Source organism: Anoplolepis gracilipes, chromosome 17 (assembly GCF_047496725.1).
Source record: "Anoplolepis gracilipes chromosome 17, ASM4749672v1, whole genome shotgun sequence".
Classification (NCBI taxonomy): domain Eukaryota; kingdom Metazoa; phylum Arthropoda; class Insecta; order Hymenoptera; family Formicidae; genus Anoplolepis; species Anoplolepis gracilipes.
Window position 1 is genome coordinate 3,611,242 of NC_132986.1, and position 72,089 is coordinate 3,683,330.

General features: G+C 35.5%; 1 protein-coding gene and 1 pseudogene across 1 annotated transcript; both read right to left on the bottom strand.

Annotated features, from left to right (window-relative positions):
- Positions 1–37,833: 37,833 nt before the first annotated feature.
- LOC140675324 (uncharacterized) lies at positions 37,834–40,670 on the bottom strand. The gene is given in 3 exon segments (XM_072909680.1): positions 37,834–39,039; positions 39,041–39,335; positions 39,337–40,670. Coding segments are annotated over 3 exon segments (2,835 nt in total).
- Positions 40,671–51,413: 10,743 nt separating this feature from the next.
- Positions 51,414–52,270, bottom strand: LOC140675325 (uncharacterized; annotated as a pseudogene).
- Positions 52,271–72,089: the final 19,819 nt, after the last annotated feature.

Genomic DNA, 72,089 nt, shown 5'->3' on the forward strand with positions numbered 1-72,089 from the left:
TTATCCTCGCCGTGTTTGACGACAGAATCCTTGACTAGAACATAATCACCTACGTTGTATTGCGACGGTTTTCTGTCTTCCGTCATAGTAAGCCTTGTTATACTCTTTGACTTTATTCGTAGCATCGACAGCTAATTTCCTCGTCCCCTCGCGATCTTCCTGAAGATCAAAGTCAGATTTTGCAATAGCATTAAGAAAACGAACAAGTTCCGCATCCGGATGATTTCGCATTTCTACACCGAATAACAACTTGGAGGGCGTAGCCCTTACCGAGGAATGATACGTATTATTAATTACATATTATACGGTATTAAATGAGAACTCCATACTTCATCGTCCTCAACAATTTTCCTTAGCGAAGATTTTAAAAATTTCTTCACTCTCTCAACCAGGCCGTTCGCCCAAGGCGCGGCTACAGCAACCTGGCGATGATCAATGTTATAGGATTTTATAAAGTTTGCGAACTCCTGAGAGATAAATGCGGTTCCTCTATCCGAAACCATAACTGAGGGATTACCAAAGTTTTGAAATAAATATGTAAAATTTTTTATTGCTTCTCGAGAGCCAGTGGATTTGGTGGACATTAGCCAGGTATATCGAGAAAAGGCGTCAATAACAAGTAAAATGTGTTTAAATCCGTCCAATGATTCTTTAAGAGGTCCAAAATGATCAACATGAAATGTTTGAAAAGGCTGAATGGGCGAATCTGTAATCTGGAGCTCGCCTTCGCGTGAGTTTATTGCTGAATTAGCTAACAAACAGACTAGGCAGTTTTCTAAGTAATTTTGAACTCTTTTTTAAGAGAAGGAAGCCAGTAATTCGTGCTGATCCCTCTAATAGTTTTTTCAAGCCCACAGTGAGTCATTTCATCGTGGTAATGGCGAATGATATTGTTTATCATTACGTCAGGTACGATGAATCGAGATTTGTCTGTTCCTTTTTTAAAAACTAGACCGTCTAGAAGCTCGAACTTTTTGTTTTCGTTTGTCTCTTTCTGCTAATGCTTTAAGCTTAGGGTCTTGTAATTGTCTAAATAATAATTCTTTTTCTAGAGGCATTGACTCAATGAGATGTACAACCCGGCTAAGAGCGTCGACGTGAAGCATGCGACGACCTTCACGATGAATTATTTTAAATTTGTAATTCTGTAATTTAAGAGTCCAGCGTGCAATGCGAGGATTAATGTTTGCTTTATTAATAGCGAAAACTAAAGTATGACAATCGGTAACGATTGTGAAATCTAGTCCATAAAGATATATATGAAATCTTTCAATGGATTTAACAATAGCCAGCATTTCGAGTTCAAAATTATGGTAATTTATTTCCGCTTTGTTTGTTTTGACTATAAAAGGCTATCGATGCCCCATTGGTTGGTTTTTTGTTTCTGAAGCAAGAATTCCGGCGACAGCTACTGAACTAGCATCTGTATGCAACTCAGTTTCAAGATCGGGATTATATAATTGCAATGTTGAGTAAGTTTCTCTTTTAACGTACTAAAAGCCTGATGGGCTTCGTCATCAAATTTAAATTTTACCGATTTGCGTAAAAGAAGATGAAGAGGTTTAGTGATAACTGCATAGTCCTTAATAAATTTTCTAAAGTAATTTGTAAGGCCAAGAAATCTTTGCAACTCAACGACTTTTGTCGGCTGGGGAAAATTGGCAATGGCCTATATCTCGAACTAAGAGTAATCCCAGGCGGGGAAATAATGCACCCAAGGTATTCAATGGTAGTTTTTAAGAACAAGCATTTCTTAAGATTCAAATCAAGATTATGTTGCTTGAGCAATAATAGTACTTGTTTTAAAACGTCAAGGTTATCTTGAACTGATGATGACGGAATAAGAATATCGTCAATGTACACGATCACTTTATCTTCTCTAATCAAAGACTGAAAGATTGAAACAAGACGTTTTTGAAACTCTGCAAGAACTTCGCAAAGTCCGAAAGGTAATCGAAGAAGCTCGAATTGACCATCTGGAGTTGCAAATGAAAAAAAATTTGTATGGTCAGGGTGAATCTTTATCTGATGGAACCCATTTTTGAGGTCGAGAAGAGTGAATACATTTTTATCACTTAAACGTGCTAAACAATCCTCTATAATCGAGAAAGGATATTTTTGTTTGCTTGTTCTGCTATTAAGTGGATGCAGATCTACACAAAGCCTCATAGAACCGTTCTTTTTTCTAACGGGAACAACGCGAAAGCAATACGGTGAACTGTTTTCTTTAATAATATTTCTAGATAACAAGTCATTCATAATCTCTCTTATTTGAAGTCTTTCATTGTAGGCAAAACGCCTAGGTGAATAAGCAAAAATGGAATCATCTTTTAAATTGACTTTAACGGAGTAATCATCTTCAGCAATAGAAACGTTCGTGTTTTCTACTTCTTGAAAAACTGATATTAATTGTTCTTTGACTGACGTATCGAAGTCAATTTTAATATTGGAAATGAATTCTTCTATTTCATCCGATGCAAAATCAACAATATCAGTTGGAGCAATCTCAGAGAACAAATGTACTCGAGCAGCTAAATCTTTAGCAGTAGGTTTTAAAAGAGCTGAAATTTCATGTTTGTTAAATAAATCTCTGCCAATGATTAAATGAGAAGAGGTATTATCATTGGAAAAAATGAGGAACGTAATGTCAGCAGTGAAATTCGGTAAAACTTCTAATTTAATAATTGTTGAGACTGAATTTTTATATTAATGAGAGTACCGTTTACTGCTTTATAATGCTGCTTAGGATTTTCTAAGAAAACAGAAGAGTTAAAGAATTCATTAAAAATAAAAGACGATATAAAAGAGACCGGACCTCTGTATCTAATAACGCTAGTTTATTACAAGGAGTATTATTGATATTTTTGACAACCAAAAGAGGTGAATCAGTGATAATTTCCTTACCGCCAAACGCATTGACGCACGCTATTACACTAAACTCGTCACTTCATCTGGACAGTCCTCCACTGCAGCCACAAGCGATGTAGACGGTTGCGTGGACATGTTGATGCGTTCCTTCTTTTGCAGTTTGAAACAATTCTCCTTCGTGTGGTTTTTCTTACGGCAGTAATTGCAGAAGAGATCCTTGCTATTCTTGTTCGGCTGGCTGGAAGATTCCACCGAAAAATTATTTTCCTTGGGTTTTTCTTTTCTGGCGACTATCGGCGACTTTTTAGTAGAAACACTGCATACTTCAGTAAAGTGTTGCATCTCTCTTAAAAATTCGTTAAGAGAAGAGGTTTTCAAAACTATGGCAGCTGATTTAATTGCCAAATTGGAGATATCATTGATTAAGGCCAGAATGCTGTCTTCTTCAGGCAGACGCAACAGCCGTAGTAACGCAATCTTATCCATGGCGTAATCAGCGAAGGATTCTTTATAAAAAATCCATTTGCGAGCTTCTGCCTTATGCATTATGGTACTGAAAAAAATTTTCCTTTTAATTGATTAATAATTTCAGATTTGAAAACCGACCAAGAGGTATTTATGGATCCCGAACTCAGATCATATCAGCGACGTGCTGTATGAACTAGGTAAATGCAGCAGCGGATAATATAAACTGATTGATGAAGACCATGCAGATGTGCAACGCTTTCAATTTTCTCGATCCATACTTCCACGTCGTCTTTTTGAGAGCCAGCGAATTGAGAAAGTTGTGAAGATAAAAACTTCACGTCATTACTTGAAGGCCTGTACCGATCTTCTGAGAAATGGGTTTGATAATTCGAGCGTTGAGACTGCTCATGTAAACTGGATGGTGTAGAAACCTCTTGATTTAAACTTTGAGTTGAGGGGTTATTAATATTTAATTTATCCAATATGCGCATTAGTATTTCTTGTTGCGCTTCTTTCCTTTGCTGTACTTTTAACTGTTGGTTCATCATAAGACAGAGTTGAGGTAACGCACTCTCTGTGACTTGATTTTGTAAAACTTGCGTAGCCGATTGATTGATTATATTATTCTCAGTTACAAAACTGCAATGAGCGGACGAACTAGGAGAATTGGCCGCTTGATTGGCTTCTTGTGTTTGATTCTCCGAAGAAATTCTAGAATGCATATTTCTTTCATAGTACATATTTAGTATAGTTCATATTTCAGGAATGTATCGATATAATCAGCTCGGTTATCGGGAATGTTTACCGCTCCTATAAGGCGAAGTTCTTCTTGTAGTTTATCGAGTGTGAACGCTTCTAACTGCTCTCTTGAAATCATTTTTGACATATTAAACAAGCAGGGTAACAAAAGCGAAAAACACAATAGCGGAAAACGACAAAACCCGAGACTTGGAATAACCGTTCATTGTTGAAAATAACTAATAAAGTTTTGAGATAAAGCACGAAAACACTAATGGTAACACGCGAAGAGTTTATGTGCCGTAATCGAGATAATAGTGTTCTAGATTATCGACATTAGCGAATACCAAAGGTAATGTTCATAGTTATCGACGCAGAAAAGAGTCTGTACCGTAGTCGTTATTACCGACAGTAGCAAATTTGTAAGGGGATACCGTACCGTCCTACATTATCGATCAAAACGATTGTTTAATACTAGACAAAATTATTTTATTGGTTGTACAGAATGAAAAATGCTTCTCCATGATTAAAGTATATACAGCAACGATCGACAAAGTAGTATAATTTTCAGTAAAAAATGAAGAAAATAAGAAATTACAGTTTTATATTATCGATTGGTTGCGTCAAGTCGTAACTAATATAAAAGTTTTGCAATTTGTACGTACAAAATAAGTTCACTTTGTGTAAAGAAATGCATGACAAAATATATGTAAACTTGTAGAAAATGAATTTGATGTCTAGTAAAAATAATTTTTGTCGAGTACAATCGTTTTGATCGGTAAGGTAGGACGGTACGGTATCCCCTTAAGATCACAAGAACACCATTCGAAGATCACGTAATCAGCACGCTGAACCGAGTGATGCAATGCCGGCTTATTCAAACAAAGATTTTTGAATATGCTTCTTTTTCCTGTTTAAAAGACACTTAAGCACTCGAAATGTATTAAATAACACACGCGGGCAACGCTAATGCGTACAGTACATTTACCGCAGCACTTAAATATATGCTGTGAAGGCGAGATATTGCACACGCGTAAACGACCGTTGTAAAACACCCCTACGTAAAAACTAAACACCAAAGACCAAGAAAAGAAAAATTTCAGGGAAAAGCAAGGAAGGACATCCCACTTCTGAAGCTATAAGGGTAGTCGAGCGGGCTAGGAAGAAACCGCGGAGAATTTAGGAAGAGAGGGCTTAAGGGAAATCTTGGTCACACTGGTGAAATAAAATGATTATTTGTATGTGTTCCACACTGTATTTCGTATTACAATCACGAACAACCGCAGAAGAATCCTACGGCTTATTATACTCGATAATTGTTAACCGCACAATATATCGAACCGTTACTTTTCGAGTCAGGACAAAGACTGATTGGTTCAAACCAATCACGCTCGCGAGACAAACAACAACTCTTGCGCCTCGATCACTTGCGCTCTTTCAGCCAATCACAGGCTGCCACGTCATCTGCACTGTCGACTCAAATGCCACCTCGATATAGCCTTAATGCTAGGGAGAAAGCTAGGGGAATGCCAATGGCGGCGGAAAGTAAGGTTTATGCCTTACAGCATTATACTTTTTATAGCTAAAAACGATGGAAATTTATCGAAACGAAGACGGAAACTAGGACGAAAACTAGGATGAAAAGTAGAACAGAGATCAACAATAACGACGACGACGGGGACGACGATGACGAGGATGGGGACGATGACAACGGCAAGGAGACGATGGTAACAATGGCAACGACGGCAATTGACAACGACGATGCCGCAATCGCTTGCTATGGACACGAGGACCATGGTATCGCCATCGCTTGCTATGGACACGAGGGTCATGGTACCGCAATCGCTTGCTATGGACACAAGGGTGATGATGCCGCCATCGCTTGCTATGGACACGAGGCCAAACTCAAGAGTGCCGTTAGAAATAGTTAGTAAACAGCAAAAAATAAAAAAGGTAAATTTTTTAAAGTATTTTTAAAAATTTTTTAATTATTTTTTAAAAATAATAGTAAAAGATGAGAAAAAATATTTAGCAAAAAAAATGATTACATGACGACATACACATATAAACATCTGTATTTATGTTATCATAAAATAAGAAAAAATAATTTAATCTGTGTACCTATATGGGTTTTAAATTAAGAAAATTAGAAAATATAGCGATCATGTGTGTTTGTGTGCGTATGTATGTGTATATTGCCATGCGGTTTATTTTGCTGAATTATTTTTCAGATTTAGAAAAATATTAGTAATAAAATAATAACCGACGCGTAGTTTAATATGTTACTGTTATTTGCAAATGTGCGAATTGCAAATAATAATATATTGAATCATACGTTGCTTACTTTTTTGTCATATATGGTTTTCCTTTAAACTATCAGAAATATTTCAACACATAACATATGTTATGAGTTGAAATGTTTCTGATATTTCTGATAGTTGAAAAGAAAACCATGTATGACAAAAAAGTAAGCAACGTATGATTCAATATATTATTATTTGCAATTCGCACGTTTGCAAATAACAGTAACATTGAACTACGCGTCGGTTACTATTTAGTTTTCTATCTCTTTTATGTATGTTTGTGTTTATAGTACTTATGACTCTTTTATCTTCTTTTATCGTATTAATAATGCTGTATGGCGAGCGGTCTCGCGGGAAAGGCAACGCCAAAAATACACACAGCCGACGCCAACAGGATTCGTTCCTGCACAGCCCGCACCAGGATACGTTCCTGCACCGCCTGGCGCAGGATTCATTCCTGCACAGCCCGCACCAGGATACGTTCCTGCACCGCCTGGTACAGGATACATTTTTGCACAGCACGCAGCAAGATACATTCCTGCAGAATATTATATTCCAAAATACGGATATTTTTTTTTTAATTTATAATAAATATTTTATTTTATATTATGTTACATTTAATTTTACATTTTATATTATAATATTATATATTTTTTTATAATTTATAATGAAATAATTAAATTTAATTTTTTATATGTTGTAAAGTAAAAACAAAACATCACGGTCATTATGTACTGCTCTCTAATATATTGTGATAGATAAATGCGTTAGGTTATGATTAAATAACATTTTGATGTTTTGTTTTTACTTTATTTGTTGCAGTATTATCTTTTTTCTTTTTTTAAATTTCTTTTAAACATTATACTTATAAAATAGTTTATATATAGTATTATAATAGTTTAAATATTATTACTGTCTTTCCACTATAATACAAATCATAAAAAGAGTGGTGTAATAAAATAAAAAATAAACATTTGTATAATTTTTATAACTTTTTTATTAATTTTATTTCCTAACTGATTTATTCTTATCTTTATACTGCAATTTTCTAATATTTATTTTTTTTAGGTTTGTTATAAAATATAATTTTTCTTTAAATATTTATAATTATTTTTTCTACAGTTCTAATTATTTTTAATTATAATTATTTTATTTTATTTTTTATTATTTTTTATTATATTTATATTTATTATTATTTTTTATAATTAAATATTCTATATATCTGTCTCCAAGTTATCTTTATCTTTTATATCTCTCTCTTATAGGTACTATCATACCTCTCTCGCTCTGGTTTTCTCTCTAAATAATTTATACTTGTACATGCGTACATATATATATATGTGCCTATATATGTGCTTATATAAAATCTGTTGTGTATTTTATATATAAAACACAAAATGCATGCATGTCCAAAAATTAATTTATATAAAAAAAAACAAAAAGAAAAGTATGAACAAAAAAAATATTATATTTTTTATATTTTATTATTATTGTTTATTTTTTATTATAATATAATATATTTTTTTGTTCATATTTTTTTTCTTTGTTTTTCTTTTTTTATATAAATTAATTTTTTTACATGCATGCATTTTTTTGTATCATATATAAAGTACACAACAAATTTTATACAAGCATATATACAGGCATATATATATGTGTTCGTATGTGTTTTTTATTCGCTTTATCATACTTTTCTCTTTAGTCTTCTTTTCTTATATAAATATATATATAAAATGATTCTTTTATATCCATATATTTTATTGTATTATGTATAAAGCACGCTCACGTGTGTGTGCGTGCGCCCATTTACATATATTATACATATATATATATATATATATATATATATATATATATATATATGATAGAAAATAGAGATATGGTTAATTGTCTTAGAGAGAGAGAGAAAGAGAGAGAGAGAGAGAGAGAGAGAGAGAGAGAGAGAGAGAGAGAGAGAGAGAGAGAGAGAGAGAGAGAGCGAGAGAGAGAGAGAGAGAGAGAGAGAGAGAGAGTATGAGAGACTGCAATATTTGTGTGTGCATGTATGTACTTTATTCTCTACTACAAATTAGACAAAGATAATACGATTGTCTATCGGTCTGTCCTTGTCAAGGAAAAAAATTACAACTTCCTCTATCACGGCTTCAGTCAACTAATTTATAGCTCTGTTTTACCCTTGTGTCATGATCTTGGACACATCATGTACACAGATTTTTTTGGAAATAGATTCTCTTTTATTAACCTTCCAAATTCAGTTCAAACGGTACATTAATATTCTTTTATGTAATATCGATATGACAGTTATTTGTCATATATAAACTGCATAACTTTTATATTTGTAAATATTGATTCTAGTAGCCGATAACTGTATTTTTTAAATTTTTGTTCTTTTTTCCATAAACTCAATTCATCTCACCTCTGTTACTATGTGTACTTCAATTGTGGAAAAAGATTTTTTAATCCGAATAATTCAACTATACAATTCTACTTCCAGAAAAATTATAGAATTCGGACGGTAAAACAGTAATTGCTTAGAATCCCCTTAATACTGCAAGAAATTAGGGCATTGAGGTTGGAAGGATAGAGAGGAACTAAAGGGAAGGATAGAGAAAGGAAATGAGAAAGGAGATGGGTGAGTTGAAAGAGGAGATGAGAGAAAAGAAGAAGGTTTGGAGAAAAGAGAAGGAGGAGTTAGTGGAGAGGATAGAGATGCTGGAGAAGAGGCTAAGAGAAAAGGAGGAGAGTATAGAGGGGGAATGGATGGAGGTAGTAAATAGAAGAATGAAGAGGCTAAAGGAGAAGGGAGAGGAGGGAAGGGAAGGAGGAAAGAAGGAGGGATGGCTGAAAGGGAGGATGAGAGAGTTAGAAAGGAATATGGAGAGAAGGGAAAAGGAAAAAAGGAAGAAAAACATAATTTTAAACGGGTTAAAAGGAGAAGGGGAAGCGAGAGAGAAGGTGAATAAGTTTGGAAGGGAGTTGGGGGGAGGTGGAAGTAGAGGGGATAAGGAGAATAAATACGAAAAAGGAGGATAAAGGGGAGATGGTGGTGGTGACACCTGAAAAGAGGAGATGAAAAGGAGAATAAAAGTAAGTTAAGAAGAACAGCATGTAGATAAATGAAGATTTGACATTTAGAGAGAGAAAGATGAAATGGAATCCGAGACAGATTGCGATGAGGGAAGAAAAGGAGGGAAAAGTAGTTAGGATAAGTTTTGATAAAATTTGGATAGATGAGGCTTGCTGGTATTAGGATACAGAGGAGGAGAAGTTGAGGGAATGTAGAGGAAGGTTTTGGGAAGGAGGACAGGGGGAAGAAATGGAGGGGCGATAGAGGGGAAAGAGGAAGGAAAAAAGAGAGAAAAGGAGAGGGAGGGGAAAGATGAAGTGAGAAAGGAGGATGAGGAGTGAAGAGAAGGGAGAGAGGAGAGAAGGGAAGAAAGGGGAGGTTGGAAGAAAAAGAAAGAGGGAGTGTATAAGATAGCCTTTTGGAATGTGGCAGGTCTGGAGAATAAGAAAAAGGAGTTTTGGAGAGGGTTAAGGGGATGGGATGTAATGATGTGTGAAACATGGGTGGATAAAAAAGGATGAAAGAGGATAAAGGGTAAGATGCCAAAAGGCTACATGTGGGAGATGCAAAAGGCAAGTAGGGAACATAAGAAGGGAAGAGCGAAAGAGGGAATGGTAGTAGGGGTGAGAAGAGGAATTAAAAGGGAAGAAGTGAGGGAGGAAGAGAGGAGGGGATTATGGTGTGGTTGGGAGGGGGGGTGGTGGAGGGTGATAGGGATGTATTTAAATAAGGATATAGATTGGAAAATGGAAAGTTTAAGAGAATGGATGGAAGAGAGGGAGGAGAGTGTAAAGGTGTTGATAAGAGGGGATTTTAAAGCAAGGACGGGAAGAGAAGAAGGAAGGGTAAGCGGGAAGAGGGGGGGGGGGAGAAAGGGGGAGTAAGAGGAGATCTAAGGATGGAGTAATAGGTAGGGAGAGTAGATTATTATACAGGTGTCTGGAAGAGCAGCGATGGGCGATTTTGAATGGAAATATGAGAAGAAATAAAGAAGGGGAGATAACATATATGGGAGCAACATATAGATTATGTTATGGGAGATGAGAGGGTAAGGGAAAAGGTGAGAAGGGTGAAAGTGGAGGAGAGAGTGGATTCGGATCATCAGCCAATAGTAGTGTGGGTAAGGAAGGAAAGGGGAGAGGAGGAATGGAGAAGAGGAGGAGGGGGAGGGAGAGGTAGTAGAGTGGTATGGACAGAAGAGGGAAGGAAGGAGTTTAGGAGATTATTTGAAGAAAGAGGAGGGCAGGGTGAATGACTAGAGGAAAATTGGGAAGAGTTGAAAGGAAGAGTGGGAGATGCTATGGGGAAAATTAAAAGAGAGAAGTTTAAAGGACGTTGGTGGAATAAGGAATGTAAGGAGGGAAAAGAGAAGGTAAGGAAGGAATTAAGGAGATGGAAGGAAGTGGAGGAGGAAGGAGAAAATTATAGAAAGGAAAGGAGGAGATATAAAGTTATTATGTGATGAAAAGAAAAAGAGGGAGAGGGAAAGATGGGTGAAGGAAATAGAGGAGGTGAGATCGGAAGGGTAAGTCTGGAAGATAATAAATAGGGAGAGAAAAAGAAGAGGGGTGAATGAAGATAATGAGATAGGAGAATGGGACAGGTATTTCAGTGAGTTATTGGGGGGAGTGGAATGGAGAGTGGTGAGAGGATCGGGGAGGGAGGAGGTTGGGGAGATAGAGGAGGATCTGAGTAGGGAGGAGATCAAGAAAGTGGTTAAAAAATTAAAAGATGGGAAGACAACGGGGGGAGATGGGATGCCAAATGAGGTGTGGAGATACGGAGGGGAGGAGATAGAGGAATGGTTATTTGAGATATGTAGGAGGGTGTGGAGAGGGGCAGGATGGTCGAGAGAGTGAAGGGAGTAATAGTACCGATTATAAATAAGAAAGGGGGAGAAAAGGTGAAAGAATATAGAGGAATGATGTTAACACAAACGGCGTATAAAATATATGTGGCAGTGTTGGCAGAGAGGCTGAGATTGGATATATAGGAAAAGAGTGTGTTGCCACCGAGTCAGACGGTGTTTAGAAAGGAGATGGGGACAATGGATAATATATATGTGCTGAATTATCTAATAAATAGACGGATAAAAGAGTCGAATAGGATGGTAATTATTTTCGTGGATGAATTATCTAATAAATAGACGGATAAAAGAGTCGAATAGGATGGTGATTATGTTCGTGGATATGAAGGCAGCGTTTGATTCGGTGGACAGAGGGATGCTGCTAGAGGCGATGAGAAGAGAGGTAAGAGAGAAATTGATAGGGAGATGTGAGGAGGTGCTGAGGGAAACGGTGAGTAAGGTTAGGATGGGAGAGAGAAGGGGGGGGGAGATTCTGGACGATTAGAGGGGTGAGACAGGAGTGTCCGCTAAGTCCAGCATTGTTTACGATATTGTTGGCGGATATAGATGTATTAAGAAAGAGGGGCTGGGAGGGGATGAGGCTGGGAAAGCGTAGGGTTTGTACTTTGGGAAGCAGGATAGGCAGGTAAGGAAGAGATTAACAAAGGGGGCAGCAATTTTAGGGCAAGTGTGGGGAATAGGAAAAAAGATGTTTGGAAAGGATTGGGGTAAAAAAGTATAGCTGTTTGATAAGCTGATATAGCCGGTAGTGAGTTATGGGGTGGAGATTTGAGGCTGGGGAAGTAAGGAGGGAATAGAAAAAATTCAGGACAGATATTTGAGATGGATGGTAGGGAATAAATGTATATCATAAACCGGGGTATATGATAAGGGAAAAGTTTCAGAGGGACATGTTGAGGGGGAGGGCAGGAATGAGGGCTTGGAAGTATGAGTGTAGGTTAGAGGAAGGAAAAGGGGGAGTACTGGTGGGAGAATGTCTGAGAGAGGTAAAGGAGAGGGCGAGAAGGGGAAGAGTAGGAAATGAGTGGGAAGAGGAAAGAAAGGAATTTTGGGAGCGTAGAGGATGGGGTTTGAAGGAACTAGAAGGATTGAGAGAAAAGAGAAGTTTAAGAGGAGAGGATATATATGGGAGGGAAAAACAGAAACAAAGAAGGGAGAGTTGGGAAAAGATTAGGAACTCCAAATTTAATAGGTGGTACAGGGAAGTAATGGGGGAAGGGGTGCCGAAATATATGAAGAAAAATTGGGGGGAAAGTAGATGGAGGAGAGTAGCGATATAGGCTGAAAAATGAGGTGAGGGGAGACAGGTATTGGGTGGAAGAGTCAGAGTGTAAGTGTAGGTTGTGTGGATGGGGAGAAGAGACGTGGGAGCATGTATGGGAGGGATGTGGGAATGAGATGTGGGCGGATGAGTGGGGATGGCAAGAGGTAGTAAAGGAGGTGCTGAGGGAGGAGGGGCAGGGGGAAGTGTGGTTGAGAAGGCTAGATGAGTTAAGGGAAGGAAAGGGAGGGTGATTGAGAGAGAGTGAAGAGTGAGTGAAAAAAGAGTTTTGGTAGTTTTGTAAACGGAAACGGAAGTCCTTTAGAGGGTAGGATTAGTAGAGGAGATATGTGTGTATGTGTTTAGGTAGAGGATAGGATAGGATAAGAGATATGGCGTAGTTTTAAGTTGTATTAGGTTAAGAAAAGTGATTTGTAAACTAGTGTAAATAGATTGTAATCTTGAGAGAAACAATAAAGACTCATACATACATATATATAATTATATATACATATAGAGTGAGAGAGAGTGACCTTTAAAAATTATTTTGAAGTATTTCTTAAAGCTTTTGACTATATAAGTATGGACTGCTAGTACCCCCACTTTTCCCATTAGAGTAAGTGAGAGGTCTTGAATCCAACATCTCACAATGGATTGGCCACGTCTCGATGACCAAAACACGGGAATTCAAATAAGCAAAGTATATTCAATGTTGAAATCTCTGAATGGAGGATAAAATTAAATAACTTTGTGTAAATAAGAGATAATATGAAAAAACAAGAGAAAGCAAAATTATTAATGCATAATTTAAAAAAGTTTTATTTTAATTTTTTTTTGTTTTTTACATTTTTTTAAAAATATAAATTACTGTCTTTTAAATAAAACAGTTTTTGTACAAATATGTCGGACAAAATTGTCATGTTTTTTAGAGAAAGAATTTGGCCTTCATACTGTAATTTTACGCCCAAATATTCCAATATAATTAATTTTATTAACTCATATTTGTGATTTTCTAAAATGTCTTCCTCTAAAACATGCGTGTTAAAATTTGTAAATATTTGGTGTAAATTTAAATTTCTAAAAACATTATTCATTATGTATATATTAACATTTTTATGCTTTAACTTATTTTGTAATTTGTATATGTTGAATACTTTTTCGGATGTTTCAGTTATACCATATAAGTCTTTACGTAGGTGTCTTAAAAATGCAAAACATACTCGGTTAATAAAAACTGATGTAATTTCTTCACATTCGTTTAAAAGTTTCAAACATGTCAGGCACTTTAATTTTTTTAATATTCTGTTTTCAACAAATCCTGATATATAAAGGATAACAAGATTCAATGATTTATCAATTACCGATAGCGGTAAATTATTTATAACAATTGGAGAAATTTCGTTATCGCATTTGTCATCGTCCTGATCATAACTTATAAATGTAGTTGATATTTTTTTCCAGAGGACACTGTCAAAATTGAGGTACTGTCAAGAGGAATGCAGTTAGCTTCAGCAGAAAATTTAATTTCGTTATGACATAACAATCTTTTGTAACCTGCTGCTAATTGCATATGTAGCGCTTTATATGTTATGGCTCGCAGTAGCCCGCTTGCAGGATGATGTTCGAACAATGATAGAGGCTTGTCGGTGTATGTGGTGTATCCGTTTATTTGTGCTATATACATACGTACAACGAGACGTAGTCTCTTCGTAGGTTTGGAGTACTGTATGTTTTCATGTGGTGGCTCTGAAAAGGGCCGTTTGTGTCTCCTAATGGCGTTGAGAGCGCCACGTGATTTGGGAATGCGCCTCCGTTATCCTCACGGGTCCTCAGCGGTCGACTTGGTTGTTGTTTTTGTCTGTCTTATGGGACTTGTGCTCCCTCGTTTGTCGTGGTCGCTCCTTCGCTCTCTTTGGCTTCTCTGGCTCCGTCTGCGTACCGTGGTCGGTGGTGGAAACTTCCTAATCGCTGTTGCTCTCGTACTAGCAAGCCCTGCCGTGGGTAGATGCGGCGTGCTGTACGGCTCGCTCCGTACTGCCAGATTGGCACTGAGTCCTATTTATATGACTTGTCGCGCTGCGTGGCTTGATCCTTGCTGCTAGGTCGCTGAGGTGACGGAGGCAGCGGTGATAGACGTGCTGGAAGCTCCCCACGCCTGTGAGGGCGAGGTATAGCGCCTCACTCGAAGATCCCACAGGTGCAACAGGCTCTGTGGCGGTCGGGTCCTCCGCAATGGAGGCAGGTCGATGGGTGTCAGCTTCCACGGTAGGAGGGTGAAGCTGACCCTCTTCGGCGGTGAGTCTGGTGAATCTTTTGGTGCCTGAAGTTCTCGTACGGGCCCTGGTGAGCGAGGCGTGAGAAGCGGCCGAGGGATTCTACTCCTTCGAGTCGTAATTCTCGTTCAAAATGCGCGCCTTCTGCTTGAGCGTGTCGCTTGGCAGAGCGTGGCGTGCTGCTGAGTTACGTGGGTGCCGGCTCTTATACTCCGCGCGCTGGATTTCACTCGCGGTTTGGCTCTCGCGTGCTTGCGCCGTGTACGAGTTTTGCGCGCGGGAGTTCGCGTGTATTGCTGCGAGCGCTTTTGCTTGTGGTGATCCGTAACCGCCACAGCATACAATTTGGGTTATTGTTAAATCCACCCATCGCCCGAATGCAAGAAAAAAAATTTCTAGATGGTCTTGAGATAATTTGTATAATAGTATGTGTTTTAAATATCCTGTCTCTACATATGACTGATACATATTCTTTAAATTTTTCATGTTCATTATGAAACCGATAAAACTTGTTTTTACTTTAGAGTGAATGACAAGTTCTCCATCTTTTAAACGAAGCGTGGAAAAATAATGTATTGCTTTATCAAAAAATTCAAAAAAAGAAGATGCTCTACTTTCCATGAGTGGCTTCTTAAAACCATTTGAAAATAAACTTCTTAAATTTAAAGAATCGAAAGCATTATTAACTATTCGACAAAACTTTGCCGTTGCTCCACATCCGGATGCCCATCCTGCTCAAGTTGCTTTAAAGCTGCGGGGCAACTTTCGCTTAACGTTTGCGCTGCTAACTTTACGTTCATTTTATTTTTGTACCATTTCACGTGCTTCTGATTTAATTTATTTCGTAAATGCCTCCAGACTCCTGCACCTTAACTAAATTTTCGATATACTTAAAATTAATAACACGATCTTGATCATCATATAATATTGTTTTGATGCAACAGCATTTCTTATAAGCTTCAACATATATGCAGCATCAAAAAATATACAAATATCATGAAACTGATGGGTGAGTAAAGAACGTCTTATCATTGAATACATCGGCATTCAATGCTTTGCACATCGAAACATTTGCAGGCAATCCGTCAAAAGCAATAATGTGCACACGTAGACACAAAATCGATTACTTTTTTAATAATGTCAGCGCGTTCATTTGCTGTTAATCCGGCTACCAAAAAATGGGCAACGGGTATTTTCCACCTTTCATTAATTCCAGTTAATAAATATATTAATGCTTCCTTCGCGACTGACAAATTTTCCGGATCTTCAGTTACTAATCCGTAATTCACATATTCTATAAATCTTTTTTCAGCATGACTATACTGAATTTGTTTTCTTATTGCCATTTCGTCCATTGTTAAACAAGCATACAGTTTTTTATCACCAGCTTTTAGTTTTTTTTTCAAAATCGCTTCTTTAGTAAAGCCAGGTGATCCATTCACATTGCTATACCATGAATGTATGGTTGATGGGGCCGGTAATTTATTTTGGAATATTTTTCGAATGTAATTGTAAGCTTTCGGACTGTAAAAATTTACCATCAATGCAAAGGCATGTAGCTCGGGTGAATATGTTCCTTTAATTTTTCCTTTTTGTATTTCATCTATAATCATCGACTCTCGTGTTACAGCCTATTTATAGAAAAAAACAAATAAAACTAAATACAAATAAAAGATACAATTAAATAGCCAACATTATTTATTCATTTTACATACAAACAATATAACAATTATTATATTGTATTATGTTCAATTATCGCATTAAATTCATTGTATAATATTCTTTTTTATTTACAATTTAATCATTAAAATGTATACTGTCACTGTCCGTCATTAATTTGTTCAATTTTTTAAGCGAATTTATGTAGGATATGTTACATATCCTATGTTACGTCGTCTCGACTGCATGATTCCTTCCTTCCACGGAACTTTAACACTAACTGTCTACACTACGACACTCACTAGGGCATACTGTCTCGACGACTTTCGCGGAGTCGTGGTAACAACTGAGAGCGCGATAACAATTCGTTATTATAAAAAATGGAAAAGGGCAGTACGACTCTAATCTATTAGAAAAATATAATAATACACTTAATAGCAAAGTCCAAGTCCTCTCACAAAATCATGAGCACGCGATAACAACTTGTTATCATGAAAAACGGAAAAGGACAGTACAACTCTAATCTTTTGGAAAATTATAATAATACACTCAATATCAAAGTCCAAGTCTTTTCACAAAATCATGAAACACATCCTTTTCCATATGATTTCCAAATGCACCGGAAGTACCTAAAAAAACAGGAAACGGGTTCCTGACAACGTTAAAAGAGTTTCTAACCGATAGAACTATCAGCAGAGAACATAGAAAATAATATGACTCAGAACCACATGAACGATAATCTTGTTCCAAAAACCATATAAAAGAGAGGTTTTGGAAGAAAACGAACACAAGCTCTTCATCAGTCTGCATTAACCAGTTATTCTGTGAAGTGAACGATAAAAGCTATCAGTGAACCACTAGGACCGGCAAATCCGACGGCAATTTGACCTCGGAGGATTTTCTAGGCTTTCAAACAAAACCAACGCCAGTTTGTCTAAAATCCGATCGTTCAATAGTAAGTCCGTTTCCATATTATTTACTCTTCCTCTTGTTCCGTTCCATTTCTTTTTCTTTCTTTATTTACTTATTACTTCGTGTATTTAAATTTGCATAGTGCCCAAACCAATAATTCGCCGGTCGTTACGCCTTAAGGCGCGGAAATACTTAAACCGGTGGAAACAGTCGGTACTGCCTAGGCGTCGGTCCCCCCGACTTATCAAACTGTCAAAAGGGACGAATAAATCGGAACCCTTGCGCCCGCGAACCCGCAAAATTCCCCGTCGAAAACCTTCTCCTCCGCAACCTCCATCACTCCAACGTTTTCCTTCATTATCCATATCCTCAGAAGATCTCTGGAATATCATCACGGAAGTATTCGAAGACTTTCACCTTCCGACATACCCTTAAAGAATCTCCAATGTCTCCTTCGCCTATACACACACTTACACACTTCTCTATTTTGCATTTCCTTTTTTTATTTTAATAAGATCATTGTAAATTTCCAATCAGAATTTAAAATTTAATAATAGAGTCTCTCTCCCTTCTCTATTCTGATTGACGTCCTCCGCACTAATGTAACACCCGCGATTAAAACACTCACACAACCACGCGAACATAAAATATAGAATGATCGTAATTTGATGAATCGTGACTATACCTTTATAATTTCAAGGGAATTTGCTGACAGAAGACACTTTTCTTTCAGATCTAATAATAATTTATGGAGAGATTCTATTTTTTTCCGACGAGTTTTATTATTCCGCAATTGTTTTATTAAATTATCTTTCTTCTCACACGCTTCCTTTAACATCTTAATAGATTCTAATGCTGTAGGTAGGGGCATATTTTTTACAGGTTCTTCATTTATATCACTAGGATATCGCATTTTCTTTGTTCGTGTTGTGCATATATCTTTAGAAATGTTATTATCAAGGCCCTCCAACTCCATATTTTCAGTTGTCGATCTATAAATGTAAAATTAATAAATGTAAAATTAATAACTTAATAACAACTAAAAAATTATACAATAATTATTATGTTATTACCAATCCATGCATTTCCTCTTTGAAGTCATTGAATTGATATTTCCTTTGTCAAGTTGAATACTTGAATCAATGTCAACATTTTCAAAAATGTAAAAGTTTTGCCTATTATTAACATGATTTGTCAATGGTTCGGGTTTTGTTGTTGATGAATTATTGACCGCTGTGAATGTATTCAAGCTGCAAATCCAGAGATAATAAGTATCATATTTGATTATTTATGGTTTGACAAAAATGAAACTACATTATTATTTATTATTGTACATGCGTGAAAATATATATGGTACTGTATTTGATTTGTGAACGAGCCTGAATCCAAATTGTTCAAAGCAATCATCAGAAAAGTGCAATTTGTATATTTTGCTTGATTTCGGCATCGTCCGTGCACTTTCTTGTTTGTTCTGAGTGACTAATGCATTTATCCACTTTTCTCTTAGGTCTTGATTTGCTGGAAAACTATACACAAATGCATAAAAAATTAAGGTTGTTTTCCTTTTTCATATTTTCAATTAACTGCTATTGTTTATTAATTTCTTTATATTAATTTTATTAACTTGTTTTTTTATTTTCCACATAACATTTTTAATAAAATTATAGTTTTATATTCTATAAAAAGAAATTAATAAAATTTAGCTTATAACAAAAACTACAATTATTTACCTATAGTTTTATATTCTATAAAAAGAAATTAAAATTTAGGTTATAACAAAAACTACAATTATTTACCTGTAAAATGTTTCAGGAATATAATTTTCATCATTTTTTTTCTTATATCTTGTGGATTTGCATCTTTCCACGAAGCAATATATTACTATTTTGATAATAAATAAAATGTAAAATATTGTAAACTCACAAAACACATTCAAAAGTCTCAGAGATTACACCTAAGCTTTACGATAGTTCCTATTATGATCACTTGGTCATTGGTGTCGCGACACATCTTGGATTTCAAAGATGGCTGCCACTAGCAGTCCATACTTATATAGTCAAAGCTTAAAGCAGTTATTATTTCTATAATGTATGATGGACACTTATCGGTTTTCGTCGTAAATTGGAATAACTCACGTTGAATCAGGAGCCATATATGATCATTTGCTGCAGGATATGTAGCGTTGAACACGTGGAAAATTTTAAAGCAAGTGTCAATTGCTTCAAACGCCGACGATACCTTATATAAGACTTTACCCACCGATACAAAAATTAATGATAGTTTACCCAAACTAGATCCAACGACGAGTATATATGGTTGAAGTGTTAAATTCAATTCATACATTTTATCAATTTGCTTCTGTTGGATGTTACTTATATCTCCAGCGTTCTAAAATCATAATAGTAAATAAGGTACAAATTTATTAATCTGTAACAAGATACAAACTTATTTATATCAAACAAGAATTTAAATCATACCTTAACATGTATGACAAGACTCTCTTCACATTCAACCATAGAAGGTTTCCAATGGCCTTTCTTTGTTCTCACTCGTCCTCTTGGAGGAATCATATAAGATAACGCACACAATTGCGTAATAGCTTTGGATTCTACAACACAAACATAATAGAAATTACTTGTAAGAAATTATATAAAATATGTTAATTTTGTGAAATAATATTGCGTCATACCGTCACTTTGATCACTTTGTAATATTTCTAACAATTCTTGTGTTCGTGAACATTTTTTTTCAAGAGAACAAATTGTTTGTAGATTGCGAAAAAATTGCGACCATTGGCTAATGGCATTATCTATTTCACACAATTCAAAATATTGAAAATCCTCACGTATCAATAACGAGCCCATTGGATGATTTAAAATCGGCCATTTTTGAAATATTTCAGAAATGCTCTTGCTACTATTTTTTCGAATATCATTTAAACGAATGGAAACCGTAGCTTTCCAATGACTTAGAGCCACATCCCATGATTCTTGATTACTTTCCAACCATTTAATTGATGTCTCCAATACTTCATTTGTAACTAAAAATTGAATTATACGATGCATATAATAATTAAAAAATAAGGAAATGTTTAAGTAAATAATTAAATGTTTACTTTCATTATATGATTCACTTTCTTAATCTTCAGTAGAACTTGTAGCAGAAGTCTCTGTAAGTAATATACATTTACTTTGTTGAAGTTTATTTCGGTATTTTTCTACGAGTTTGCCTCGTACAGATATAGATTTTCGATTTTGGGACTCTTTTAGATATCGGCGCAACATAATAGTAGTGTATATCCTCTGAGGGAAATATTTCTATTATACCTCGTGCAAGATACAAGAAGTCATGTTTATTGACCGGACTGTATAAAAAAAAATATTAAATTTTTTAATATTTTGTATAATCGTTAAAATAATAAAAATATTTAACTTGTCTAAATATTTATATAATTATTGAAATATAAAGCATTAATTTACCCATTAACTGTATTTAATAGATGCGAAACTATTAATTCAACAAGGATTTTTCAAGGGAATGCTTGGAAAGCGTTTTAGTTCAAGAATAACTTCGTAACATTAAGCGACCTTGTTTATTTTCTTTCAATATTTCACGGATAGAAGGCCGTTGAAGTCTTTTATACATTTCTCTTCCAACAAAACATTTTTGCCTCTTAGGAACATTTTCTTTTTCTAAATCGCAAGATGAAGTTAAACTCACCGTATCAGTACTAAAGTGTTCTTTCTGTAAATATATTTATAAAGTAAAATTATAATAAATAATTATAATAATAAAAAATATTAAACAAAACAATATACAATAAATTTTAAAAAGTGTCTATATAAAATCAATTTCATTATATAAATAGAATATTTTATTTTTATAGATTTGTATAAAAATAGAACACAAGATTTTACAATATAAGGAAGCAGCCTAACTTTTAAAAATCGAATTTAAAATATAGCAATTATATAAATATATATTTAAAAATATATTTAGTTAATTTAACATAATATTTCAAGTATTACGTCCAGTTTAGACTCAAAGGAAGAGTCAATGTAGAGCGTGACCTACTTACCTTGAAACCCGAGATCCTGATAAGAGTCTCGAGGTCGAATGAACATACGGACCATAGACTAAGTCAACGATCACTTGAATCCTTATTACTTATCTAATTTAGTCGTTCATTCGATGGTTCTTTTTTAGTAAATTTAATCTCTTTTTAGAATTTAATCTCTTTTACACGGGATGGGACTTTGTGTGACTTCGGAATGAGAAAAAGATGTGAAAAAAATTATTTATTTAATTAAACAATTCATTAATTAATTTAGAATTTTAAAATCCATTTATTTATAATTTCATTCAGAATTAAAAAAAAATGATTTTAAAATTAAAATAATATAAAAATAAAATAGATAATGGAAATAACAAATTCAATTTAATTCTAATAAATATAATTAAGTATGAATATGTATGTATGTGTGATTTCGATGAGATTACAATAATTCAAAGATCATCAGTCAGAAATTTGGAAAAAGGAAATATTGGATTGATTTCGGACTGGAAATTTATAATAATAAATTAAGGATGATTTATTTAAAGGAAAATGAATAAAGGAATACTATAATTCTAAGAATACAATAGTTGAAGGAGGAAACTTCTTCCAAAGGGCTTGGCTGGGAACAGCGAGTGGAAAATGATGCCCAGGAAGAAACCAAGGGATAATTGTATGTGAAGGACTGGTCGAAAGAATATTAAGGAATTCTTGGTGATCTACAGGACCGGGACCTACTCGAAAAGCTCCTTCAGGAATTAAGTTTTCAATTCTAGGAAATTGAGATAGAAAATAATTTAAAAGGTTTTCTTTAGATATTTCTTTTGATTTAAGATTTGATTGAGGGAAAAAATTGGATTGGTGGGTTTCAAAATCTGAAGATTGATCTTCAAATTCTTCTTCTAAATTAAGGAATTGTTTCCGAAAATTATTTGATTTACTATCAATATGGGATGAATTTTGGGACTGAGGAGAAGAAGGAGGTGAATCTAAAATTATAACTGAAGGAGTAGGAGAAGGAGACCTAACAGAAGATTGTGAAGGAAAAAAAAGAGAGGTTGGTCTAAATGAAGATTCTGACGAACAATCAGAAAGGAAATGGGGAAAAAGTGTTTGGGAAGAAGATTCAGAACTTATTAAAGCAGAGAGAGGAGGTGAGGATGGTGGGAAATTAGTTTGAGATAAATTTGAAGGAGGGGAAATTTGTTGTATGTGTTTGTGTATTAAATCTTCTAATCTAGTTAACCTAACTTGTGGTAAATATTTAATTAAATTTGTATTATTGTTATTAATTTTAAAATCAGGTTTGACGGCCGCCCTCACTAAGACCTTTCTTGCCCATTTATTTTGTCGATATCTGTTTCTTTTAGCCCATTTTTTTGGCACCTTTTGATTTGGACTCCACTAAGAAATCCAGTAATTTGTTAATTTAAAAATAATGAAGGAGAAACAGTTTCTTATTAAAGTATTGTTAAAAATAAACTGTATAAAATACAGCGAGACCTGAATTAAGACGGTAACGCCATTTCTATGATAAAGCTTTTCTTACGCGGAGTAATACACAGCGCCCGTTATTTACGTTCCATGTGGTGACCAATTGAACGGCGCTTCCGTTTTCCACCTTCTTCTTCGTCAGAACCGACGCTAAGTACAAGAGCTCCCGAGATAATGTCTTACAGTTTTCTTTAACCACTAATTTATACGTTCGAGAACAGCCTATAATTATTTGTGAGGCTATCAGCCTAAAGTTATATTTGTGAGGCTATCATCCTAAAGTTATATTTATGAGGCTACCAGCCTATAACTATTTGTGAGGCTAATTACCCACAAAGGTTAGCTATAGGAAATATAGTGTGCTAACCGTGTCGCCAGAGCGCTATTTTCTTGTGGACTTGAGCCACAATGTGAAGAGATATAAACTACATGGCAAGTCCTTTGATAAGGACTTAGATATTGTGACTAGAGCTCTAAACGTATAGCGGTTTCAATCCATACAACACAAAGGCGAATTTCATCCTCCGGCATTTGATTATATGGCATCCGGAAGGATATTGTTGTATGGTTTTCAGAGCTTCTTCTTCTTCTTCCCAATAATAGTATCTTTGTTTTATTAAGAGGCTATGCAGCTTAACCCAGGTATTTATACATTGAAAGGCTTTCCTTCCCAGATGGTTGTTGATTTGACGAGATATTCAACACGAGAAGATTGATTTGTCAAGAGGTTTATCCTATTAATATATTTATATAATTGACTGGCCCAAAAGATATTCAACACGAGAAGATTAATTAGTCAAGAGGTTTATCCTATTACTATTTATATAATTAGTTTGGCCCAATGTAAATATTAATTATTTGCATCTAATTTAATATCTTATTATATATTAATTTCTTCATATAATAGCAGTTGATTTAAGTTGATATTCTTTACTTGATTAGTAACTATCATCACATAAGCGATAATTAACACTTTTCTTGGACACTCGCAATTTTAGCTTACGGTAACATTTATTCTTTACATTCATATATACCCAGATATCAAGTTGGCCGCAGGTTGCTATTAATTTGCTTGAACTTCTTTGCTTAAGTTGCTTTCCATATTGAGGAAAGCGGCTTCCGATTTTGCCTATTAGATTGTCGACTTTTATTGCCACCAACAGTTGTGAGCAACTTGATAGAAACATTTTCCTTTTTATGAACCGATCGTATATTAAGTTGTTAGAAACAATAGGGCAACATGACGCAAACAGTTTCTTAAAATCTTAATCTGATAAGATAAATAGTATATTTATTGCATATCCTCAGGATTACAATCTAATTTCACAGTAAAACTTTATACATTTGTACTAAACTAACAATACATCCTCATATCTCCGATTCTGGCCATTTAGCGACTTCACAATTTATACCTTTCTCCCTATCCTACGTCCCATGCCTTTCCTCACACCTTTTCAACCTTCTGCTCCTCCCCCTCTTCCTCTTCCCTTCACAAAAATGTACCTCCTCTTTCATCTCTCGCGCCCCCCTCTCTCCCCCTCCTCCTCCTTTTCCCTCTCTCTCTCTTTCTTTCTCTCTCATACCTTGCTCCGGACGAGTTGCCGAGGTGTTTTTAGAGGTACACCAAACCCCTTACAATCCAAAAAACTATTTCAATTACACACTATGCTTCTATACACTTTCTTCCTACGTCTCTCTATCCTCCCCCCTCACTACCTTTCTTTCCCCTTTCCCGATCCTGGCCAAATCGTGCTCTTACACTCTGTTTCTTCTTCCCCACCCCACGCCCCTCTCATGCAGCTTCAGTCTATCCCATTCTATGGCCCCCGCTTTCGTTGCTCCTGTTCTTTCCTTCTCACTTCCTGCTTCTCTGCTTCTCCTCTCCCTCTTCCTTTTCTCTTTTCCCTCTACTTGTTTTTTTACTGCGGAGTAGCTATCATCTCTCTTCTCTCTTTCCATTCTTTTACTCTCTTCCCCTGTAACTCGTCCTTTCCAGCTTCCTCTTCCTCTTCTGTCACCCCTCCTCTCTTTGCCCCCTTTCTTCTCCTCCTTACTCTCCCTCACTGCTTCCGACTTCCCGATTAATCTCCCAACTACATCTGTCATCTCCTATCAATTCGGTCTTTCGACAATCTCCTTTATTTATAACTATCTGTCTTCTTCTCCACTCGCTTTGGAACACTATCTCGATGATCTCTTTTATCGATGACGATCTTCTCCGCTCGCTTCGGAACCCTTTTCTTCCCTTCTCTCCTCCCTTTGCCACTCCACCGTCTTCTTTCCTCTTCTTCCTCCATCACGCCTCTTCCCTTCTCTCCATAACCTCCTGTCACTGCCTACACTTCTCTCCATCATACACTCCTTCATCTCCTTCATTTCTATTCTCCTCCGTCTTACTTTCTCCATCTCTCCTCGATCTTTCCTCCATTCCTTCACCTCCATTTTCCTTCTTCTTTCTTTACTCTTCGTTCTTCCTGTCCTTCCCGTCCAATCTTTCCTTTCTTGGCTCCTTTTTTTTAACCTCACTCCTTTCACCGTGTCTCCCGATCCTGTCTGCTATATCGTCTCAATCGATCTCTCCGTGACATCTCCATCCTATCGATCTCTCAATCCTCCTTCCTTGCCTTGTGCTCGCTATCCTACTCTGCCCGCCATCTACCGTTGACTCCCTTTATTCTTTCTCTTTGCCGCGCCGCACCTGCTCACTGTCTTGCCACGTTCCACCATCCTCTTCTTTTCCCTCCTCTCTCCTTTCCACGTTTATCTCTCACTCCACCTTTTCTTTATTACTTGCTCTTCCTTTCTCTCCACCTTCATTTTCACGTCATCCTCTTCCTCCGCTATCATCTCTTCGTTCTCTGCTTCTTCCTCTCCTTCCTTCTCGCCTCCTTTATATCTCGTTTCCTCGTCCTCCTTTCTACCGTCAGATTCGCCATGTCATCTTCTGCCTTCTCGTTCCAATTTTCATTCTCTTATATTCCTCCTTCTACGCCTGTCTTCCACCTCACTCCAATCTCCCGTCTTCCACCAGCCATCCACCCTCACTTTCACCTCCTAATTACTTTTCCTTTTAAAATTTCTCACTTTCATATTCTCTCTCTTTTCTCCAACCTCTCTCCCCTTAAAATTTTAACTTGCTAAATTATTGCTAATAATGTAAAGGCATTTTAATGAAAATAATTGCTGTTAAAAAAAGGGATCAGGGAATTTTTTAATGTCTGAGCGACAAATGTCGTTATCGTTAACTACATACTTATCGATCTCCGATTGATATACATTTAGATCTAAAAAAGTATACATCAATCAGAGATCAATGAGTATCAGTTAACGATAAAAACAGTCATCGTTGAACATTGCAAGGATACGGTTAATTTGAAGGCATAAATAAATTTAATATTATCAATTTTTTTCAAAGAACAAAAATAAAATTTTTTTATTCTATGTACCTTCTTGTTATAGAAAATTTCTTACAATCAATATATAAAACTATTAAAAAACAAACAATATTTTAAACTATTTAAATAAAACAATTAATATTTTAAAGTTTTTAAATAAAACGAAAAGTATTTAAATATTTGTATTAACTTAACTTCTAAATATCTGTTTTATCTTATTGCAATACTAAATCTTGAAATAACTTCATACAAATATATTTATGTATAATATTTTACAGGCACTTTACAGGCACTTTTACAGGTACTTAACGCATACATATATCTACATGTACATTTTTTATAATATATATTAATATATTTATATAAAAAAAATTATATATTTTAATACATTTGTATAAAAAAATTAGGTGTTTTGTAATATTTTCTTCAAAAATCTATATATAAGAGAAATATTTTTTACCCTTTGATGAATAATAATAAAATAAACTTTTATTTCTGTTTCTCGAAAGTTACTCCAAGAGAGCCGATAATTTTGAAAAATACAACAAAATCGTCTATTGTCATTGTAGCTTATATATAGTTAAATTAAGTAATAATTATAGATATATAATTTATATATATAATAGATATATAATTTCGTGTCAACGCGAAATTATAAATGTATAATTAATATCCAGGATATAATTTATATTCAGAATTTTCTCATGAAAGTCAAACCAGAATAAATCCTCAGCACAGTTGTTGCTGTCGGCGCGAGTCACTTCTGCAAAATGCATGAAAAATATAATATGAAACAAAACGAGTACAATATTTAGGTTCCAAAACGTCTTTTCTGTAGAAAATTTTACTCGAAATATATAGTACACGTAATATTATATCGAGTAAAATTTTCCTCGCAGAGGATGTTTTGGAACATAACCTATCAAGCAGCCGCGAAAATACTGTCATAATGAAAAGAGAAATGCCAATTTTTTTAATGTAAATTATAATGTATACTTACGCACTGTATCGCACTGTGAATTTCTTCGAAATTTTAAATTAGTCCTCTTCATACGAGAATGCAAAAAGAACAAGGACTTCTTATAATTAACACACTTGCCACAGTCACTGTCACTGTTACTCATAGCGAATTCGGTCGCTTGCACTAGTGCGCACTGAGTACGAACTTTTCTAGTGCCGTGTATTCGAATGATATTCACTGTCTCGGTGCCATCAGATTGGTGTATTCGACGAATGAAAATTGTCCTAGTATAGTGGTGAATTTATATTCGGATAAACGACAAAAACTAAATGAAACGACGAGAGCAGAAAATGTTGCACTGACTTTTCTGACAGTGCAGTTTGGTCATATTTATTCAATTCGTTACTAATTCAAAAAAATGGAAAATAAAGAAAAGTTTATTATTTTAAATGAATTATTAGAATCAAACAGTAGCGATGAAATAGAAAAAGTGTTAATAAATATAACGAAAGAAGAAAGACCAAAAATCAAGAATTACGTGAATATTGTGATAAAAGAATACTCAAATCAAGAGGTTATTATACATATATTATAAAAAATATTTTAATGGTAATAAAAAATTAATCTACAGTGTAATAAATATAACATGTATAATATTTAGTTTCAGAGAAATTTTCGTCTACAACGGAATACATATTTAAAAATAAAACAATTATATGAAGAATCGACATTTTGCCATATTGCTGAAAAAAGCATTGGTAAATATCCTGTTTAGGGAAGGATGCTCCGATGTCCTTGACCTTGACATATGTTGTCAAGGTCATCATCCTCAATAACGCTTAAAAGGTTTTAGCCGTCGCTCGTTGTTTACTGAAAAGTTACATACAAAAATTGTTAAAAATTGACGTTTTTTGCAATTATTTTATCAAATACTGGAAATTTAAAAAAATGTTTCAAATAAAAGTTGTAAGTCTCTTCAAAATACACGTTTTATATCCTATCCATTTTTATTATACGAGTAATAGTTTTCGAGAAAAACAACGATAAAGACTATAAACCTCATACAATATTAATTATAATATCATATATAATATAGTCCTACTGTATCCGCGCATACACTTTCCTACCCACACAACAAACGGGTTGAATTAGGTTATTTTTCTTGGAAGGGGAGCTTCCCGCAGGGGGGCGGAACCCATTGTATCCACGCATACACTTTTCACGCATAGAAAGTCTATGCGCGGGCATAGTGAATTCCGCCCCCCTGCGAGGGGCTCCACTTCCAAAAAAAATAACCTAACCCAACCCATTTATTGTGTGGGTAGGAAAGTATATGTGTAGAAAGTGTAGGCGCGGATACAGTAGGTTCCGCCCCCCTACGGGGGACTCCACTTTCAAAAAAATAACCTAACCCACTCATTTGTTGTGTGGGTAGGAAAGTGTATGCGCGGATACAGTGGGACTATATTATATATTATGTTATAATTAATATTGTATAAGGTTTATAGTCTTATCGTTGTTTTTCTCGAAAACTATTACTCGTATAATAAAAATGGATAGGATATAAAACGTGTATTTTGAAGAGACTTACAACTTTTATTTGAAACATTTTTTTAAATTTGATAAAATAATTGCAAAAAACGTCAATTTTTAACAATATTTGTAACTTTTTAGTAACTTTTTAAACAACGAGCAACGGCTAAAACCTTTTAAGCGTTACTCAGGGTGATGATCTTGACAACATATGTCAAGATTAAGGACATCGGAGTATTCTCCCCTAAACAAGATATTTACTAAAGCATTATATCAAACGACCAGAAGTTATTGTCATTCTTATGGTAATAAATTATCTATTAAAGTCTAAATAATATATACACTACTGTATAAACGTGCTCCTACTTATTTTTATGATAATTTTATTAAGAATTTATATCGTTAAAACATAAAATATATTTTTTTATATTTATTTTTATATTATAGACTTGCAAGTAACAAAGTCAGCATTAGAGATGTAGCCAGCAGATTCAATATGGCAGAATCCACATTCCATTTTTATAGTAATAACATAATGAATTTTTTTAATAACATAGCAAAATCTATAATAAAATTTCCTGAGACATTAGAGGAAAAAACGAAAGTTTCGACACAATTTCAAAATGTAAATAAAAGCAAATTATATTATTAAAAAATTATATTATTTATATACATGTATTAAATAAGTTTATTTCGGATTATTTTACTTTTATATTTTTGCAGATAAACAATTTTCCTGGAATTCTAGGATGTATAGATGGCACATATATCATGATACGTACACCTGCACATAAAATCAACATATGTGAATCGTCATGATATGCCATCTTTGACATTACAGGGAATATGTGATGCAAACAAAAGGTTTTTAGACGTTTTTACAGGACCGCCTAGTAAAGTACGATGCACGTGTCTTCTTTGAATTATCTTCTATAAGTGCAATGTTGCTGGATATATGTGGAGATGAGTGACATATATTAGATGCTGTTTAGCCTTTAAAAAAATACCTTATTACTCCATATAGAGATTATGGAAATTTAACAGAAAGAGAAAGAAATTTTAATTATAAATTTTCAACTTGTCGAGTAAGAATAGAAAATGCTTTTGGTATATTAAAAACAAGATTTAGACAGTTAATCAGATTAGATTTTAATACAGTTCAACATGCTTCACAATTTATTATATCTTGTTGTGTGTTACGTAATCTATGCATTAGTAATGGAGATAACTTGGAAGAAGAAAATCTAGAAAACATTGCATATATAGAGGATAATTTTGAACAAGAGAATATTGATAGAGATAATGATAGAATTGCTGGTGAAGAGAAAAGAAATCTTTTATGTCAATTACTGCAATAGTTTAACGTTTTTATCATTTATGACGTTATATCTTTCCGTGCTTATTGTAGATACTTCTGATTCAATGCTATAATTTATGGAAATTAATGTCTTTTCAAAATTTACTTTTATTTACTTTTATTCTTTTTGATCCAGAAGTCGAATTATTCTTATTAAAAATACGTTTACTTTTAAATATGATTTTGTACCGATTTTCACACCGTATAAATGTTTTTTCTATACCTAATCTATATCTAAATCTTCAGTTATTTGTAGTGTACACACACATTGCTTTTTTATTTAAAAATTTTTTTATCACACCTAGAATATTAATCAACATTTGTATTATATAACGTGTGTGTATGTGTATATAACGGATAACAGACTTATATCGGACTTCCCTCGAGATTGCCGCGGTGTTTTTCAGGTACACTAACCCCTTCCATCCTTCTCTACACTTCCTTCCAAAAACTCTTTCCCTTTAGCATATGACCGCAGAGAGCGTCTTATCTGCAGTCATAGGGACCTACTGTTTAATGCCGGTTCCGAACAGCTTAGATAGAGGGAGTTCTTTTTGCAATATTCTCGGTGGTCTTACCATTGCCATCCGAGAGGTGGCGATCAAATAACATCGAATAAAAATTCGATGGTTCTGTTCGGATTTGAACCCGAGATCTTAGGCATAGTGAGCAGACGCTCAACTTACTGCGCCAGAACCGCACTATATATATATTTCAATTAATCAATTATATATTTATGTATAACTATGATATGTAAATTAAAAGTGTATTTATATGATCATATTTAATTATTTATTAAACCTTTAATGGGTATACAATTTATCTTAAATGTATATTTTCACGTATACATATTATACTTACGTATACGTATAAATACTTAATTAATTTTAATATTAATATTATTTTAATCATTGAAGTAATCTTAATAACTAATCTTAATAATAGACTTATTATTAGTAATACTGTTGAATTACATCGTATCGTGTGTGTGTGTGTGTGTGTGTGCGTATGTGTGCGTGTGCGTGTGCGTGTGTATGTGCGTGTATGTGTTACGAAAATATTGAAAATATATATCATTAATAAAGATTAATATCAAGTGGTTCATTCAACAGTACATATATCCCTAGAAAAATGTAAACAAAAACTTTTTTCGTGTCGCACAAAATTAGTAGAACGTAAACAAACCTCACTGTTGGTATTATCAGTTCATAAAACCAAAGGAACAGCATGAAAAATATGAAATTTCATTTTGTTATATCTCTCCTAAACCAATGCCGTCCCCCACTTAATTCTTGCGGGGAATTACTCAAAACAACTCCCCGAACAATATATGTAAGTAGCAAGAAAATCGGAGAGGTGTTACTTTTTATGCACTTTTACCAAGTATTAAAATATTTTTTAATATAAAAAAATCAAACTGTAATAATAGTAATAAAATATGTTACTAATAATAAAATATGCTGTTATTTGGATGTATATCAATACTAACACATTTTTGACATACTCAATAATGTAATAATGATTATTAATAGCTTTGTATTATATAAATAAGATAATTATATACACAAAATATAATAAAACCTATTATTCATTTAGTATACAAAACAGTTAGTCATTTTTGTCTAATTATACAGGGTGTCCAGATTTACCGAATCACCTGTTAATAGTGGATTCCTGAGGTCATTTAGAGACGAAAATCCTAATACCAAAATGTCGAGGCTACAATAGTTTTCAAATGATAAGAGTTTAAAGTTGACCAATTAGCATGACAAAACTTCGCGTGCTCAGGCACGTCGCATATTAAAAGTGCCAGCGCAGTAAATTTAATTATCGACATTAAAATATTGATAAATTATGTATTTAATTTATTGTTAAGTTATTGTTATGTAGTAATTTATTGTTATTAAAATAATTTTATAAATTTATCTCCTTCATGTGCGGTTAATAAATTTCGGTATTAGAATATCTCCGCAATGACAATAAATCCTCGTAATTTCGCGCGCAACATCGACATTGAATTTAATTGGGTGGTTACGAAGATTTTTGTCATTGCAGAGATATTCTAATACCGAGATATTCTAATATATATATAATATACAGGTATACATTAATAACAAACAGGAATATATATTTAAAAATTTAATACACTCTAAATAAAAATACCACATAATATATTATCTATTTTTTTTTGTACTTCTCATAAAATACAATCTGCTTCTTCTATTATACAATTATTTTCATCAAAAATCACGTTTTTTATAATTAATCCATATTTTTGTGTGATCTAACCTAACTTTTTAAGGACTACACACGTACGAGTATTCGAGAGAGTAAATTGTTTTGTCTCAGTGCGGCACTGACTAAATGTTGCACCAAGATAGGTCGCATTAGCCTAGTGCTATATGAAGATAGTTCTGCACTCGCACCATGTCGGGGCAGCACCAGAATAGAGTCAGTGCATGTGTACCGAATTCGTTATCAGTGTGCTGTTACTTTGCTGCCGGCTGCCGCTAGTCATAACAGCCAATAGGCGTCCGCGACGTCATTAAGCATGAGCGCCATATTTGAAGAGATGAGAATGCTATTAGCGCTAACAGTATCGTTCTATTTTTTATATATATTTTTATATATATTGATTATTTTTATATATAATATTGTTGATTACAATACTATATATATATTGTATATATATATATATATATATATATATATATATATATATATATATATATATATATTTGTTTAAGCCTAGACAGAGATTGGACAGCAAATTAAATGTTTCTAATAATAATTTTTTTTCTTTTTATATATTTTAACATATTTTTTAATAAATAAATTTTTTAATAAATGTTTTTTAATAAATATTTTTCATATTATTTTTTAATATATATATATATATATATATATATATATATATATATATATATATATATATACAGGGTGTCTCATAACTAACGAGCCAACGCTCGTGAGCAGGTAGAGCGGGTTAAATGGAATAGAAAAATCCTGTACCATTTTGCGATTTTCAGAATAATTATTGAGAAATTAATTTACAAAGATCGGCAAATCCAACGCGAATATCAGCCTGCCGCAAAAAAAGATGGCGAAAATACATAAAAGTATTAGAGTAAGATAATCAAAAAATAAATATTTTATGAGATATCTTGTATTTTATGTCAAAATACTGCAACTTTGAAGCCTTATAACTCAAAAAATGCTTAATGAAAAATACTTTGCCATAAGTGTTTTGGAAAGCTCTCGAGATGAGCTACAAGAATATGTAAAAATATATAGGGTATTCCATTTAAAAAACTTGAAGTGACCTTCACGTGACCTTCAAATGACATTTCAAGGTCAAACTAATGGTACCATCTTATGGCCCCCTCGAAACCATACAACTCTTGTTTGAAACATTTTTCTCTCCCGGGCTTGGTTTTCGAGATATTCGACTGGATGGATTAAAATGGTCCACCCTGTATATATATATATATATATATATATATATATATATATATATATATATTGCAAAAAGATCTTAATATTAGTAACGAATAATGTAAGGAACAAGCAGATTTTATTTCAAGTTATTACGACTAACACCGACTAAAAAACTGTCTCACAAATAAGAAGAGAAGAAAAATCTATCCGACAAAAATTGTACTCCGAATATTACATGAAATTATAAGACGCTCTTAAGACGAGCGAAAACGCTTGTCTTATCAACCAACGGCCGAATCGTCTATAAACAAAATTGGAGAGCCGCATACCGGACCATCAGAACAAACGGTATGGCATGAAAGAGAAAGATAGCGACAGTATTTCATAGGCAAAAATCCCCGCCTCATTAGGCAAAGAAAGGGCAGTCTCCATCCGACCGTCAACTAATTAACACTTACTAATTTCACTGCATTTGTTACATTACTCGAGTATCTCGTATTCGTTAGTTTAGTGCGCACCTTTTTATAGATATACTCCTGTATTTTTATAATCAATACATGGCAATTTGACATACTATAATAAGGGAGGAGATCTTTACTTTACCAAGACACCCGTCCCCTATATATATATATATGTACGACGTATATAATTTCATCTACTAACCCAGAGGACATTGTGGGCTTCGTCGCAAAAGAATTTGAAGATACGAAATAGTTGTATTTTATCAAATGGTTGGGTGAGTAGTAAATTGTTAAATTCATAAGAATTATCGCGATAGATCACTAACTCCTGGATCCTAGTAAACCCGGTGAACGCAAGGTGACAAAAAACCAGGAAAAGTTATAAATCTATATGTGTTACGCATCAGAAACTCTCTTTGTTTTATCATAGAACCTCTCATAACTGTTATTAATATACGAATTTAGATATAATGATCCAACATAAGTATAAATAATAAAGCATAAATAATATGTATTAATAGAGTACTAAGAGTATGTAGAATAAGTCTTATTTTGATTTCTCATTTCTCGATTTTTGACTTGTAGAGAATTTTACAGATTTCTGCTTTTAAATTTTATTACCAGACGTAACAGTCGAACTTCGACGGGATAGCGTCTTCATTTAAGGGGATCCTAAATAGACGGTCGAACTCCGATGGAATAGCGCCCTCATTTCGGCGGAATTAAAATTGTCGATAATATCGATAATTTTAATTACGCCATTATCGACATATGTATTATTTTTATACATGTCATAAAGAACAATTTCTCATTGTGTTCAAAAAATATATATGTCAATGTGAACAGTTCAAATTGACATATATATTTTTATACATTTAGGCGCAAATAACATTTAGTTATTTCTGATGTACATATATGACTAAATTATTTATGCATATATATATATATATATGTGTGTAATATGCTATGCATATATATATATATATATATATATATATATATATGCATAGTATATTACATACATATACGTGCATACATATACGCATATATATTTTTGTCTCTCACTGTATATATATATATATATATATATATATATATAAGTACATTTATATATATATATATATGTATTTATATATATATATATATATATACAAAGGGAAAGACAAAAATATATATGTATATGTGTATGCACGTATGTGTGTCTAACATACCATGCATATGTATATACATACATGCATAAATAATTTATATATATATGTATATATATATATAAATTGTATATATATATATATATACAAGGTGTCCAAGAGCACTTGTGCCATAGAATGATGTTATTGGTTTGATCTTGAATAGTCGTTTGAAGGTCACTATCATAAATGGAACTCTCTAATATTCTATTGCAGCTTACCTCGAGCTTTTCAAAACACTATGATACAATATGAATAAATAATAAATATAAATATGAATAAATATGTAATATATAATATTTGATTATATTTTTTGTTTAACATTTTTCGGTAAAATGTATTTATATTTGAGGTTGTTATTTCAAATGAGACATCATGAGACTATATATACAGGGCGCGTTCGGGGAGACACTATTACCGCTAACAGTGTCATTCTATCTTTGTTACTCATTAAAAGTTGAACAAAGATAGAACGACGCTGTTAGCGTAGCATCTCCACGAACGCGCCTACAGTGATGTGTGTGTGTGTTTGTTTATATACGGAATTTTTTTAAAGAGAGAAAGGTGATATAAAATAACAAAATGCCACTTCCACATTTATTAACTGCTTTCATAATTTTACACCTTTTAGTATAAAGCTTTCTCACCACGACAAGGTACTTGTAAATCGAGAAAGTTTAATTAGAAATATAATCGTAATTACAATTTCTAAATATTATCCAATTTATGTCGCGTTTGGTGTCGTTTTAATCGTAAAAATTTCGTTAATTGATTAAAATTATTTTCAAGCTGATAAAATGCGGAATAAGAAATTTTATTTTTTATAATAAGATAATATGTGATGCGAAAAACAATTGATTAAGGAGTCCTCGCGAGCGGGACTTCGTTAGCTATCTCGCTTGTTCCTCGTCCGTCCTTTTATTGAATAAAATGTTAGATTTTTATTTCGCATTTTATCGGCTTGAAAATAATAAACGACCCCAAATAAAATGTTTAAATTAAATACAATATAATTAATATAATTAATATAATATTAATTAATATAATATAATACTAAATAAATATAATATAATAAAATGTTCATATTTGTAGAGACAAGGAAAGATCGCTGATGCCGTAGAGAGAGCGAGGACGGAGGAGCAAGTGAGATAGCTAACGAAGTCCCGCTCGCGAGGACTCCTTTATCAATTGGTTTTCGCATCACATATTACCTTATTATAAAAAATGAAATTTTTTATTCTGCATTTTATCAGCTTGAAAATAATTTTAATCAATTAACGAAATTTTTACGATTAAAACGACACCAAAATAAAGATATTTTGTATTTGCTACAACTCTCAAGCTTTATTACTCAACAAGTTATTAACAAAAATACTTTATCATAGTGTTTTGAAAAACTTTTGAGGTAAGCTGCAATAGAATATTAGAGAGTTTCATTTATTTGATAGTGACCTTCAAACGACTATTCAAGATCAAACTAATGGTATCATTCTGTGACCTCCTTCGAACCGAATAACTTTTGTTTAAAACATTTTTCTGTAAAATATATTTTTTACTAATATTTGAGGTCAATATTTCAAATAAGACATCCTTTATATGTATATGTATACAGTGATATGTATGTTTATATGTGCGTGCGTGCGTGCGTGCGTGCGTGCGTGCGTGCGTGCGTGCGTGAGTGCGTGCGTGTGTGTGTGTGTTCATATATTTTAAAGATAGAAGCAGAATTTTTTTCAAAGGGAGAAGGGTGACATAAAATGACATAAAATGACATAAAATATCACTTCCACATTTATTTAAAACTGCTTTCATAATTTTACACCTTTTAGTATAAAGCTTTCTCACCACAACAAGGTAGATGTAAATCGAGAAAGTTTTTTGGGTTTTATTGTTACCCAGGGAGGAGGCAAGTAATTCCATTGCTTCTCCACCCTACAAACACCCAATATTTGCGATATTCATAGAATTATACAATATTTGTATATTGAAAATATGGACAACAGAAGGCCTCTTCATCGCGTACATTCCCATAACAACGCAATCACAATATATGTATTTTTTTCGTCTCCGACTAATTGCAAGTGAGTCATTTGCATTAAAACGTCTTTTTCCAAAGATATTCATTAGAATTTTTACCATTTTGGAAAAGCCGACAGTTCATTTTCTATTATAATGTTTAGAAAATGTTATATATTCAACCCGATTAAAATATTTCTCATTACAAGGATTTCCTCCTAAAGCTATAGTTGTAGCAAAAGCTGCAGCATAAATTCCACAACATGTGCCATCAGGTTGTGTTTAAACCTTTTCAAATATTATATTACTTGCACTTATTTGTGGATAACGACGATAAATGTAATTTTTTTCTTTAGGTACCAATTTATTGTATGTACAACCGGGTAGACTGTCGTACACTCGAAGCTTGGTACCGTCAAAAAATATACATCGCCAGTGATCACTGCAGTTTCCCCCAATAATTTGTAAGTTTTTGTCGCTACCACTTGCTTCAATTAAGTGAGGATATTCCAAATATAACACTATATATTATATAGCATCATTTGTGTTTCGAAACAAGACTTATTTCTTACGACGTGTAAAAATCGATCCAATGATTCGTCGTTTATTTTGCTATGTATAGGTAATACATTATCCTTTACTAAATTAAAAGGAGCAATCGCTTTGTCTAGAAATTCTTTTTGTTTTGCCATATCGTCTGCAGTTAGTTCTTCATTTTTCGAATCACTAACAACGATGAAATCGTCATCTTGCTCTTCACTCAGAGTAATAGCAGCAATATCAGTTATTGTTGCTTCCAATGGCAAAACGTTCGGTTTGAATCTTTTGCTCTTTTCTGGGCCATTTTCGTTTTCGATTATATTTCGTCTACTTGTTCGACTAAATTTTTTTTGTGCTGCTGCTTCTTTAGCTTCTATAATATATCTTGGATTTCTAATAGGCATATGCCTTTTATGACGACTGTCCAAGATTTCTGGAAGCATGCATTCATTATAGAAGCGTGTTAAGAAAGGAAGCATTTGATATCTCCAAAAAATATTGTCTACATCAATACGCAATATTTTCATGCTTTTTGGAGTCCAAATGACAAAAATGCAATATTCTCGTCGTATTATATTCAACTGTCCCTGAATTTGATAATAATATTGGTGATTTCGATTCATATTGTGTGGATCTTTTTTATCAAAAATAATTTGTAAAGAAGACAATGTCTCAATGGCTTTTTCTGCTATTAAATTTTCAGCCAACAGAGGACATTTGATTTCCACTAAACCATTTTCATTGATAAGTCCGTCAGGAGAAGCACCCAAAAATGGATTTTCAGTATCGATGAATAATCCGGAAGGTTTCACTTCTTTGTTTAATTTTTTGGCTAGTTCTTTCCTCGCTATTTTTTCATTGTCACAACCATATTTTACAGCTGCATTATCAGTGAATGAAGGATATAAAATGGATTTTACCGTTGATGCGCAAGACGTTGTCGGTCTCATGCGACATACGGTTCCAAAATTGGATGCCGTCAACATTTCTCGTCTTAGTGATAACCATAATTCTGATTCATTTTGATTTCTTGTTCCGAATTCGATTTGTTGCCAGTTTTTCGTATTTTCGAACAATTTTTCTAAATGGTTTTGTCGAAGTTGTTCGAATACCTCAGATGGAAGATCTGGTTTTTGCGATTGCGGACCATAATGAAGATCTGCTCCTGGCTCTGTTTTGAATTTTTTTTTGTCTTCCTTGTTCCTTTCGAGATTCTCTGGTTTTTACAACTTTTATTTGTCGTCTTTTTTCAAGATTCTCGACAATAGGTGGAACAACTTTACACATGTTTTCATGCAATTGTGTAAGGACTTGTTGTGTATTATATTGCATAACTGCTCCCGCAACTCTAGCATCATAAGAGCCTCGTTTGCCAAAATTAATACACTTTCCACCAATTTCTTTGCAGATTATCGAATTGAATGATTCTGCAGGATTATTGGTGAAATGCAACAACAAACTATCGGAATAATCGCTTATGTGTGATAGCACTTTCTATTTTTTGATATAAACCGTATAATTTCAGAGATGGCACATAATTTTTTTTCGTTTCATCTTCACTCTCTTTACATATACGACCGCGTGCTTCGCATCGCTTATGTTCGCCAAAAACATGGCTAGGAATGCTCAAGATATCTTTTTGCAATTCTATAGCCTTATAATGTTGAGGTATTCGTTCCTCTTTTCTTCGTAGCTTTGCTGCCTTTTCTATCTCTTTTCGGATATTTAAAATGTTATTTTTCACTACATTTCGCAGTTGTACAAAGCCACGCTGTCTTTGCGTTTTTGGCTGAGTCGTCTCTGCCACAGCTTTCAGCTTTTTGCACAAATTGCGAAGCAAATGATTGGTGCATTCTATTTTTTTTACCGTCACCATTTGCTCACGATATGGTCTGTTATCAAGAATGGTCTGATATACGCTACTGTCACCATCGGCAATAACCGTTTTATAAATCAGACCATGCATTTCGAGACTATATTTAAAACCTTCGGCGATTGCATCGCTCTCCATCTTTGTGGAGCTTGTGTTTCGATCAAAATTTTTGTAGCATTTGTGAACTCTAGGTTTTACACTTTTTCGCTCTGCCATATCACATATTGCGCAAAATTTATTGCGAACACCAACGAAGAGAATCTTTTTCGTATGGTAACCAATTATAGCTCCAACACCGGAAAGAGAGTTATAAGCGGTACCATATGATCTCTTCATCCAACTACCATCTGCTACAACAGGTATATACGGAATACCGTTTATAGTATTGTTTCTCTCAAGAGCGAGTTGTTTTTCAACTTCGCCAGCCATTTTCATATTATCTAAGGCTGTTTTTTTAAAATCATCAACTAAATTTTCTCTGTATTTAATATAAGATGGTTCGGACATACAAGGAACATTCATGGCTGCACATTGCTCTTCCAGCTGGGCAAAACCAATTCCAACTGTAATAGTTCCTGCTTGAACAGCAGCCGTATTAATGTCCATTGTTTCTGACTCTGTGGGTTCAGACCAGACGCTGTCTTCATAATTGCACATTTGGCACTTGAAAAAAAACTGCGTCTTTAACCCACGGCGACGAGAACTTACGAGTTTCCAATCTTTAAATAGACACTCTATTCCTCGCACATGATTGTCAAAAGTTCTGTGGATTTCATTCCACATGAAAGAAAAGTCGACAATGCGACGGCCTTCACGCATATTTTCCTGGATACGATTCATATCCAAAGGGCCATTATCGATAACAAAATCATTACTATCTTCCCAATATTCGACATTTTTACTATATGTACTTTTACTTTTTTCTTTATCTACTTGGCATTCCATTACTCTGATATCAATTTCCGAATCCACATCAGAGAATGATTCCACTGATTCTCGAATGGATTTGTTATTGATGTTCTGAGTAGCAATGTCTACAATAAGATGGCCTTCAGGCAAGCTTTCTTGGATACAAGAAGCGTTTGGAAGGGCTTTATTATTAATAACAAAAGTATTGTTATTATTGCAATTGTCAACATTTTGATTAAACATACCTTTCTTTAATGGCTTCATGAACTTTATTACCTGGGTACTAATTTCCGAATCCATCATATAAGGTAATTCCACTAATTTATAACAATCGATAGATTCTTTGCTAGTACCCTTTGTAACCACTGTGTTCATGGAGTCATTTTTCTCTTGTGTCCGTGCTAACTTGTTCAACTGCCTCCTGCAAAGAAAAATAAATGAATTATTTTTTACAAAATCTTGCTATAAAAATAAAATATGATATATTTATTACATAGTTTTAAAATATATCGTACATAATTTCTTTTTAAAAAAGTAAAACTTGCATCTCTGAACAATAAATATAGTCCTTCGTTTATATTGTTACATAATTATTACTAAAAAATAAAATGGCACAATAGATTATGTTTGGACAATACATATAATGCCATAATTTTTAATAAATCAAAGCGCACATGCAAACCGCATCTGGTATAAAATATTTTTTTAATAACCAGCACACGAATATCGCCTCTGGCACTAACTACTTATAAAAATATGGATATAAGCAAAGGACTGTAATCTTATCTTTCAGAGATGATAATAAACGATTTATGTATACCTTATGATCAAAAAGTATCCGGAATTTCTCATTTAAACGAACCGCGCTTGAGATATTATCAAAATAATTTTTTTTTAGATTGGTACATCTGTCAGTTATTTACATGTCACTTTTGAAATAAATAAATAAATAAATAAATGAACCGTTTTCATTTTATTGACAAATTCTGGGTACTTTTTGATCATAAGGTATATTTATGCTAATGTATGTATATATAAGTAATGACATATAAAATGATATATAAAAATAATGTAACAAAGTATTGGCAATAAAGAAGGATATGCATTTCAAGCAGTTATAGCAACACGCCAGAATTGTTTGATTCCTTTTTCACACTTAGTTTCATTTTCATGAAAAAGGAAGATAAAAGGGATATTGAAATCATGCATACATCTCATAGTAACATGTTTTTTTGCTTGATATGAAAACGATTGTTCCATCTAAAATGAACCCAATGATCCTATCATGCTCTCCAAACTGCTTCAAATGCATATCTTCCTTTACAAATTTTTGAGTAAATACCATTTTTTATAGATATACAGGGTAATCCAAAAAGATATTCTGGTGAAAAAAATTATTTAAAAAAACGCTATTAAATAAAATAAAATATAACTTATTACTCAGGAATTAGACTATAAAAGTTAATAAAAATGTTTAATTATTTTTCAACTATGACTTTGAAATGTTTCAAAAATTGGTCAATAATCATATGTATATGTCAGATGTAATGCTTTTTACTTCTTCAGTTATGTGTTTCTGAAGAATTTCTAAAACTGAAAGTGTGAAGATTCTCCAGGAACACGTGAATATTACTGAAGTATCACGTGTAATGAAACATTTTTTGAAGATTTTTATAAACTCGTTATTTTTTATGAAATGAAAATATTTTAAAAATTGTAATCCAAAATTTTAGAATAATAATAATAATAATTTATTTGTTATTTAATATATTTTACATTTTATTGAAAATAATTTTCCGTCAATAAATTTTTTTGGTTACCATGTATAAAAATAATAAATGATAATAATAAGAGAAAAATAATAATGAGAGAGAGAGAGAGAGCAAATAAGCGACCAAATGTCTTTGTAAAAATCATAAAGCAATATATTATCAATTGTATTTATTATTGAGTACTGGGCATAAAGTATCGATGGATTTTTCTTTTTTTCTTATTTACACCATTTATCTCACAACAGTGCAAACGATAAGATATACAGATACTCGCTCACTCATTCTTTTTCTCTCTCATCTTTCTTCCTATAACCATCCCTATCTGTTTATTACATACGTGCTATATGAATAAATGATTATATGTCCACTAATCATAATGATATTGGATTTTTAATTTTTTATTCCCAATCTGAGTAAGTATAATTGTTAACTTATTCGAACAGAATTCTAGGATCTAGTTCTTTAAAATTTATATATCAATAGTTAAAATCTTGTATTATTTTAGTATGAAGATGTTATATCTAGGAATCTAAACAATAAAAGGAATAAGAAAATTTCCAACTGCACCCAAAAAAGGTACAATTACAAATGAAGTTATAATAAATGGTACGCCTAATTATGATTGAATTATAAATTTGATTATTTTAATGTGACGTCGTTCTAATGATCCCAATTCTATTCGAATAGGATAAATCAATTATGTTTGCTCAGATTGTAAATAAAAAATAAAGAATTCCAATATCTTTATGATTAGTAGATATATAACCATTTATTCATAGCACGTATATAATAAACAGATAGAGATGCACGTATGTAATAAACAAAAAGGGACGGTTATAGAAAAAAAGTTGAAAGGGAAAAAGAATGTTAAATCTATATCCATCGATTTTTTATGCCCAGTACTCATTGTCAGTAATAAATACGATCAATAATATACGTTATAATTTTTGCAAAGACATTCTCTCTCTCTCTCTCTCTCTCTCTCTCTATATATATATATATATATATATATATATAGATTGGTCTTACATTCAACATCTTCTCAAGTAAATTTTCCAGATTCCATTCAGCTATCTTATTGGCTGAACAGAATCCTAGAATTAGACTTGAGATGATCCTGAATAAAAGATTCATCTATAATTCCGATTTGTATGTCTGTATCTATTTGTTATGGATGTATGTACGTAATAGATATACAATCTGTGTATGTGTGTGTGTGTGTATGTGTGTGTGTGTGCGCACGCGCGCGCGCGCGTATGTATGTGTATGTGTGTTTGATATAACAATAAAAAATTAATGTTGTACTCACCTTTTAAACCATCTTCTCTTTGTCGAAAGCTTGCGAGCATTGAGAGGCAAGCATTTTTCGTGGTACTTGCGTCCCATCGTATATGCACATACACACTATAACTACACTAATATAAATAATCAAATTCTATAACACTATAATAAATTCGACGTTATAACCTTTTTTGAATTTTATCGCGTGCGGTTGTCACGTTACGTGCACGTTATCACCGCGCAATAGATACATGTATATTTTCGCGAGATTCATTTATTTATACCGCGCGTCTTCAAATAAATCAAACAAATTATTTTTATTTCCAAAAATAAAGCATTTTGTCACTCTTTTCCAAAAATAAAAGATAAATTTAGAAGTTGAATATTGAAAATCAAACTAGTAATTATATGTCAATAAATGTATATACAGAGTGTCCCATTTTAAATAATGCAATCAAATATCTTCGAAACGGTATGTTAATAAAAAAATGTCGAGGTCAAATCATTGCCACCATCTGATGGCCTCCTTCAAGCCATACAACTTTTATTTGAAAAATTTTTTTATTTCGCACCGTTTCAGAGATATTTGAGTGTATTATTTAAAATGGGACACCCTGTATATGTATCTTTATCTTCATACATTTATGTAATTTTTTATTATATCATAATATTTATAATTTTTAAATTATAGCAATATTCATAATTCATTATATAGATATATATAAAGAAATAGTATGTTATTATATAATTATATAATATGCACAACTAAAATTGTCAGAATATATAAAATATTATATATATAGGGTGTCTGTCCATAGATGTCGGAGCAAATATCTCATAACTGGTTGAAGTTACAAAAAAGTTTAAATTTGTACGGTTTTGAGTCTACTACAAAGTGCATGTAAAAAGAACCCCACGAGGTTTCACTACTGGCGTTAGGTTATTGTAATATGGATTTTCGCCTGAGGCCCTATTGTACTACATTTTATTCTTTTATACATATATAACATAAATTATTCAACGTAATTCTTCTGGAAGGTTTAACTTTGAACGCCGTTGCGACCTCGGGCTTCTTTGTGATCGGTCGGCGGAGTTCGAGGCCTCGGCGAGCATCGAGACCGTGTCGCCGCTCGGGTGTTTACGGTGACGGTCGGACGGTACCCGAGCGGGACTTAGTCTCTCGCTCGCCGAGATCCTTCGGTCGCAACGGCCGCGAGTTAGAGGTCTAAAAAAGGGCGCACCGCCCTCCGCTTTTGCCCAGTTGATAGTCACCGGGCTGCGGACTTCCGACTAATGGTCGTTCGGGAACGAGGTTGTTGTCAGTAACGGGAGGTGCCTCGTTATATATATAATAATTTTTACATTTCTATATTTATATATTACTTTGCAGGGTGTCTATTTAGACATGATACTTTATATATATATATATATATATATATATATATATATATATATATATATACACATATATATATATATTTATATATATACACATATATATATATATTTATATATATACACATATATATATATATATATATTTATATATATATAAGTTTATATAATAAATATATATACATTTATTTTATTATATACATATAATATATATATACATATATATATATACATTGTATTTAAATATATATTTAAATATAATATATATATATATATATATATTATATATATATATATATTTGGTAATCATATATACAGGGTGGACCATTTTAATCCATCCAGTCGAATATCTCGAAAACCAAGCCCGGGAGAGAAAAATGTTTCAAACAAGAGTTGTATGGTTTCGAGGGGGCCATAAGATGGTACCATTAGTTTGACCTTGAAATGTCATTTGAAGGTCACGTGAAGGTCACTTCAAGTTTTTTAAATGGAATACCCTATATATTTTTACATATTCTTGTAGCTCATCTCGAGAGCTTTCCAAAACACTTATGGCAAAGTATTTTTTATTAAGCATGTTTTGAGTTATAAGGCTTCAAAGTTGCAGTATTTTGACATAAAATACAAGATATCTCATAAAATCTGAATTTGTAACTAACAGTTACACATTTTTACTTTAACATAATTATGTGTTTTCTTTACACCAATTGATTCGTCTCATTATTCTGTGCATAAAAGTATTAGAGTAAGATAATCAAAAAATGAATATTTTACGAGATATCTTGTATTTTGTGTCAAAATACTGCAACTTTGAAGCCTTATAACTCAAAAAATACTTAATGAAAAATACTTTGTTATAAGTGTTTTGGAAAGCTCTCGAGATGATCTACAAGAATATGTAAAAATATATAGGGTGTTCCATTTAAAAAATTTGAAGTGACCTTCACGTGACCTTCAAATGACTTTTCAAGGTCAAACCAATGGTACCATCTTATGGCCCCCTCGAAACCATACAATTTTTGTCTGAAACACTTTTCTCTCCCGGGCTTGGTTTTCGAGATATTCGACTGGATGGATTAAAATGGTCCACCCTGTATATATTTATATCTATAGTATTAATAGCGTAACCGCTTTAAACTTGCTCTAATAGATAGATTTATACAAATGGGTACAATTTTTTCTGCATATTGTTCAACTTTTGGAATTTTTACAGCTTCCTTTTCATCATCACTTTCATTATCATAAAAAATATCTTGTGCAAAATTTAAAATAAAAATCATCCCATGATCTTCCATAGTCATATTTACATATATATAACCTAAGTGTTTGTTTTTTTAATAGCTCTGACAGCTCTGATATCTCTGAATCGTTCGGCATTAAATTTCGTGACCCGTTTGCTTAAAGATCACGTGATTCAAGCTCGACATCTGCTCGCATCTCAGATGTGTTTTGCCGAACGCACCTAATGTTGTTTTTTTTTGTCAAACAAAATGTTCAAATTTATTACCTTTGACCTTTATTTATTTGAAATTTTTCACTGTTTTATTTCGTCTTAATTGTTAATTAATTACAGTTTCTTTTATTGTTTTGATATAATGACACACATTTCATCACGAACTGAGATTTAATAATGTAAAGATTTCTACTTACCGACAACTTTTTAAAATATGACAGTAAATTTCATATTAAATTAGTTTTATCTATACATTTTTAATACTGAAGATGACCAAAATCCAATGTATGTTAATGTATTAAATTGTTTAATATTATTAAATTTTACATAAATACTTAGCGTTGGCTCTGCAATCCATTATTTTAAAATTTTTTCTTTTACTATTTTTAAATATAGAAGAGCCTTAGATTTTTATAGACTATTATTTAATTATTTCTTAAATTTTGTTTTATCAGTAAATTTTTATCAAATAATTATTTTAAACAAAAATAACATAAATAATTTATATATACATGTAATATTAATTTACTATTACAAATTTTATACTTTGTTATACTATTTTTAATATTTAAAATGTTAAAAATCTCTCGTCTCTTTTCACTAACATTCCCTTTGAACTGGCCATGGAGAGTGTCTCCAACAGATGGAACTACATCAACGAAGAAACTGAATTACCGAAGTCTAAATTTTTAACGGGAGTTAAATTTGTTTTAAATTCCACTTACTTCATTGTTTACAACAATTTCTACCGACAAACATTTGGGTTCACCTTTATCTCTCACTATTTCTAATATTGTGATGCAAGATATTGAAAATAAAGCACTTAACACCATAAACTTCAGAATACCTTTCTATTATAGATACGTAGACGATATCATCACAGCAGTGCCAGTTAACCAAACTGACTATTTTAAGTATTTTCAATTCCATAAATTCAAGATTAAAATTCACGATAGAGGTTGAAAACAATAACATCATTAGTTTCCTCGAGATCGCGATTACTAGTTCATTGAATAATAAACTAGAGTTTCATTGGTACAATAAACCCACATTTTCAGGCAAATATTTACACTTCCTATCGCTTCATCCAGATTGCCAAAAGAAAGGCACAATATACGGCTTAGTTGATATAGCCTTTACGCTTTCACATCCTAAACATCATTATAAGAATATCAGTTTAATCATTAACATCTTGATAAAAAATGGTTATCCATTAAAATTTATATTTGAAAACATTAACCAATGACTCTTTCATTTAACTAATAAATCAAAAAACAATACTACGGACTCAAAAAACGATAAAAAACGGGCTTCATTTTTTACAGTACCATATTTACCCGGACTGATAAATTAAAGAACATATTGAAAGATATTAACACTAAATTGGCATATTTCAGCATGAACAAACTCAATTCCATTGTCAAGGCGCATAAAGATGCTATCCCTAAAAATTCCAATACCAACGTCATTTATAAAATTGATCGTGTGATGCTTCGTATGTCGGACAGACGAGTAGGAAGTTGTCTACAAGAATTAAAGAACACATAGGGAACATTAATTGTAACAGTAAAAGTCGGTCTGTCATCACGGAACACAGAGTCAACCACAATCATGAATTTAAATGGGATGACGTCAAAATCCTCAATAAAGAAACGGTGTATAACAAAAGAATTATCTCTGAAATGCTTCATATAGGTAAAAAGACAACGCAATAGCATTAACTTATAGATTGATACAGAATGCCTACCTGAGATTTATAACGAAGTTATTAACAAACTACCAAAACTTTGAAAGTCATACACAGAAATAAATAAATATATTCGAACTGTTTACGTTTTTTATCATTTATAATTCAACCGTAATTGCGACAAGACGTTATTTTTAAGACGAGTTATTTGTATTGACAGCACTTCTAACAAGATTTCTCATAAAATGTAAGTTAATTTAATATATAATAATTTATGTTGTTATGACCGATGTACACTTAGGACGAATTGGTTTGACTCACTTGTTACATCTTAATTCTTGACATTTAATGACTCATAACTCTTAATTATAATTTGTAATTTTAACACGTAACGCTCAACTTTTCGGTTAATTTAACTTATACTCTCATTTCGACATGCTCGTTACATAATGATACCATTAATTACTAATCAACGTCTGACAATCTCCTCTTTCTCACATCTATTGTTTGAGAAATGTCGTTAACTTACAACACGTCTTGATGTACATCGGATATTACTTTAACAATGACTTGATTCGACATACACGCAACATTTACACCGGTTGTTTGATTGTTAAATTTATAGATACAAATCTATGGAAGTGATTTTAAATTATACCAGCGTCCTATCGTGGACTTCCAAACCGAAAAACGAGTGATGGATCACGATACTCGGAAATTATGGGTGAGCGTACTACACCCAACGAAAATAGATTAATTACGTCACCTGTCCTTGGTAGGTTCGATATATTAGATAAAGACATTAACATGCACCGTCCAAAGTAGTGTTATAGTGGGGATTCTAAGCCATGGGGCGCTGAGGGGAGTGCGGGGACGGGGGTATCTGAGAGGCGCGAGGGGTCTGTTAGGGAAAGGGGGGGGGGAAGGGTCCTACACACGTTCGAAAGTAGATGTTTATCTTTGCAGTTGATTTTATAGCCGGGGGGTATTTTAGAAGTCATAAAACTGTTTTTTTTTTCTAGTTTTATGATCATTTTATGACCATTAGAATATTATGAAAAAAGAGATTTTAAGCGCCGACGTTTGGCAGCTTTGTACCCTTGCGGAAAATCTCCCATAAAAACTGGAGCAAAATATCTTCCATAATTTTTTAGGGAAAGAACTGCAACTGCAAGATGTTTATCTTTGTAGTTTATTTATAGTCGGGGGACATTTTAGAAACCATAAAAGTGTTTTTTTTTCTCTTTTTTTTCTAATTTTTTATGATCATTTTATGACCATTAGAATATTATGGAAAAAGAGATTTTAAGCGCCGACGTTCGGCAGCTTTGTACCCTCGCGGAAAATCTCCCATAAAACTGGAGCGAAACATCTTCCATAATTTTTAAGGAAAGAATGCAACGCACCAGCGCCATTATGGAAAAAAAAAAAAGATTTTAATCGCCGGGGATATTTTTAGAAATCATAAAAGTGTTTTTTTTCTCTTTTTTTTCTAATTTTTTATGATCATTTTATGACCATTAGAATATTATGGAAAAAGAGATTTTAAGCGCCGACGTTCGGCAGCTTTGTACCCTCGCGGAAAATCTCCCATAAAACTGGAGCGAAACATCTTCCATAATTTTTAAGGAAAGAATGCAACGCACCAGCGCCAACATTCGGCTGCTCGAATTTGAGAATCTGTCTCCGCGTTAAAACGTATTCAACAGTCGTCGAGTGTCTTTCGATTTAGTGCTAAAATGAATATAGAAGATGTGATTGTCATCGAAGACAATGAAGACAATGAAGATGTGGTTATCATCGACGACAGCGATGAAGAAGTGGAAATAGTGAATGACTCTGATTATGAGAGTGATCCGGAAGACTATTTGAATGAACAAGTAGTGCCGTTAGTGCGTGAAGATTTACGAATTATAACTGAACGGCAGGAAATGTGTAACATCATATTTTATTACGAAGTAAAAAAGTATGACAACGACGAGGAAAATAGTGAAAAATTTTGTTTGGGATGTTTCATTGAAGTTCAAGATTCATATACACAAGGTAAAATTGTGTATAAACATGAAATTGGACAATATATTTATCACGGTTGGAACTCATGTAATAATTGTGGACACTCACTATGCCAGTCCCAAGTAATAGCATGTAGTGTGTGTCGTTTTTGTGCGCAGCAATAAACTTTTGTAGACATTTGCTAGGACTAAGTGCTGTGAAAAATGGTGACCGAAAAACTATTAAATCCGGTGGTGGAGTTTCAACGAAATCGCGAACTTGACATAAAAAATTCCTCAACAGTGATCTTTAAACTACAAAGTTATATATGGACGAATGAAAACAACAGACTAAGGGGAAAGCCTTGCGAGAATTGCTGTTTACCAGGCGGAAATCGGCAAGCATGTCCTGAGCAGTTACAAGAAATCCATCGGGAAATCCGTCAACATATCGATAACATGTTGTATCTACAACATGTCATCGACAATGATCCAGATTCTGATACTGATTCTGATCAGTAATTGTAAGTAATTCTTGATGTGTAAGATTCTTTTTCAAATTATGAAAATATTAATAATTTTTTTTTTTTTTTTTTTTTTCTGTTATGCAGGAGCCCTGCCTGGACGCCACTACCACCGCCCGGTCATCCCCTCCAGTGCCTCGCAGCAGCAGTCGTCGTCGTGCCGTACTCCTCGACCATCGTGTCTTTTTTATATTTTTTTTTATATCTTTTTCTTTTTATTTTTAAATTCACACACACACACACACACACACACACACGCACGCACGCACGCACGCACGCACGCACCCACGCACACACACACACACACAGATTTTGTAAATAAACACTTTTTTAAATAAAAAAGAAATTATGTTAAACACATATAATTGCTTGCTTGCGCTTCCTTCATCTATCCCATCCTTCTTCCTTCATATACTAGATATAATTAGATATAATAACTTAATATTTAATATAAAAAAAAAATATAAAAAGAAATAAAAAGAAAAAAGAAAAAAAATAATAAAAAGAAAAAAAAATTATAAAAAGAAAAAAAGAAAAAAGAAAAAAAAAATTTCTGTTTGCGTTCTCGCTCTACTTCACCTCGCGCTATCTCTTTCTTTTCCTAGCACTTACTCTCTCGCAGTCCCAGCATGACGTCATTCCCCCGCAACGAGCTACATATGAGAACTGGGACTGTTTACGGGTGGGAGGAAGCACGGATGGGAAATGCGTGCGAGTAAATTATATCATGATTTAAATTTAAAAAAACTTTATTCTTCTCTTTTATATATATATTTTTTTTATTACATATTGTGATTAAAAACTAAAGCTACCAGTTCGCAATCGACGAGTTGATGTTTATTGAAGGCGTCGCTGGCGCATATTACATTTGACACTTTTTTATTATCTGTTATATTGGACGCGATATTGGAGAATTGTGTAAACTTAGTATCGACTGTCTCGGTGATTCTAACCAATCGATCAAAGGTTATATCGATGCATTGATCGAGATTAAACATACGGTGTAACGTCGGTTCAATCATCATCATGCGTACGTTTAAAGATTCGAGACTTATAAGTTTAGTATCGTTAATCGTATGAACTCGCACTGTTAGCGGTCCAACGCTTATAAAATTATAGGTATCTTTAGAGTCCTTTCGCAGTAAATCGTGAATATTGCGACGTTGCTCGTAGAGTCCCTTCCACGTTTCGAGAGATAATACCAGTTCCTTTCCTTGATGATCTCCTATGACAATTTCCACGTAACTCGGTGTACCCACGTTGATACCAATTTCAAGGAATTTGAATTCCGTGGTTGTCAATGCGTATCGTCTACTTAGTATACGAATCGCACGACGCTTCAACGAAATGCTGTAAAAAAATAAAATAAAAAAAAAAAATTAGTTTAAAAACAATTTGTGAAAAAATAGAAAGAAGTTAAACAAAAACTTACTTGTCACATTTGTTCTCAAACAATGGAGTTTTATAACGATTCGGTACGTAATTATTTACGCTTCTGCTGGGGCCGCCACTGCTTCTTTCGACGTAGTACATATTTCCAGATTTCAAAAGGACTACTTTCACGAACGGTTAACGCAACACTGACCGTATGAAGAATCAAATATACGTGACATCCCGTTTTTCAAAGTAGTGGGAGATTAGTGGTAAATGTGGTGGGAGATTCTAGAATACTTTAGTGCTCTGAAATTTTTAGAAGGGAGAGAGAGACGATACTCGGATAAAAAGAATTCTTAAATGACTTGTGAGGGAGGGAGAAAGGGAGGGAATGAGGAGGGGGAATAAGAAATAAAACATATTAGTGTTTAAATATTTTATTTTTCCAAATTTTGCAATTCTTTCTGGCGTTGCGACCACCAGTTAAATATTTTGAATACATTTTGTAATGCGCAATTCTTAACATGTTTTTCACATCGTATAGTATTTTTAACATCTAGATTATTTAGAGATTCGATATCGTCGTAATCAGCATCCAAGGTCTCAATGATTAAATTTTCTCTCGCATCGTCGCCGAGCATATTAGCAAGCCATTCTCGTTTCTGGCATCCTTTAACGTATACGATACACTGCATTTTATCATCTTCTTCTTCAACTACAGCTGTTGTAATCAATCGTTTCGCCATGCTGTACGCAACGATTCCATCCTCCCATTGTAGTCCATGATGATTCGCCATCAACCATGAAGCTTGACACTTTTCGGATTTTGTAAGGAGATGCCATGGTATAGGACTCCGAAAAATGTAGTGTGCGAGAACAGTTCCTCTTCTCAGCACCGCCACCTCCTTTGCGATGAATTTATTCGAAACGACAAATCCTTGCAGATCGACAAACGTTGGTACAGACATGATGAGATCTCTTTTCGTCAGTTAAGAAGAATGACAACCATCTCGTAACACTCGGATTTATATCCAGCTTTCCCTCTCTCTGAATTATTGTCGCAAACACTTAGGTAATTTTGCGCACAACGTTGGTCAACGGGTTGTACTGGATTACGCGATCGTGTATGATGAGACAGTACGCAGTCGTATTATTAGCCACATTCTCCTTACACTCAAATTCCAATCGCACATCCACGGTTGCACTCTTGACCGATTCGTTTTGTCGAGAACAATCGATGATCACAAACGGACCGTACTGTAGAAACAGTGAGACAGTGAGACTCGGTTCGAGGTACTCGTATCCGTAATAGTTTTTGCAGAAACGCGCGTACGTGTCGTACAGAATCGACCATCTGTTTTTATCGAAATCCAGATTCATGTCATCGTACGGATAACATTCCGAGTTCAGATAGAGTTTCACGTTTGTTAATTTACAGTCGTCGAATTTACTCGCATCTTCGGACATAACATTCTTCCGGCCTGTCTGCAGAGCAAAGATAACGTATCGAAGTTTCTCCAGCTGAGTCGTGGTCTTAATGGCCCACGAATGTTTGGTTGTACGCTGCAACAGCGGAAACTCGTACAGATCCTACGAGCGAAAACCCATGCTGAGGTAGCGTCCGCTTTCCAGAGCGCGCAGCATAGACAGCTTTTTAATTTCACTCAACAACGCATGTGGCATTCGCCATTGTATCTTGAATATGTTGATCACAGGCTCCAGCGTCGAAGCTCCAAGCAGACAATTGTTGTCATTGCGCGATCGTATTAAGATCAATTCGTGACGAGCGTTAATTACTATGCGTCTGTAATCCTCGCAAAATCCCAATAACATGTAGAGCAGTACGCAAAAATTAAAGTGTCCATCCACAATAGTTGGCTCACTCCAGCCAGCATTTCTCATAATCACGCTTCTATCGGATGATATTGTTACATAGTTTTTGAGCATACTTGTTATTCCCACGTTTCTATTTCGATCAATCTCCACACCATCGAGTTCATATCGAATCTCGTCAAACATGAATGCAACGCAATTATTTTGCAGTACCACATTGAATCCTCCAGCTGGCTTCTTTATCTTTAATTCTCCCTCGATGTATAAGAAACTCTCGTACGGCAATGTATACAGATTCTGTTGTTGTATGGGTATTCTTATCTCATCACTGTATCCGAACGTTGTGTTGGCGAATGGGTTATAGGAGTGAGTCTCAATCTTGACGATGCGATCGTCAAAGATTGGCTCATCCGCGATGTCGAGAATGTCAGTCATCGTTTAAATGTTTCGCACCACGAATCCCAAAGATTGTAAAAACACAACGTTTGATGCGTTCAATTTCTTTTTCTTAGTGCCGGATGATTGGATATTAGCAAATGTCGATGTTGTTGTCGCTGACGTCGTAAAGATTGTATTGTCTCTCACGTCTTTCGATCCGTTCAACACGAGCATCACACGCTAATTTTACCGCCGCCGCCGTACATGCAATCTAATGGTGATCTCTTCTCCTCGAAAATTGAGTAATCGTCCTTCCAGGTCGACAACGCGTAACGTTAAATCCGTAATGCACCGAACGATGATCGGTAGGTAAATGATGTGCGCCGGTGTTTCCGATATCTTATATCCTGGTGGTACCCTCGGTGAAAATTCGTATATCGTATGAACGAGTTTGCCGTTGTTGTACGCACCCGCGGTCACATTACATTCGACGCGGATAATGCTCACGTTGATAATGTTAATCGGCACGTCCGACTCGTACCATTTTCGCGGCTGCAGTATACGGTTCGAGAATCCTAGCAGCGATCCAATATTGTTAGGCTTGCTAAAATTTAATCTGTAGGCGCATTTGATCTCGCTCCTCATCGTATTGTAATTAGCGCGGAGCACTATAGGCCATTCTCCAGGCTCAAAGTTATCGTCGTCGTCAGTGTGTTTTTTATCACCATCACGAACTGTGTGTTGTGAACGTTTTCGTAAAATTGTATGTTTCAAAAATTCATTTATCGCTTGCAGCTCATACGATCCCTCGGGAATCGTAATTTCCGCATCGTCTTTGCCAAAGTAAAATTTATTATTCGAGGAATTCACGTTCGATATCGTGTGATAACTTTCAAAATCCGCTAGACCAAGCTCGTATTCACCGTCGCTTAAATCTACGTTGGGAAAGTAGCCGCGAGAACGCTGCTCTTTCCAGTCAGCGTGAATGTCATAGACATGTTGGCCAAACTGTTTAACGAATACTAAGTTAAATAGCACAATGTATGTCTTTAAATTCGCGTGCATCGACCGTTCGGAGAAACTGCAAGCACAATTGTCCACAGATGCTTTGATTATAAATTTGATAGGATGTGTGATTATATTCTATTTTTGTCACATTTAAATATCGCACCAATTCATTCGGCGGTCGAAGATTGCCAAAACTGTCAAAATATATAGCACAATTCCCCCTCTTTGCATACGCTACCCAGTGAGTACCCGAGCTTTTAGCGTTATCCAAATTTATGATCCCGCTCTCGTTTCGATATATACCACCGATCGGTAATGAGTTACGCATAAAAACATCTCTAAAATATGGAATGTGCATACGTTTTGCTAGTTGCAGCAATTGTACGTTGGTAGTTACGCCCTCTGGCATTTTTAGCGTCTCTTTGACGTTTTTTTTTTTTTTCTTCTTTTTCATTGAGACTCCTCGTCCGTATTTGTATGGTGCGAGATACAATCCGCGACCTTCCATGGCACGATTGTGACGTAGCATTTCTTGAAACTGACGTTGTGTAGCTTTTCCATCGTTCACCATCTTTGCTACACCAGCCGCTCCACCAATCAGAGATCCGAGAGCGCCCAACAATGGTAGAATCGGTAATACACCCCCGCGTTTCGCTACCGGAAGTATTCGTTTTTTCACCATCTTTTTCTTCGTTTTCGTCTTTAGACCCATACCGAACTTCGTTTTGGTTTTCATCGCTGTCCAGACAGCTGTGGCTGTGGCTCTCTCACCGAGAGACGAATCTTTCGCAGTGATGCGAGTTTGCGCCTTTTTGGCGAGTATCCTATCCGCCGCGTGCCTTTCGGCAAGATCGTTACTCCGAAAGTACGCTATATCGTGTTCACGACACGCTGCGTCCAATGGGTTGATACCTCGATCACCTCTAGCCAATCGTTCTTCTAGCCGCGTGCCCGGACCGCAAAACTGGTATCCAGGAATATGTAATTCGATAGGAAGCGCGTTTATTGCACGATTTAATAGACCTCTGCTTATTTGCGTTGACATTCACGACAATCTTTTATCATTGGCGCTGGACCGTCAATGTGCGTTTGTTGCCACGGTTGATTGTAATGTTCGAAACAGCGACGATAGGTCTGAACCTCCGAATCCGCCTTTATGTATTCCGGAAGTTTGTCCCACACGTAGTGGACGTGATTGCCACACATTCGCAATAAAACTGCTTTAGATACAAACTGTAGCTGTTCGGCACTCAAATCGAGAATATCGTAAGGACTTGATAGTAGGACAAACATTTTTTCGTTACTGAACACTTTGTAGTTCCGCGCAGCTATAAATAGACAGGCGTGCGATCCGAATCGGAAGTGGGAAAATGAAATTCGTGCGACAACCTTTCGCGATACGCGTGACAAATTACGACGACAGATTACGCTCGATGGGTGACAATGCGGAGATGCGTATACACGATACGATGCTGCCGAATACTATACGCGCAATCGTTTGCGGCCCCTCGAATTGCAGTAAAACTAACGTGTTGATTAGTTTGATAGAAAGCCCGCACGGCGTCCGCTTTGAAAATGTGTACGTGTATTCAAAGTCACTGCAACAGCCAAAATATCAATATTTGGAGAATTTGTTAACGTCGATCGATGAAATCGGCTATTTTACATTCTCCAATAACAGTGACGTCATTCCACCGAGCGAAGCACGTCCAAACTCGATTTTCGTTTTCGATGACGTGGCGTGCGACAAACAAAATACGATAAGAGAATATTTCTCAATGGGACGCCACTCGAACGTCAACTGCTTCTATCTCTGCCAGACATACGCGAGAATACCGAAACATCTTTTACGCAATGCGAACCTGCTAATCTTGTTTAAACAGGATGGCACCAACTTGAAACACGTGTACAACGATCACGTGAATACCGACATGTCATACGAGGATTTCAGTGAGTTATGTCGTACTTGTTGGCAGCAAAAGTATGGATTTCTCGTGATAGACAAGGATAGCTTGCTTACAAACGGGCGATACAGAAACGGATTTAACGTGTTTGCGATACCACAAAATGATTAGTCGTTGCCTACATTCTGTCGTGAGGGGTGAAACGCGAGCGTTCAACACTCTCTATCGATATGGCTGGGAGCGATAATATTCGCGAGCGTGAAAAGATGGCAAAGGAGATTGCGAAAACGAGCGAATCGATCCGCAAGAAACATCGCGCTTTGAAGACCGGTAACATCGATGACGATATCGCGGTCAAGACCCATTTTAAACCTATTATCGAGCCGCTGCAAAAGATTGTCGACAACTCGTTCGCGGTGAAAAATAAGTCGGAGAGTAGCGCAAAGATTAAAATCAAGCGATACAAGGAGGATGAGAAGGAAGAGGCTAAAGATGAGGAGGTAGAGAAAGAGAAAGAGGAAGATGCGACACCGAAAAAAAGGAAACGATCGAACGTTTTACTGTATGAACCGTCGATAGCCTCTACGCCGTTAACCGCACCAACAAGCGTAAACGAAGATGTTTTCGAAATCTCGGGCAACATGCTCGAATCATCGTTTGTTCGAAACAAGTTACAAACGCCGGAAGGTCAAGAAACGTTGCGGGAGTACTTTGGGCCACTTGGGCAAAAGTACATAGGCGCTTTGCTCAGTGGCGACAAAAATCACGAGATTGATCATGTGTATGGAGTCTATTTTGACAGAAAGAATGAAATGCGACTCGGCAACAAACAATTCAACATCAACAAAGATGACTCTATTATCATAGACGACATGCGGTACATTGGAACGCCAGGATTGTACGAGTTGATCTTCAAGAGAATTCCCGATGACGAACTTTACACGAGGGGGGACGATTTGGAAAAATACAAGAGCATATTATTGGTGACGAACGCGCATAGACGCGATTATGATGCGCAGGGCCATTTGAAGGGTAACAGGGGGTACAAGTACAAACATATAATTGCACCGTTGATGTCGCTCGAATCGAAAAATACAAAATCTGGAGGGGAGATATCTATGCCTCGCGCTATGACGCTAACCAACAATATGATTGATTACGTGTACTGGGACAATCCCAACGAACTAGTAGATCGGCTACGATTGCTCAACGCTTCGCGCCAAGCTGGTCACAACGCTCACGACAACGAGATCCAGTCGATCATCGAGGAACTTCGTGAAGCAGGAATTATTATAAATTAAATGGTGTCTCGACAAAACTAATCAGTCGATCAGTGTTGCGTGACACTTTACGAAGCATCAGAAAAAATGCCTATCAACAAATTTGGATTATTCGATCCAAGAAATGATGCAACCGACACAAACGGTTCTTGGGATAGATTGGTAAAAAGTTATGTGCACGAAAACGCTTTGTGTCGCGTCGTTACAGACTTCGATGCAAGGTCACGTAAGATTCGCTGTGTAGCGCAACCAGAGGCTGACACCGATGCCGTCAACAAACTGTACGTGGAGTCCTGCGTTAAAAGATTAATGAATCAACAGAAAGAATCAGACGAGAAGCTGATTTCGCTTGAGAAGGACGTGCGAGCAATACAGATTGTGCTAAACGAACTTCAACGCCCGGCTAACGCTAACTCAGAAACAGCTATCAAACCTAAATGAGCATCAGTGAACGGGTTAGGAGCGGCTATCAAACGGTTATAGAACAGCTACGAAGGATTATAGAACGGCTGCGAACAATTATCGAACAGCTACGAAGAATTATCGAACTGCTATCTAAACTACAATGAGTGGCAGTGGTAGTGGCAGTGAACGACCTAGCAGCAGCTGCAACAGCTTCGAACGAGGCTATCAGCATCTCAAGCAAGGCTGCGAACGAGGCTACGAACACGTTCTTAACGGCTACACTCAAGGTTACAAACAACTCAAGAACTCCTACGATCGGTCAAAAGACGTCTGTGAACGAGGCTACGAACGGGTCAGAAGCGGCTACGAACGAGTCAAAAACGACTATGAAAAAGGCTGCGAACGGGTCAAGAACGATTTTCGAATGGGTGAAGGACGGCGATGAACAGGTCAAGAACAGGTCAGAACAGGTCAAGAACAGGTCAGAACAGGTCAAGAACAGGTCAGAACAGGTCAAGAACAGGTCAGAACAGGTCAAGAACAGGTCAGAACAGGTCAAGAACAGGTCAGAACAGGTCAAGAACGGCTATTAAAGGCGATAAACGAAAATGAGTAAAAAAAATGTGAACAACAAACGGACATCGAGAAAAACTGACAAAGCAAAGAATCAATATAGTTTGGAGAGATGACAGTTGGTGAACAAACTGCATGCGCCAGCGAGAAAAAATTTTCCCCGAAGACACGTCATAGTGCGGGGATACGATGATCTGTGGCAAGCCGACATCGTCGAGATGCGTCCGTATTCTCGTTTCAACAAAGGTTACCACTACATATTCACCGTCATCGATGTGTTGAGCAAGTATGCATGGGCTGCACCACTCAAGAGTAAAGGTGGAAGGGAGACGGCTGATGCAATCGCCAAAATAATTCGAGATAGCAAGAGATGCCCGAAAAACATACAAACTGATAACGGGAAGGAATTTTACAATACCGATGTGCAACGGCTTATACGGAAACATAACATTAATCACTATTCCACATATTCGGTATTGAAGGCGTCTGTCGTCGAGCGATTCAATCGCACGCTGAAGAACGACATGTGGAAGATGTTTACGCTGAACGGAACTTACAAGTGGATCGACGCGCTATCCCGACTCGGTGCAGAATATAACGCGCGAAAACATTGCACTATCAATATGAGACCTATCGATGTTACTCCCACGATCGCTGATAGACTTTTAAATACAGTATACAACAGTATAAAAATTGCTGCTCCTGCAAAGTTTAAAGTAGGTGACCTGGTACGCGTTAGCAAATACAAAAAACTTTTCGAAAAGGGTTACACACCAAATTGGACAACCGAGGTGTTTAAGATTGTTAAAGTGCAACATACTAATCCCGTAACATATCTACTCGAGGATTATCGCAAAAAATCTATCGCTGGAGCATTTTACGAGCACGAGTTGCATCGCGCAAATTATCCAGATGTGTATCTCGTGGAGAAAGTACTGCGCAGGAGGGGTGACGAGGTTTACGTGAAATGGTTGGGATTTGATAGCTCGCACAATTCTTGGGTACATAAGGATCATGTAATTTAATTTTATAAGAAATACAATGTATTCAATATAAAAAATATATGAAATATTTGAAATATACAAAATCTTTATTAATACATCCTTTCCAATAGTCATTACAATATATAAAATATGTCATATACATACAAGAAAAAAATCACACACACACATTATATTTTATAAAGATATCTTATAATGTCCCCACGGTAACGTATCAATAGTTGTAGGTACGATATACCGCTTGTCGTCGTACAGACTTAGAGCAATTTTTGTTTCGCGAATGGTGTATACCTTGTGTAATTTTGATCTTATTACACGATTGACTACGCGTTATTTCAATCTCTTCGTTCAAACACCGCGTGTAATCGTCAAACGTTATCGTTCTCGCAACAACGTTACTCTTGACGCCTTTTACCTTTTTCGTATCCTTACCATCCACGCGCAACGCATACATTTTTGCTCTAAGCCCGACAAATTCAGTCATTATGGTACCGTTGTTTTCATCCTTCATTAGACCCGGTACCTTTTTATTCACGAGCGGTATACCGTACGCATTGTCTATCGCATAGTCGCTCGTATCAAATCTGCTGATGTCGCGTTTCATATTCTCGTACACATCGCAGCACTCAATGTGATATATAAGACTATCCGTATCAGTGTACATGACTTTGCATCTCTCCCGATACATTGGTACCATATAATCGTGGTGAAATTCGTACAAACATGTCTTGGATATATCGAGAATACACATACCTACGTAAATTGGTTTGTAGAATTTCACCTCGAGTTTACGTAATTCTACAGCGATTAGATTTTCCGAAAAAATGCTTCTACTATGAAAATTTGGTTTTGCAATCAATGTCTCTGCGCCGTACCTTCCGTCCCATTTTGTTAAAAGTTTAACATCTACGCGATTGCGCACATTTTCCATCGTTTTGCCAAACACTGCATTATTCATTAGTTTGTACAAATTTTTTTCAAAATCATTTTTTGCTAGTGTTCTAAATTTTGTGTTGAGTTCTATATAAGTACGGAGCCACGGAGATTGAGTGAATTGTAATATACGATGAATTTTTGTAACACGAAGACCGTAACGTGAACATTGCTGCAGGTTGCGCTAGTGTATCATGTAACGCTTCTTATTGTATACGGTTGCGAGAAGCTTGCCCTCGCGCTTGCCGGGTGGTTTGTCGTGTGTCGGACAAAACGGTAGGTCAGTGTGCGAATCGTGAAGATGCTGCGGATACTCGAGATCGACTTCGAGGATGTAGCCTGTAGACGAATCGAGCGCGATCGATGATACATCAAAATTGGAAACATTATCGACCCACTGAAAATCGGCGTAGGGCAATGGTTGACACATTGCCCATCCGTATAAATTATTAACATCGAAATACATCAAGTACGTTGATGGTTTTGATAAGTCATACGACTTGTTATTAGCACGTGCGTACCTGTTAGAACATTGGCTCACCGCGTATACCTCGTTCGATAAACATAACCATGTCAATGTCTGTGAGTAATTCAAATATAATTTTCGTATACTTTAACATGGCGTCCCACGTGTAACCGGGAAGAGTATAGTAATACACGGGATCGAGCCCATAACTCTTGATACAACTCTCTTGGAAATTTTCAAAAATGTCTGCTAATAACAAAACATCGATTTTTAAATACAGATCGCTATATTCGCCTAGCGTTCGAATGGAGAATCGCTTCCACACAATCTCAGCGTGCGCGTAATCGCTCTCAGATACTGTGTTACCTGTCAAGGAACTGTAAAATGATTCTCGTGATGGTAAACACGCATCTTGCAATTTATCTACGCAGTCAATGTACTCGTATGGGAAGACACCTTTTCTTGTTAATAAATTGAAATCTTCGGCGGATAAAATTTTATATTCCGATTGTAAAATTTTGAGTTTATCCTTGTTCAGAAAAGACGCCAATTTGTCGAGACTTGTTGTGAGAAATTTATATGAATCTATGAAACGTAATTTAATGTGATTTCCCGGTTTGTTTTTCGTACCTTTAACATGTTTTGTAAATGAAATATATTTTTCTTTTGTTGTCGGAAGTAAATCGATTCCCCCTTCGAACGCTGTGGCTATTTCCTCGATTATAAAGTGAGAATCATAACCAGATAAATTGTGAAATACTATTGGAATGCAAAAAGATTCTTTGTAATTTAGATTGCAATTTGAATGTGCGGGACCTCTGTACCGCCCGGTCAAATGACAATGATCGCGTACGCGCGTATCATCTTCTACGAATGGTTTCTCACATATATGACACTCGCACATATATGAGTCGCACTTCGAAATTCTTTCCATTCATTTTGCGTTAAATTTACCATGGGGATATTGGTTGTTAAAATATTTTCTACATGTTGCGCCAAATTTTTAAGTTCGTTGGTGAACCATGCAACTCAATTGGCTTCGCGACGAGAATGATACGCGGATAATGAATTATCGTACGAGCAATGTACATAATAAGCCATACTAAATACTTGGTGATGTTGATAAAAATTTTCTTCTTCTTTTTTCACCAAAACGCACTCCAGGTCGGCGTACACGACGAAAGGTAGTCGCTTCTTCCTGTTGTAGTTGGTGAATGCGAGCCACTTATCCTTATCGCTCGGTAATCGGATAGCGCAGTCGTTCATCTTTCCACAGTATACTGTATGTGATTGCAAATTCTCGACCGAGTGAAAATAGTGCATGCATCTGTAAAATAAAAGTTAAAATTTTTATATCCTTGTTTTAAATATTTTTAGACAGTTTTATTAAATATACATACCGATCGCAGATATGTTTTTTAGTCTTGTGTTTGCTGAGTTGCATACTAACAAGTCTAGATAGATTCTTGATCCATGCAAAATGTCCGATATCTTGCGCATCTTGCACGTAGAGCAAGTTGACGTGCTTGTCTCTCTTTTGCTCCGTAAGGTGAATAGGGACAATGTTTTCGTTTTCAAAACTGTACATTGTTGATTGAAATGTCATTATAAATTTCAAATTTTTTAATTTGATTAAGAGTGACTGGAAACTCAATATCTTGGAAATTTAGTACTGTTGTATAATGCGGGTACGATGATTGTCGGTGTGTGCATCTTTCAGCTGGATACAGAGCAGCCACTACCGCCCACACAAAACATGCATTGTCTTTAGATTGCACGTTAACCACTGCTCGTTTCATTATTATCTTTCGCGATAATTGCACGTAACATCCGGCGCGCATAGGATTATATTTATTTATATTTACAATCAAATTTAGTATACGCGATAATGCCCATCCGCTATCGCGTTCCTGAAATTCTTCGAGCGATGCAAGGATGGGCTTGACGACTCGTCGCTCATACCACTCGCGTAAATCGGATGTATGTAAGAGTTCACAGTTTCTCGTATTGGTTGATTTATTGGCATGCTTATCGCCCGCCACAAACTCACCGTTAAACACTGTATTCACTTTCACACTGTTATGTTTTTGCATAACGTCTCGCACGTGCTCGAGCACAATGTCACTCGCATCTTCCAAAAATTGACGAGGTTCGATGTGATTATAATTTATAACCGCACCAGTCAAGATGCGGCTCTCAAACGCCGTATCAATCTCTCGCCATATGAGTCTCTCCGAGTTATTTTCACTACTATAATCACCACCACTGGGTATAAACTGTCTCTGCAATCGAGTTTTTGCACCCTCGAGTCGCGCAATTCTTGTCACCAAAGATTGTCTATTTCCGATTGAGAGTCGCGGACGCTTGATACGGCTGCGTTCTTCAAGCTCTTCGATAAACTCCTCGCAATGCTGCAGCCATCCAAAATATTCACCCAATGTGGTGACTTGTTGGGAACGCTCCAACAAGTCGCGTTCTTTCTGCACGTTTTCCATTTTTTCTCTCTCTATTTTTGTGTGCAAACATAACACATATTATGCGACATTATTATATGTAATAAAATTTGACAGCTACTGCACCATCGCATATCCACCTCATCAGGCGATATAACTTTATGTCTCCGTATTTCGTATATTAATCCGATGTCATCTCGAAAGGTGTCCATACACGAAGCACAGAGAGCTAGAGCACCACCCGTTGAATAATAAAAGTGTATGGCGCAAATCTTACGTTGATTTTGCGCACGGAGTTGTTCATTTTCTACTACGTTGTCGTCAAAATCGGTATTACTGCAATCACTAATATAATTACTATCGTCCGACAACGCATGCTCTTCGTCTGACGACTCGTCTATTATTGCTTCGAAATTAATATTTTCCATTTATTCATTATTCACTGTCACTAACAATTCTAATGCCTGACAGTAACCACTCAAATTTTTTTTTTTCCACAGCTTCCTCTATGCCCTTTCAAATAGTACTATGGTTTGACGGGGCTCTCATTCTTCTTATATTTCACCTAATGCTGTCTTAACACATCTTACCGAACGTCAACGCTTTTGCATCTATAAAAACGTTCCGACATGTTCGTCGCAGTGTCGGCCAAAATTTCTATTGTTGTCCCACGACTTTTATGGCTTCTAAAATGTCCCCGGCAATTAAAATCTTTTTTTTTTTTTTTTTCCATAATGGCGCTGGTGCGTTGCATTCTTTCCTTAAAAATTATGGAAGATATTTTGCTCCAGTTTTTATGGGAGATTTTCCGCAAGGGTACAAAGCTGCCGAACGTCGGCGCTTAAAATCTCTTTTTTCATAATATTCTAATGGTCATAAAATGATCATAAAACTAGAAAAAAAACAGTTTTATGACTTCTAAAATACCCCCCGGCTATAAAATCAACTGCAAAGATAAACATCTACTTTCGAACGTGTGTAGGACCCTTCCCCCCCCCCTTTCCCTAACAGACCCCTCGCGCCTCTTAGATACCCCCGTCCCCGCACTCCCCTCAGCGCCCCATGGCTTAGAATCCCCACTATAACACTACTGTCCAATATTCACTTTAGTCCATAAGAAAAATCTTCTTTCATTTTGATTTAGTTTGTAACTGTATAGCGCTGAAGATGGCTTAAAAACAAGCCGAAACGTCCGTATATAATTTATTTCAATTAAGATTAGCTTTCTTAAATTATATCTATAAAACATATAATGTTTTCTTTATATTATTCATTACCATGATTATGTTTCCTTTAAATTATATTTTTATCCTTTAGTTTTTGTTTAACAAATATTAACACGTAAGAAATTTTTAATTTAACAAGTACACCAGCTCTCCAAAGCCTACGATTACCAATTTTTATTAAAATGTTAAGTATTATATATTAACAGTCGGATCTCTTATCCTACGACATTTTCGGTCCGGAATCTTCCCTTTAAACCTCTGATCCTAAAAATTTGAGAGTGGAGATATAATTCCCTTTTCGCAGTCGTAGCATGAAAAAATTTTTTGTTGTAGGATAAGAAGTTTTGTAGCATAAGAGGGTCGTAGGATAAAAGGTCCGACTGTATATATATAAATGTTCCATTAGCTATCTAGTTATAATAATAAATATATATATATATATATATATATATATATTGTGACGTGACGTTTTCTTTTGTCCGTCGCAAGTGCCGAAAGGTCCGATCGGAAAGGATTTTCGCGGGGCCTGCGTCCTCGAATAATAGAGAGAGCGCCCTGCGAGATTTACCTTTTTATATTCGCGCGTTATTTGCGAGTTTGGCAGCAACAACCTATAATCGACAGCTACGCGGGTCCGAGGAGCCTGGTGGTGACGGCGAGCGGAGGACAAGGACTGCGGAGAGATCACGCCCGGTAAGGACCGTACATTTTATTTAATAATTAACGGATCGGCGGAAACATCAACTGCCATTAAAAGGTTTGCATCCGCAGGAGCGTATCGAGAGCGAAGGACCGGGAAAGAACGGTCAAGGGGATGGCCACTCCCGATATATTGAACATCGGAGCCCCGACTACGGAGCTGGAGGGTCGGACTCAACCATGGGGTCCGGGGAAGCCAAGAGCACCGGACCAAGCCGCCCGGAAGCTGCCGGCAAGCCGCACCGGGAAGTTGCCTCGCGGGAATCGAGAAATCACAAGATCGATAACTCAAATCGAACGGGCCGCGATAAGAGGCGGCCCTAAGGGCCACGATAGCGCCGCAGGTGGCCTAATTGCGTACGATGTCACCGGCGTGTCTCCCGCAGGCCTCACGCTCGTGACTGTTCGGCGAGCGATCGAGGACGACAGACCTATTGACCCGACTAGCCAAGATCATCGTGCGAGACCGGACGACGTAGAAACGGAAGGATTGTAAGGCCGCCAAACCGGTAACTCATACGATTCGGACGAACGCGCCCTGTTACAATTGTCGTAATTTTAGTTGTCGCGATTCACGGGGAGATTATATTCCGCCGTCGCGTATTTGTTGCCGTATCGTTTTTTTTGTGATTAATGAGGGCCGCATTTCGTCCGAGTCGTAAAAGGGCATAACATCTCTCTCAATAACCGCCGATAATCGTTATTGTATTACCGTACTCCGTATCGTCTAGTTGTCGAAATTTGTTGTCGCGTGTTAATTTGTATCCGTCGGAAAATGAGCTCGTATACCGCGTGTTGCGTGCGACTTCATGTTCCGCGCAATCTATTGACTCGCGATCCGGGAACAATTATTGTAACGTCAGTAAGTCGAATGTAATTTTGTGTGCACGGATATCAGGCTTGTGTATTCCGCTGGTTGAAGGAATCTCATACGTCGTATAAAACAGGCAATCAGTACCGTGGTGATCGATGGCGGAGATCGATGCGTGCCAACTGCGCATGTTTGAATATTGCGTATATTTTCGAAGCTTTAGGGTAAATTGATTAGCGCGATTAACGTGGCCGAGATTTGCCGCATATTATTGAATAGAATGTTTCTACGATCGCACCGACCTTAACAAGTCGCGAGCGATCTATAACAAAAAGCCTAAATTCCTCGTAATCCCGCGTAATTCGATACCTCTCGGTCGCGACATCGCGCCGTCACGCGCCCTTCACATGCATCGAGCGTGCGACGTATATGTCTAGTTGTCACATTTAGGATAACTCGCTCGGAGAGGCTCTCTCGCTCCACACCGAAAGTTCTTTTCTCTACTATCTTTACCTTTCTACTGTTGTCAAATATATTTATTCTTCTAATTAATAATTGTGTCTGTTTTCCGGGAGATTTTCACCCGCCAAAAATCGATTCTCGATCCCGTCCAGCTTCTGACGCACCCCCCCCCCTCTCCACCGCTTGAGTATTAGCTAGCCGCATTAGTTGCCGTCGCGATCATGATTGTTTTGCGATTTTGAGTGGATCAGGCGAATCCCGTATTAATTGAAGACGGCGCGAATTTTTCGCGCCTGGCGCCCAAACTGTATCGTTCCGATATAATAACTTGACGATCAATTAAGCGATCGCGCCGAAGGTGTGCCGTAGGTCAATCCACCAACCCAAAATTCGTGTAAAGGAGCGTACACGGGTTTTTTTAACCAAGACTTAAATTCACGGTCACAATATATATATATATATATATATATATATATATATATATATATATAGTAATTTTTTATTGATGTATGTAAAAAAATTCTGATATATAAATTATTTTAAATAATGGTGACTAAATAGCTAATGAAACAAGTAGTGATATATTGGGGGTTCTAACTCAGATGCTCGAGGGGGGTGCGGGGGCGGGGGTAACCCGCGGGCGCGGGGGGATGACGTCACGCAGGTCCGCGACGCGGTTTGTAGACGCGGGGTACGCGGGGATGGGAGGAGAGGTCCGCGACACAGCTGTAGGTCCGCGACGCAGCTGGTAGACGAGGGGATTGCGGAGAGGGAAGAGAGGTCCGCGATGCAGCCGGTAGACGAGGGGATTGCGGAGAGGAGAGAGAGGTCCGCGAATAGGGAGATGGATAGAGAGAGACAGCGCGATAGGCGTTCGCAACGCGGTAAACGGAGACGCGTGGTATAGGATATAAAATATATAATTTTATATATAAAATATAAAATATGAAAAATCTAAAATTTAAAATTATAAAATATAAAATATAAAGAAAAAACTAAAAATAACAGGCGGTAGGGTGACGGGGAACGCACGACGGCTGCTTCTGTAACAGAAAAAATGAACATTTATATTAGTACCTTAAAAATACACAAACTTTTGAGCGTATTATATAGAGATACTTACAATAGGGCTCCTCTCCGAACAATCTGTGGAGTATCCGAAATATGTCGACATTTTCTGTCTCCGCGTCTAAGAAAGCGGGAGCGCGGGCTGTAACAGAAAAGAAAAATGAACTTTTTTTTTTATTAGTACCTTAAAAATAAATATTTAAAATTTGAGCATACTTATACGATAGGACTCCTCTCCGAACAATCTGCGGAGACAGAAGATATCCGCGTACATGTGCGGATACTCCGCGTCTAATTCGTGGGAGTAGGGATTATCGGCCCACAAATTTTCCCACTCCGCACACTCCTTGCGATAGGCCCGCACCCAGCGCACCTCCTGCATGTGCGCTATGCTGATGTACCCAGGGATCGGATCAACACCTATTTCGAAAATCTATAAAAAAAAAACATAAATATATTATAAATAAAAAAGCGTATAAAAATAATAACTACTTACATTTCCAAATAGAACATCCAGTAGCGCCTGGAATAGGGCGCGGGCCATATTTCGCGCTTTTTGGAGTGCGCGGCGATGGTATCGGCGATATGGCACCCATTCAGGTACCCGTAGGTGGCGGTACTCCGTCTCGAACATCGCTTCAATAAACGCGACTACTTGCGACATTCTTAAATTCTTTACAAAAAGAACTGCACTTCACAAATCAACTCACTGGATCACAGTCAGATACTTTATGCTAGCTCTAGCGGAGGCTAGGTAACGTCTCGGTGAAAAAATGGGTAGGGGATGTGCATGACATAACAGTTAGTACAAATGCTTACTCTTCACAGCTGATAAAAAAATTAAAAGCTGACGCGGACTGTCGCTCTACACAGCATTCATACAGATAATTATAATTGAATAGCATAAAAAATATAAAATATACAATATAAAATAGATAATATAAAAGATAAAAAAAAAAATTAAAATAAGGGTAGGGAGGGAGAGCGCACCACAGCGTCTTCTGAAAAAAAACATCATTATTAATATCTCTAAAATTTTATAAATGATAAATACATACACAAATCATGCAGAACTTTTTTGTTTACCATATGTGTGTATTAATTGCGTGAGAGGCAAATCGCTTTCTTCTTTCTTCTAAAAAGTCTATCTTTCTTATTCTTTTTATCAGTAGCAGCCTCACTTTTCGAAGATACCTTATTTCCGGAACATCTTCAAATTGCATAAATTCTATATTAGTATTTTCCTTGACCACATCACATAAAAAGTCTATTTTGTCACGGATCTCGAAAAACAGTTTTAATGATCTCGTATGAGTCTTTGGCAAACCAATTTCACGATTTCGCAAAAACTGCGCCACAGAAGTCACAGAGCCACCGATGGCGTCGGAGTGTTCTCTCCACTGCATCTTATCGCGACACTTACACAATAATAGTTTTTATTTTTCATGCATTAGTCTTCTTTCGTACAAAACGGACAAAAATTGCACGGTATTAATTGATACAGCGGTCTCAGACATCTACCACATTCATATAAATCATGAATTTGCTGATAAATTTCACTTTGATGTGTGCGCACCACATCGCTCCTAATCTGTGACCTTTCCGGTAATAGCATGAAACACGATATACAATGTTTAACAGAAATCCCAGGTTTATAATAAAAAGATATAATGCACAGCCGTTTCATTTCATTATATGTACGAACTTGTACATCGTCTAACGTATGAATAATAGGTTCCACAACATCACTGAAATCACTAGAATTACCGTCAAGAACACTATCGTGTAAGGATTCTACATCTGAATCAGAATGCTCGGACGAAAAGTCCATCGAATCGGACGACTCGGCAAACTCCAACGAATTGGACGAATCGGATGAAATGTTCATCAAGTCATCCATAAGCACAAAGTTTTTATCAGATATAAAAAAAAAATGTCACAAGGTCCGCAAACTCGCGTTTTCTTCCAAACTCGCTTTATCAGATGCGACAAGATTGTCACAAGAATGGTCGCAAACTCTTTTATAGCACACGCTCCACCCAAATATATATATTTTAATGTCACATCTCTCATCTCCGTCTAACTCGAGTATCACGTCTCATCTCCCTCTAACTCGAGTATCACGTCTCATCTACATCAACATTTTCAACATCTTTAGCAGAATGAATGTAGATCCAACTATATACATCATACGTTTTATAAAGAATAGGCGAAGAAAGAAATAATAAAAATTAGTAATAAAAACGGTAATTTATTTATTGCAAACATTATAGAGTAAATAATTTACAGCACATGTTAACAATTCACAATCTACGAGTGATTTGCCGTCAAACGCATCACTCTCACGTATCACTTTTACCGCATCGTAAACATTAGTGATATTGTTGCGTTTCAAAACGCTAACAAATTGTTTAAACTTTTCATTAACAATATATGTATTCTGACACAGCCAGAAATGCATATGATCGATACAGTCTTCAAAGTCGAATAAATGCACCAATGTTTGCGGATGCATATACAAAGAATTATTAGACAATGTTAATTTAACAATCTTGGAATCAGTTAATGTAATCATTTGGATAGATAGATCGCAGATCCATAATAGCTCACTTTCAGTCGATTGTACATGTCGTTCAATATCGGCACGTTTCTGCATCAATGAGTGCCAGGTAACAATAGGCAATACTATTTGATTGCCTCGGTTATCATCAACAAGTAATTCCACATATGACATAGCTCCGACGCTTATTCCAATCTCCAAGTATTTGTATGATGTCGGGGTCAGAGCATATCTTCTTCCCAAGATACGACCCGCGCGACGAGACTCGGATGAAATGCTACAAAATTTTAGAAAAATGTTATTAAAAATATAATATTAATATATAAATATTAAAAATATTATTTAAAATTAATATAAATAATAAAAATATTATTTAAAAAATAAAACTTACTCTCTCTTTGGCAGAGTGTCCATAATCGGGACGTAATAATTCATGTTGCTTCCTTTAGCGGAGACCACAAACGATTGACACGATACTAAATTATTTTAAGTATTAAAACACAATTTAGCACTACACACTGCAATGTGGAGGGGGTTATTGTTCACAATTTAGCACTATAAATTGTAATGTGGAGGGAGTGATTGTTGATACAGCAAGTTTTTTTTCTCCAAGCGCCTATATACAGCTGCTAATTAATAATTACATCTCCAAAGATTTTAGCTGAATGCGCTTAAAATTTTCCATGCGTCGAAGTGCGACAACATTTTCTGATGAAATTACACCTGAATATTCTAAATGTACGTGACAAATTATCAAAAAGTAACTCGCAGCTGCATGTAATTTGAAACTACAAATTATCCATGCGCTAACGAATCTTACTAAAATGTTTAAAGTGTGCGTGATAAATTCGCAGCTGCATGTAATTTGAAACTGCAAAACTTTCAAGCGCCGATGTGCAGCTGCTAATTTTCGAAATA